The 64,670-nt window shown below is 42.9% G+C and overlaps 1 protein-coding gene across 1 annotated transcript; it reads right to left on the bottom strand.

Annotated features, from left to right (window-relative positions):
• Window positions 1-6,899: 6,899 nt before the first annotated feature.
• On the bottom strand, window positions 6,900-33,296 carry KIAA1211L (KIAA1211-like ortholog). Its single transcript, XM_010023136.1, has 10 exons — window positions 33,230-33,296; window positions 32,117-32,279; window positions 29,058-29,193; window positions 28,533-28,697; window positions 27,830-27,898; window positions 24,465-24,695; window positions 19,599-21,204; window positions 9,727-9,926; window positions 7,864-7,999; window positions 6,900-7,045 (listed from the first exon to the last, which is right to left on the bottom strand). The coding sequence occupies exons 1-10, from the start codon at window positions 33,294-33,296 to the stop codon at window positions 6,900-6,902; spliced, it is 2,919 nt and encodes a 972-aa protein (XP_010021438.1).
• Between the last annotated feature and the right edge of the window lie 31,374 nt (window positions 33,297-64,670).

Below are 64,670 nucleotides of genomic sequence, written 5' to 3'. Positions count from 1 at the left end.
CCTTGCTGAGTAGGGAAGGTTGCCTTCATTACCTCTAGCTCCAACTCCTTTTCTTTGCATTGCTTTTCTTCCTTCTGAGATTGCAACACCAAATTACTGTGCTGTCCAAAAGCAGGTTCAGCACATCTGTTCCATGGTGTGCACACACTCATGTGCCTGTTGCACCCCTGTTAGTAAATGTGAATTTCTGCTCACCTTGTCCTGCTATGCCAACTTTATGCTCATACCTGATGACATGTGGTCTAGCATGATGCCTGCCAATAAAACCTGCATGATACCTGCCAGTCTGGGGTTCGTGTGGCATCATGTGGTGTACAGCTTGCAGAGTGCTGGCTGGGCCATGCCTTGGTTGTTCCTTGGGTTTCCCTGTGGGTCTTGTGAGTGCTGGAGCTGGATTTATTGTGCCATTGAACCACCACACAGTCATGGGGTGTGAAAGAGCATACAGACAAGCTCTGCAATGCCACAAGGCCAAGGATGGGGAGTGATTTGTGCCATGGCTCCTCCTTGGAAGTCTTTTTTTTTTGTGTGTGGTTCAAAATAAAGGCATGAACCAAAAAAAAGGCTTCATTACGCAAAAAGCAATCCCTTTGGCATACTTGAGGTCAGTGCTGCAGGAGGAGGCAAAGAAGTTGAAAGAAGTCAGCCCTTGTTTAAAGGAGTGGCTAGATGGGAAGACGATGTCTGTTTTGCCTGGACAAGCTCAGGGCCTTATTCTTCCCTTGTCTGCAGGCAGCCTGCCCATCAAAATTATCCCCAGTGCTGAGTGCAGAGAGGACAAGCCAACAGCTTATTAAGAAGTCTCTGTTGTTTCTGCTGAGAAAGGTGGCTTTTATTTTCCTGAAGGGTTATTAACTGAATTCTCCTGTTGTCATAGCTCTGGGTGTTTTCCTCTGCTCTTTCCAGACAGTTCTCCTCGGTTCTTCAGTGCAGGCAATGGTTTGAAGGTGTTTACTCAGTCTTGTTAAATTCTGGGCAGGAGGAATAAAAGTAACATGGGAATAGGATTTCTTTGGGAGACACAATCACCAGAGCATGATTCTGGGACAAACCTGACTCTGCAGTTCAGTGACTTACAGTTTCCGATATGGTGCTGAAACCTTTACAACACCTAGGGTCCCCAACATAAGAAGAACATGGACCTGTTCGAGTGAGTCCAGAGGAGGGCCACAAGGATTATCAGGGGCTGGAGCACCTCTCCTAAGAAGACAGGCTGAGAGAGTTGGGGTTGATCAGCCTAGAGAAAATAAGAGAAGGCTCCACAGAAGCCTTTAAGCAGCCTTCAAGGGACTTTTTACAAGGGCATGTAGTGACAGGACAAGGGGGAATGGCTTTAAACTGACAGAGGGGAGATTTAGATTAAGTATAAGGAAAAAATTCTTTACTGTGAGGCACTGGCACAGGTTGCCCAGAGAAGCTGTGGCTGGCCCATCCCTGGCAGTGTTCCAGGCCCCATACCTGGCAGTGTTCAAGTCCAGGTTGGATGGGGCTTGGATCAACCTGGTCTAGGGGAAGGTGTCCCTGCCCATGGCAGGAGTTTGGAACTAGATGGTCTTTAAGGTCTCTTCCAACCCAAACCATTCTATGATTCTATGAAAAAATGGGGACTATATGCTACAGTGAGTGAAAATACCACTGTACCTAGCTCAGCATCCTTGAATAGGCTTCAGTGGAATTAAGAAACTGCAACATATGCCATCATATGCAAATAAGTAAATAAACAAAGCAAAAATAAATAAACAATGAAAGTACTCAATGTGAAGGTATGTGAGATGGAAGGAAGGAAAATTGTCCTCCATCACTTTGCTTCAGTAATATCTTACAGACTCTTAGCTGCATTCTTAACTGTACTTAAGAGCACAATTTGGGATCCCAAACAGGGAGATAGTTCAACATCTCCTCAATGACCTCCATTTAAGCTGCCTTAGGTGAGCTAGAGAGGTTTTCTTCTGGGAATACAGCCAGTGTACACAGAGAATTAGAATCTGCCGCAAAGGTGCTCCAAGATACTGCAAAGGAAGAAAATCTGAATGGACTATGAATAAGTTTCCCATCAGTCTCCAGCTTCAAAGTGTAACATGACACAGAGAATTATCTGGGACTAGTAATCCATAAAAATCTTCACATGGTATTTATTTTGTGCAGTCAGACTATAAAAGATCCCATGCTATAAAAACTCATTGGTTCCTATCACTTTTAGAGCATCTTAGTGAACACTAGGAGGATGTGAGAACTGCGCCCACGTGGAACTGAAATGCCTTCTCCTATCCTTAATCCCATGCAGCTACTGTGTGCTGGATCACATAGGGTTACATTTCCCCCTGGGCTTTTATGAGACGTGCAGCACTGCCCAGTGTTCACAAATGCCTTTTTCTTTTTTGAAATCTATAACAGTATGAAAGTTATCTCCTAACCACAAACACAAAATCCTGTAATTAAACCTTTGTTACGCACAGCAGAGTGCTCATCATGTATACAAAGCAAACATTTTGGCAAGTTTATTATGCTCCTTGAGACTAAGAGGGAATTAATGGCATTGCAAAATTACAGCAAGCTGCTTGCTATGCTGCTGCTGCTGCTGGGTATTTTCACTGGCAAAGGGATTTTATATTCCACTTCATCTTGCGAAAAAGTGCAACAGATATAGTAAATGTTTTTACTGTCAAAGGCAACACAGTGCAAAACACCGTGACAAAGTAAAGGCCAAAGGCGTATTTTGGCTTTAAGAATTTATTGCACTTCACTGTACTTTAAAAATCATTTAATTGTAATTTTTTACTTAAAATTCTTAAATATTAGGAGGTAGCTAATGAGGATAATCTGACTAGTAAACTGCATCAGACATCAGATGTTAAGGTTTTGCACTGAAAGACACCTGATACATGATTTTGTTTGCATTGTGCACGGTCCTTCACGACTGGGAGGGACAACTGCTTGCAGACCATCACCTTCCTCACTGAACAGAAAGCCAAAGATGCCTCATGCAGCACTTCTGGGAGAGGAAACGTCTATTTTTCAAGTCCATTTTGTTGTTGTTCTTTGACTGCAATTCAAACTATGTTAGTTTATGTGCATGAGTCACGAACAAAGGGTGATTTTTACATTTTATTTCCTTGATAGATGTTATACTCCAACAATATATATTGCAGCTGCCTGAGCAAAATGGATCAGCCTGAGTCAGTCATCCTGCTTCTCAGCTGGAAAAGTACAATGACGTCCTTAAGCAAGCTGAACAGATCTGAAAGGCTTTTCTGGTGGTATCAAGTGTGAAACCTAAATCACTGTTCACACAGAGAAGAAAAATATGTTTGTATTTGCATCTTTCCATTGCCACAAGTGGGCCATTTGACCAAAGAAGAACACACGGGCTATAAAACTACTTCCTGCCTACCTGTTGACAAGACAGATATAGCAAGACCTACTTGCATGACCCTTTGATTTAGAATGAATAGATCCAGGTACGGAACAATGCCATGAGAAAATAAAATTCCCCCTAGCCATCAGATCAGACATCCAGGTACCCAAGTCCCTTCCCTTGCACAAAAGCCAGGTCCATCAGCAGTAGTAGGAGAATATGAAGAAGTCCATCAGTCACACTGCCTCCCAAAGCCTTTTTGCTTTCTCCCAAGCCAAGGCCCCAGCTTTTGTGTCGAGCAGCACTTGGATTTTGTCTTCCACTGATTTGTCTAGATGTTCTTTGAAGTCAACTAAACCTTTGGTGACTACAGCCTCCTCCAATCAGCAATCAGCTCCAGTGTACTTACGCATTGTGTAAAAACAAGCTCATCATGCTACTGCTTCTCTCAAGCATATTTTGAAATTAACTTACATTCCTCCATAATTATGGCAGATCCTGACTTTCCTTCATGCAGGCCTGAGCAGCCTGCAGGGCTGCAGTCCCGTTCCCTTGGAGGTGAATGTTGCTCATGGGCCCGTAGGGAACCACAAAGCTTGCTGTCACCACTCATAGCAGTCATTTGCACCTACTAAAAACTGAAAGTGAGTTGAATCAGCAGAAACCCCAAGGCAGCAATATCTGGACCACATCATCAATGGCAAAACACAGGCTGATGTCCACGCCACACTACCTGCCTCAGCATTCTCCCAAATTCAGATCTCAAATGCCACATTAGGAGTATGGCTGTGCTCCATGGAGAGCTCGTTACCCCCTCACCTCCTTTCCTTGACACATCTGCAACAGGGAGGGACATGGGGCTTCTTCTCCTTGAGATTGTGCAGGTCTTGCTACAATACCTCCACCTTTCATCTCTGTTATTCCTGAGCATGTATCTATGAAAACAGAAGATAGTCCAAGAGATTTGTACTCTTCCCCGAACAGCTGCACAGGTCATGCTCTAGGAATTCAGTCAGGTTTCAACACAAGTTTAATCCTTTTAAACAGGGAAAAAATGGTAAGGAGACAGACCGTACCTTTAACTACATGTCCTGAAAACACTATGCTCTTTGCATAGAGTGGTGATAGGTACAGAATACAAATTTGGTCTTTTTTTTTTAATACATTTATATATATATCTATTATAGAACCACAGAATCATAGAATGGTTTGGGTTGGAACAGACCTTCAATATGATCTAGTTCCAACCCCCTGACATGGGCAGGGACACCTTCCACTAGACCAGGTTGCTCAATGTCCCGTCCAACCTGGCCTTGAACACTGCCAGGGATGGGGCAGCCACAGCTTCTCTGGGCAACCCTCACCAACCTCATAATGAAGAACTTCTTCCTTATATCTAATTAAATCTACCCTCTACCTGCTTTCAGCTATTACAGTCCTTTAATACAGAAAGTGCCTTTTTTTTCCCCTCCAAGATTGCTACAAAAGCTAATAGCATAACTTAAAATTACACTTTATGCTAATTAGTTACTTATTACAGAAAAGGTGTTTTGGAGAGAAAGTTAAACTGTTTTTCATTGCATCTAAAAAATGTACCTATTTCTACTGTAGGTCCTAGAGTATGACTTGAATACCAACAAAAAAATCACAAAAGGACGGTGCCTGCTGGCTCGTGGGGAGCCACGTGAAAGTTGTTTGCACAACCAACCTTCAGACAATTGAGCCTAAGGTTGCCTGTCCTGTAACTAAGTTCCTATTTCTGTTGTGGAAGTGTTTAGTGGACAGCTCTCTTGCCACTTCTCATTTCAGCAGGTTTGCCCACACTGCCTTCTGTGACCTGCATAAAGGAGGAAACCCTGGGAGAGCCGGCAGAAAATCCTTGGTGTTGGGACCACTGACAGTTGCTGGAGTGGGTCAGTGCAGGCTGATTTCAGTAGTGCTGCAGGCTGGCTGGCTTTAGCAAAAGGCTTTGACAAATATAAAACTTAGTTTTCTTTCTTGTGTTTTCAGTGAGGAAAGACACCCTGTCTGAAAATGGTTGTATCTTGGATATTTACCTGTTCCAGTGTCCTGTATCTTTATTCATTATAAAATGCAATTGTTGGAGGGAGCTCAGGTTTTCCTCCCCACTTCCTTAGAGCAGACAAAACTTCGAAACTGCAAATGCAGGTGTTAGGAAATCCCAGGTATCCTAAAGTCTCCCTACATTTATGTAAAAAGACTGTTAATGCACCAAGAAAAACAAAATCATTTACATAAACACAAATAAACCCGGGCAGAGCAGTGCTCAAGCAGTAACTCACACATACATACAGAGAGGCAAATGCTTGCAAAGAGGGGAATGCTTAGCAGTGGGCATTTCACTCCCAGGAGATTCCCTAATGGGCTTTGTTGTTTGCTTCTTTAATTCACAGGAAGGTCTTAAAATATATTCAGAGTGATTTCGGTCAATCAGCAGCAATGATTTCTCGTGTCAATCTTGTTAAACAGGTGAAGGTGAAGAGCCTGGGAGACTTCATGAGCAAGAGTCCCAGACCGGTGGGACTCAGGCTGACGAACATGAGAATTTCATATAAAGGTAGTCAAGCACAGAGATACATTCCTGGTTTTTAATGAGAATAATTAAGATTCTGAAGGGGGTGATACGTGAAGCCGACGCTGCAATGATGTTCACAGCATTTCAGTTTGGACTCTAGCCCAAGGCTTTTGAGTTCGTATTTTTAAACTAAACTCATACTGTCCATTGCTACTAATACTGTCCTCCTAACTGAGCGTGATGATTCCACACAGAGGAAAGCCAGCTGGAACCAGATAAATTCAGGTAGGAAGGCAACTGTGAATGCCTTGATTAGCGTCCAACCACAGATCGGTTTCCTTATTGCTTGCCTGCTTGCAAATGTTGTGCAACCAAGGCTGCTGACAGAAGGAGCTGAGGAATTTTTATTCATGGTCATGCATAAATGTGCGTATTTGTGCTTCATGAAATGTAACCTAAGCCCAGAAACAGGACCACTTGGCTCAGCTAGGCAAACATGCTGCTCAAGCAACACATTTGAATGGAGTACTCACTAGCAGCTATTCATGAACACCTCCATGTGCCAAAGAGAAAGTGCGTCAGGCAAGTCCAGTGAAACACATCAACAGAATCAGGATGTTAGTGCACACTTTATAAATGTAAACAGAGAAAATCACAACAAATAGAAGTTTCCAACAACAGAAATTCAGAGAAGGTTAGTAAAGATCCTGGTTTGCTGCAAACACCACTAACAGCAGAAAATGCAGGAAATACGTAAGGCAAAAGTTTTATTTTCCAAGGTGTAAGTATGTCCTTAGCATAATTTAAGTAATCCATTGCCATTGCAATCCTGATTGCTACAAAGTTGAAGGTAAACTCTTTGACTGCACCTATTGCACACTTTCTCCACAGCTGTACAATAAAACCCTTCTCATGTACCAAAAGACTCTCCACTGTGATTAGCTGGTCTGTAGAAGTTCAGTTAAGTAGTTGACTTAATTCTGAGAGATGATACTTGCTTCCATCATTCTACTTTATAATCTGTGGCATGTCACTCCAAGCTTGTGATTTCTTTTTGGCCAGTTCCATCCACGATGGCTGATCTGGAGCAGCATTACTGGCCTTCTTCAAGGGGCTTATTTCCTCTTTATCCACCAGTGCTGGTGATGGAGCTACTGTGAATAAAACACACGGACATTTGATGTTCACTTGCTGTGCAGCTGCGCGCACTACCTCTTTAATGGAAAACTTCCCATGCCTCATTCTACAGTAGAAAATCTTTACATTTCACATGGAAGCTGCTTCTGCAGTATGTTATTGAGGAAAGAACCATTCTATCCTCCAAAAAAAAAAAAGGACAATGTTTTTCTCATCACTAGGATCTTTTGATCCCTAAATTTACCAAAACCAAAATGATGACACAGATTCCTTGCTGTGCCCTGTGTGTTAACACCCAGGCCAAAAAAGAAGAGTCTTTTCATTAGCAAGGGCATTCATTTACAGATTCCTCCTTTACCCACCCCCCAACTCACAGGAATTTTATTACCTTCAAAACTTCTGCCCTTCTTTCAAATGTCAATTTACCAAAGAGATTCAAAGTTACAGTGGGAGGACTGATGGGCAGGCAGTTTGTGATCACATCCTTCCAGCTTGCTGAGGAAGCCACATCAAAATTGAATGCTAATTTTGCATGCATTTTACTTTTACACTGGGCTAGTGCATTTGAGACCCCATCCAGTGAAACGGCCTCGTGCTCTCAAGTCACATTGATTTCAACACGAGTTCTGACTACTCTGTAATCAAAGTGGTCAAAAGAGTACACCACCAAATAAAACCCCAGATGTTGAGTCCTGGAAACAGTCTTTCCTTGCTGATGTGGGGCTGGGGAAGAGATGAGAATTTAGCTCCTATTCCTTTTCCAGCCACACTCAAGGAGGATTTCTTCTGACAAGGTTGTGAGATAACAGCCTACATTTTAAGAATCGTTTCCTACCAGTGACATAATGTGACAGTGAACTGGTTCTCAGCAGGGGCTCTTTCACTTCAGACTTTGTCTCTTTCTTCTGTTCTTCAGAAGTGGTTTTAGGTGCCACGTGTGAAGGTTTGGTCCATTGCTGCTTCCCTGACCCCTAAGCACAGAGAGGGATAAAATCCAAGGAATGCAGAGAGAATAAGACCAGTTTGGAAGAACACAAGGAAAGGGAGCAAATGTAGTGCCTGTCACAATCCAAAGACCACACATGCTCTTCACACATTGGTCCCAGTCCTTGCACTTGAGCTGATACCTGCTCAGAAACTGAAGTGGTTTCAGCTTAGTGTCCATGATACTATGCTTTACAATTAAAACTATCCCTCTGTATCTCTTATTCATACTGGTATCTATGAGTAGGTTATTAGAGTCCTTCAATGCAACACGTATTCCAAGCCCTTTTCACACCTCTACTAGCATATACAGGATTTGGAAACAGCCTTGTTCTCTCATGTTTCCCTCCCACTTCCTGAATTTTGTGGGTTAGGGCACTGTATTTTTGGACGCTTGACGCTAATCGGATTTTCCATAAAAAAGGAATCAAACACATCCTCCCATGGATTTCCTTGCCAGTATCAAAAACTACCCTGAAGTGATAGTGCCTGGTGCAATGTGGGAGAAGGATAAAGTGGGAACAGTACAGTAGCACCAAGCCTCACATGCTGCAGCCAGAAGCATCTTCAGGAAGTTTCTCTGTTAGCTGATACAGGGAAATAAAATGCATGCCATGAATTTAAGAGAACATTGCCAGCTCAAATCTGGAGTTTCCTATTCTGACATAGAAACTGTATTTTGGGATCATTTATACCCTTGGTGTTTTAAGTGCTATGACAATTTTGAGCATTATTGCAGTTCATAATAGACATTTTGTTAGGTATTACTCCTTGTTAATCTAACCACTGCTATTTTTCATCATCTAGAGATCTTCCCTTATTCCAGGATACAAAATACCTATCCGGGTTTCTAACAGTACCATCTAAAGCAAAGAAGTGGGCCATTTGCACTGGGAATGCTGTACTGGTATGGGACACTCACACTCCTGCATCAGTGTGGGGTTCTTCCCGTGCAGGAGGCGATGCAGGCAGCACTCGCATGCTGCTGAGCTATCCCAGCACCAGGGAAGCCTTATTAGTGTTCAGGATTAATGCCAAGTGCTTCTGCTGGCACAGCTTTGTCATGTGGGAAGATCACTTGCTATGGGTATCACCCTCTTTTGCATGGGATCTTTTAAGAGGCAGTGTCAGCCTGTAATCCATGGCACCACGTGAGCGTCTGAGTTACCCATATACAGAGAACCAGAATTTATATCTTGGCACTGTGTGCAAGTGCAAAAGTTATTTTTATCCTGTTTCACTTCTCGAGGCTCTAAAAATTGTTACCTAGGAGCTTCTGGGACTGAGCTGTTCATTCAGCGTTAAATCAGTCAGGAGGTATAGGAGGTTCAATGAAATGCTGTGCTTAGAAGGAGAGTTAAAGACAGCATATTCTTTGCACTGAGAGAGATCTGAGACTGCACAATTTAGCACCTCACTGTGGGTATTTTAGCATGCAATACACGCTTTAGATCTGTAAGTATGTATTAGGCACCCAAGAAATTTTACACACCTCGCTTAGTTCCAGGATTTCTTGGAAATATAAAATTACATATCTGAATGACCAGAGAACTCTGAATCTGTAACACATTTCTGAGGGCAGTGTCTTTGTTACTCATGATTATACTCATCAAGTATCTGTAATCACTACAGCATGACTGCTAATCTATCACTAGATGCAAAGAACACTACAGGGAGGTGATATAAAAGCACCACGAATTTGTACTGTAAGTACCTCTGTTCGTTCCTTCTCTTTATTCTCTTTCTCTGTATCCGACTTCATATCCAGAGCCACTGTTTTTTCTCTGTCGGGTTCCTGCTCCTGCTGCATGCCCCTTTGCTTTTGCCTTGCTATGGAAATCCAGGCTGGCTCTGTGGGAGTGTTGGGATCTCTTCCAGAGTCTCCAGCAGCCACAGGGGAAGGCACGTTTCTCTCTGTTGACAGATCATTTATGTACATGGTTATATGAAAGAAGTTGTAATTAGCTCGCACTTGCTCAATATGCTGGCTGGTCCCAGGACGTGTGACCAGCCTGGGTAAGTAAGAATTCTGTTTAGTTTGGTCTTCAGAGAGCAATCTGCCTGTGCTCACTATTTTAAGTTACTGTTTTACTGGTGAAAACTGCTTTGCATCTTTGCTTGACTGGAGTCGCAGTGTCACTGCCCTCATCTGAGGGAGATGCAGAAACACGAATCAAGCTTCACTAATGTACCCATTTTTCAAGGTCTCCCCTTCTGCTCCCTCCTCCCATCTGCTTCGTGATCTCTTAGAGACAAGCAGCAGCTGATTCAAAGCTGGACAGAGTTGAACCACAGTGTTGCAAAGGCAACCCCGTCCCCACTGCAGCTGCCCTCAGCTCCTGCTCTCCCCATGCCCACGCAGCAGCAGCTGATGCCTTGGTCTGGTTCCTGCCTTCCTCCCACCCCTCTAGGAGCAGCTTCCCTCACACAGCCCCTTGGTGCCTGCAGGTGCTGGGGGTGACTGAGCACAAGCCTGTGGTGTCTGATCACACACAAATACTGCTAAAACTGTAGGGTTAATTCATGGTCTTTTGACATGAGGTTTACTTTGACTTGTCCCTGCTGATGCTGCCCATGCTTTCCACTGGAGCCAGTCACTTCCATTGTGCTCTACGAGAAATCAGATTTCAGTGAGATGAGTTAAAAAAAACAATTCCTAGAGTAAAGGGTCAAAAGTGCTACCCTGCTGTCCTCACAACTGCTATTCAGGCAAAAGCAGTATCCAGAGCTATGGAGAAATGAAATACCCTCTATTCAAACATTCTGTGAAGGGAAAGCCTGTCTATATCCTGAATAGATATGGATTAAGAGAAGAGCATCAGCTGCTCTGTTGGCTCCATCTCCCAGGTTCTCCACTTCTTCATTGGCTCGCACTGCACACAAAATTCAGTTTTGCAACCACTGTGGAGCCTCTGTGTGATTTAAAAGAGGAACAACAGTACTAACACCCTTAGAGCCATGTTACAGCCATAAGGAAAGATGATTTAACCATTCCCAGACATTTCTGCCAACTAATGTACCCAGAAATCTACAGAAGGCTATTTCAGAGCCAGAAGTTAAGCTTCCCAACCTCAAATCACACACTGACCTACCCCTAGGAAATGTCTGTTACCTGGTCAGCACCCTGTTCAGGGACCCAGGAGGAGGCAGACACAGCCAGGAAGCATCGCTGCCCCAGTCTCGTGGGGCTCAGCTGCAGGTGTAGAGCTGGGCCACCCAGCCACAGCACCCTGTGGAGCTGCCAGGAGCACTACAGTCTAGTTTAGAGGAACATGGCCCTGTTGCAGAAAGCAGGCAAATGTCTCTGAAGGCACATTTGAGAAGCCTCATGAAGGCATGGGAGATGAAAGGGATGATGCTCTCCCAAGAGCTGGAGTCTGCAAACTCAGGCACATTATGAAATCCCACAAATCTTCTTTGCTCAGGGACTTTCTCAAGTCAGTGCTGTACCTCACCAGAGACAGACTAGTTATTTGAGCAAGAAAACACTGTAAAGCCTATGTCAACTAAAAAACATAAAAAGAGAAAACACACAGTTTGCTTTAAAGCCAAAGCAAGATGTTTTGCCAGCTGATGCCTGCACTTCCCTTCTGATTCACCTAGTGATCTCACAGGGAAACCTCTGGAAGAAAAAAGCCAGAAAGTCCAGCTGTGCAAACGCAGCACAAAGGAGGGCCCTTGAACACTGAAGGAGCTTACCTCCCTCTTGAACAGCAAGTTACTCCAATTCTCAGCATCCCACCTATGCCCTACCCTTGCATGACAACAGCTGTTCCTCCCATAACCTTCTACCCTTCTCTTCACTGGCTCCCACCACTTCATTTTTGTCTTGTTTTACAGGATGATAAGAGAATACGGCTGTGAGGGATCTCAAGACGTCATATAGTCTAACCTTCAGCTGCGGGGTAAGATCAGTTGCATAATCTGTTTCCTGACTAATATGTATCTAACCTGTTCTTAAAACCCTCATAAGATGGTACAGATCTCAGAGTCTCTCTAGACAACCTATCCTATGGCTTGGCTCTTCTTGTTCTATTCAATTTTTTTCCCTATTGGTTAAGTTAAATCTTCCTTGCTCTAATTTAAATCCTTAACTTCTTCTCCTATACGCTGTGCACATCAGCAGATTACTCATAGCCTCCTTGCAGCAGCCTTTTATGCATTTGAAGACTTACACCATGTTTTCCCTATTATTTTTTTTTAAAGTTTTCTGATTAATCATATTCTCTGGATCACTCTTACTTTTGTCCAAGCTCTTGACCAAACTATATTGGTTGGAACTTACATCTGTGTTATCTTGTAGGCGCTTAGAAATAGCTCAAATATTCCTTTCAGTATTTTCTATTAACTTAAGTAGTCTGTAACGGCTCTTCTCCCTCTCTCTCCCCTCCATCTCACCTCCCTTTTCAAGATGTGCCACCTTCTGAAGTGCCCCTCATCTTCCACGGTTCACCAAGATAACCACTAGCAGTCACTCAAGGACTGCTAGCCCGACTTCTTTGAGTATCTGAGGACAAACTTCATTAGGATCTTCATAAGTAAACCCACACAGCTGAATTGATGTGATGTGTATTAATACATCTGCCATCCCATTCCCTCCTTTGCTTGTAGGCCATATCCTTGAACCCATCTGCACCCATCTACACCATTTTAGGTTGTGAGCAATTTGGGCAGGACCTATTAGTGCATTGCGCAGTAAAACCAGGTACCTCACTGACTACATAGAGTAGCTTTTCACTTTGGTTACCTTCTATTCAAATTAGTGAACTCATTTCCCTAGCATCCTTTAATGAATAATCATTCCACAGTTATACTCAGTATTTTGAAGATCTTTCCCGACTGAAGCCTGTCTGGCTGGACTCATCCTGTAGTTCCATCCCATCAAACATACCCCTTCCCCACCACATACAAGGCTCTTCTCAGCCCAGAGAAGACTTGGCTTCTTCTCTGACTATACAGCTACAGACACACATCACCCCATGCATCCTTTTCCACCACCTTTTTACGTTCCTTCATTGTCTGTAATATCTTGGTGCTCAAAAACACTGATGTCTTTACCCTGAAGGCCCTTTTCAACCCACCCACCAGCTTTCCAGTGATACTGGGAACCTTGGCTTCTGCCTTGATGCTGCTAGTGATGTACAGTCTCTCTGATTCAAAACCACCCTTTGTGCTTTGTCCCATTTTCCCTGTCACACCATAGGAGCTTTCTGTAAACACCAGTTGAACTGCACATTGCTCCTCCTCTGCTCCCACCAATCAATACCAACAAAATGACTGCTGTGCCCAGGCTCTATTTACTGCACTGTGTGTAATGGTCTTATAGCTACCTGCACTCCTGTTTCTCTGTCATCATCATGGATTTAGGATTCATCTTTCTGTTATTTCAATGTGCCTTGCCTAGCACAACAGAGTTCCCAGTCCCACAGTGATGTGTCTGGAGGCTGCTATTATAACTATGTCTTTAAAAAGGCAGAGACTCTAAGGAAGGCATCAAGCACTTTTGCTCTTCAGACAATTCTCCCTGCTGAGACACCAGACATTCTAGTTATGCCAATTAGAAGGCAGCCAAATTAAAGCCAAGTATCATCCCGTAAGAGATGCTATCAGAATGCCCCAGTGATAGGAGGGAACACAACCTCTTTATCATCATCTCAAAGATTTTAGATGTATCTGTACAGGCCTGACTTACGACAGCAGAGTAGGGTCACCGATAGCGGACCAAGAGCTGATCTGCTTCTGGGAGGGGCTTCCTTGTTTCTTTAAACAATTTTGTTCTGCCCTTTGCTGCAGAAAGTCAGACAAGGGAGAGGAAATGCCTTCTCTTCAGGAAAAAAACCCATCAGATGCAACCTGTGTGGGATTTACTACCTCATCTGTCAGCCAGAATCACTGTAAGGGGTGGAAGAGGCATATTCACTATTTATTATCCTTCTTATTGCCCAGAGGTCCTTTACCTCCTCCCACCTCCAGCTAGAGGAGGTTTCTTGGCAGTACACTTGCACTGTTGTACCAGCCAGAAGGATGAAGGGTGGTGAACTAATCCAGGAGACAGTATGGTGAAGTCAGTCTGCAGTTTAAGGTGATCCAAGACTGTTCTATGAAGCTCTGGGTACCCTGGGAGACACCGAGAGGCTAGAAGCTTTCTCAGGAAGCGACTGCTCTCAAAAGAAGTGCTGCTTGCACATCTTCCTCAGTTCAGCAACCGCCTGATCACCTTGGATGAGCCCTCCCTGTCTTACCTCATCTGGTCATGAGGTAGTCTGTGCGCTTTTATGATTCACCACGTGGCGAAGCGCAGAGTTTAAGGAACCAGGTAGCCAGAGTGGAACCAAAAGCACTCAAAAGCACAATCTAATTCCTGCTTCTGCCGCATGCCATGTGCGCAGCAGCTAGCACAACAGTTCCCAGTTGGTAAATGTGAGTTTTAGGGAGACAACCTAGTATGAAATGCAAGCAGTGGCATCTTCCATCGGAAGCTGTGCGAGTTCGACAGGCCACAGGTGCCACAAATGCCTCCTCCAGTGAAGCAGGGCTGAGCCTCTTCCTTCCGCCTGACACTTGGGAGGTTTTTCTGAGTAAAACTGAAATCTAAATCATATTCTTCAGTTCTTATTACAACATCTTATTTTAAACAATATGCTATTCAACTTGTTATTTAATAACTTCATAAGCTAATAAAGGACACTGCTGGCAGCAGTTTGTCTCTTGTTCACCCACAGTTTTAACCTCGTGATTGCATCTGTCCCCAGTTTCCCTGAAGCTGGCTTGGCCTCAGGCTTTCTGAAAGACAAGCAAGCCTCTTCTTCCCCTCAGGATAAGCCACCAACAATGGTGATAACAGGTCAGAACTTGTCAAGACACTCTGTGCATAATGTCACCATGTATTAAAACTAGCATTTAATGTAGGCTGCCAAGGTGGTCTTGTGCCACTTGAAACCACATTCAGAGGCTGCAGAAGCCCTCCCTTCACATCTTTCCCACAGCCGCCAAACACACATGGATGGTCGCAAGACCAGCCACTCTGTCTGCTTTCTTCAGCACCTCCTCAGCCTCCAGACTGACCACCAAGGAAAAGCCCCGAAGCCAAGTGAGCCATAGCCACATCCTCAATTCCCTCCCACAGATCAGAATCACCCGAGCTCTTCTCCACTGACAGTGGCAGGGCTGGTTGCCTCATGGTCCCTAAGGGGGGAATTCTCCTTCTGCAGCCCCATTTAATTCAGGTACCTGTTTCCTCCAGTATCTTATTAAAACAGCTATTTTATTTTTTTTTCTTTCTCAGACTAAAGTAAAGATCTTATAGATTAAATTTATGCCTAAATATTATGGAAATGAGTGTGTACACTTCTTATTGCTAGTTGGATATTATCCTTTAATATGTGTCAGTTTGGCTGTGCAAAGAATAGGATGAAGATAAAAATGAATCTTTATGTACAAAAGGAGATCTATGATTGACTTGTTACTGTGCATTGGTTTATACACACACACTGAAAGAGAAATAAAAGAGAAATACACACCTACTTCTGTCTATTGACAGACAGATATACTCAGTGTATTTGAGTGCATCTGGGTGTGTGTGTGCTGCTTATATGGATAACCACAGCAAAGACATATTTAAACATTGCCCTGGCATTTAGAGATCGATTTTTGGTTTGGATTTTTTTTAGAGATGGCCTCAGATATTGTACATGTATTCTTTAAATCTACAAGCTTTTGTGTGCCCATGATATAGCAGAGGCTTTTTGTAACATTTAAATCTCATGCCTGCAAACGAACATCTTATGCCTGCAAGGAGTGCGAAGAGTGGTTCCTCTTGCCATACATCTGTGCAGGTAAAAGGTCAGAGACAGAACATCAGATCTTATTGCAAGTCGAACCTCTAACAGCAAGCAAAGCTAACTTGTGGATTCCCTGTGTATTTTAAAAGCAAACATACTCAGAACTAATCCAAACAACTCTACACCAGGAGATAACAACCCTTGTATACAACAGTGTCATTGGTTTGTGACACTGCTCAAGCATGCATATTTAATTCCACACTGTTGTATCTTCACTCATTTATAAAGCCCCAGTTATTTTAAGAAAAGCTTTACAAATGCGTATGGCATGTAGTATATCCTGGCCTACATATTTCCCTGTGTTTATTAAAGCACTACAAGCATTGGTGTCAGCGTACACACCCAATTCCTTAATTTCAGACAAAGCTATTCTAAAAGATTTGACATTTCTTTCTTCTCTAAGATGATCTGTGAGGTATTTGACTTTTGGTTGGATCTATACCACTGCTGTCAGGAGAGTCTTTTCTACACAAGAAACTGCTATGTTAGCATCAAAGTCTATTTCACTGCTGGAAAACAGCCATATTGCAAAACAGCCTGACACAACTGAAAAAGCAACTTCTGCTGGAAAAAGACAGCTTTCTTTTCAGCTGTAGCCAGGACAGCATTAAAGCAATGTCTTTTTAATGTAGAGAGAAACATTTTTCTTGTCATTTCAGAGCCAGACGATACACACCAATTTCATTCGCTTTATGTTCACTGTCCCTCCCCAAGCTCCTTTCCCCTGTTCGAGTACATCTCCCTGCTACAGCTCCTCAGTCGCTGATTTTTATACATCCTAAGATGCACATTCACACAGGTACTGCTTATGGTTTTACTCCTGCAATAACCTATTAGTATGTGTTAATTGCTTCTGCCCTTTAGAGGATTTATAGCGAAGTGTATCAACCCCAAACAACACAGCTTAACCTTTTAATTCTTGCAAAGACTTGTGCCTTTAGCTGCAGGAACGTAAAAATTACTCCTCCTGGGGTGACTAATTTCACACAGCCATTAAGGAGCCACCCTGCAGCCTGACAGAGGCCAAGCAATCCCCTGCTAGTTCCCTGGAAAGCTTTGAAGAGCAGGAGTGCTACTTGCACCCAGGGTGTGAAGCCAGCATCCCACCAGCCCTCCCATTGCCTTTGGTACCAGGAGTGTTGAAAAGCTAAAAATTGAACTGAATGAACCAAATTGCTCCTGCTGACTCCACAACACAGCAAACTGACTTTCTTGAGATGAATCTACACGAGAAGGGAACTGCACCCCCTTACATCACCATTTCACAGCTTGTCTTTCTGTTCAGTGCAGGGATTTCCTATCACAGTGGGAGGAAACTTCCTGACAGCACAAAGTGACTCTTGATGGTGACCACAGCTTTTTGAAAGGGCTGGTGAACTCAAGGACTAGGAGGGGGCTGGGTGCCAACATTAAGAGTGGTTGGATGGAAAAAAGAAAGACAAGGGTGTCCCAGCAGATCAGGAGGCCAGAGACGGCTGGTAACCCATGTGATCCATGAAGGGCTCTTCTAATTGTGCTTGTCAGGTTTCTCCTGCTTGTTGCAAAGACACACTCCCAGCTCGCTGGGCTGAGGCAACACGTCAGAGAGACACATCAAAAAGGCTCAGCAAAGACCTTGCTTGTAACAGCCTTCCAGTACCTAAAAGCAGCCTACAAGAAATCTGGAGAGGGACTTTTTCCAAGGACATGGGGGAATGGCTTTAACCTGACAGAGGATAGAAGGAAGAAGTTCTTCACTGTGAGGGTGGTGAGGCACTGGAACAGTTTCCTTCCTGAGTCCTGGCATGCCAACCTATTAGAACCCACTACCAAGTGACTCAAAGCTGGAAAACTGTAGCAGCTTTGCTTAAGGTGATTGAGTAAGAGTAGTGGGGCAGCAGATGAGGAAGAAGACTAGTTACCATCACAGACCAATCTGAACCACCGTGTTAAACAACTCCAGGCCACACAGATTTGGTGTAATACTGTCAGGTGGAGAGGAACATGTCCAAAATGTCTCCTCAACCTGCAGCCCCAGGTGTGTGCAACCCAGCCAGGAGGACCAGAGCATGGCTCTCACCCGCAGACCCTATTTTACACAGGACAGTCCTGAGCCTGGGAGCAAGAGTCTCCTTCAGCCCAAGTCTGAGGAGCCAGAGGAGAAGCCTGGAGAAGAAACATGCTTCCCAGATCTATTTCTGACCCTTCTCCATCCTCCAGCTCTGCCTCCCACCCTGCTGCTGCTGCAGGCACCCTGGCACTCAGCAATAGGGATGTGGAGAAAGGCTGCATGCAGAAGCCTGATACTCCCACCGCTTTCCTCTATCCTCTGTCAGACCAAACCTACCATGCCAGGTCTCCACTACAAATAATCAACCACTCCTTGGGGCAGGGCAGAGGAGAAGATGCCTTTAAAGGGTGTGCTGGGATTATATGAAGGGAGAGCACCTTGCTCACGGGGTGCAGGGAGGCTCTGGATTGATGCCATTGGAGCCTCATCTGGCTGCAGAGGCCAGGAGCTCATGAATCCCCTCCTTTATAGATGCTGGGACAGCAGGAAGCTGTAAATGTGGCCAGAACCCTGCAAATACATCTGAGGTGTTGCAGCAGATAACAAGTGGAATCAGCTGTCACGCAGAGCATCAGCAGGTTTCCTCTGGGGCCAGGAACAGGTTTTTGTCACCCTACAGGACAAGTGCCATGAGGTCTTCTGGTTTGGTGTTTCCCCATGCCAAAGCTCAGACTAACCCAACCAGAGAAAAGCAACCAGAGGCAGGAGAGAGCTCTGCAACAGCACAAAGAAACCTTTTCATGTGCTTGGCCAGCATCTGCTCCTCACATTCTTAACATGAAACCCGTGACCAGACGGAGTCAGGGCAGGGAAGAAGTTTCTCCCACATATCAGAAGACCTAAAGGCTCTTTTTCCCCCTCTTGGCTGTTCTCTGAAGCAAAGAGCAGTGCCAGAAGTGCTTGAGCATGCCTCACCTAGCTTGTTTGCTGTCATTGCTAAGACCTCAGACAGTGGTGCCACTTCCAGTCTTTTCTGTTCTTTGCCTGTAGCCCATAATATATTAGTCTCCAGAGGGCTGATTATATTTTTTAACTCTAACCCAATTATATAATACAGACAACAGGGCGAAATTTAACAACCTGCAGTAGACACAATCTTGCAGTCTCCCCTGGCTTTAAACTCCAGGAAGCTGCAGGGTAGTTAATTTTTGTTTTTAAACAAGGAATGAGTAATGATAAAGATGGACAAATGAAAAAGCAAAGCTCACAGGAGACAATAAATAAATGGCGAGTTGAGCATGCCAGGCAGCTAGTGGTACTTCTGCCTCAATGCTACAGTGAAAAACAAGGTCTAGAGGTCTGAGTCACTTGTCCCACGCAGGGCACTGCACTCAATACGTGCTCCTGGCTTTTGAATTGCCATACAGCAGCTCTAAATGGGATGCTTAGTGTCTTGGTAATTCTGTTCTACAATACTTGCTAATGCACTTTATTTGTTGAGTGTCACTTAAAACATCCTTTAAACGATGCCCTGAGATGCAAAAATCACAGGCAAAAATATCTTATTCTTCCCTGCTGCGCTTCTGATAATCTTTTCAGCAAGAGAGAATCAGGGAGCAACATCACTGAAGGCAGAGCCATCAGCCCATGCTCACCAGTGTTGTGACTGATACAACACGGCTGCCTCATGCTCTCTCACAGGTAAGATCATTCCTTTTGAGTGAAGGTAACTTTATAAAGTAACAGGAGTCTTACCAAGCACTTTACAAGGATTTGACTTTTTCTCCAAGTCTCTATTTTCATTTCTGGATTCAGGAGAGTGAATAGCTTTGTCCTGCTTCTCCTTGTTTGCAGTAGTATTTGGAACGTTTACGTTTTGCAAGGCTGGCTTCTTAGGCAACGGAGGTTTATTACTAAGCTGTTCAGAGGACTTTGCTTTGGGTTTGATCTTTTCATTTAAAGAATCGCCAATATTTGTATCAGCTGTTTTGCTGATCTGTGCCTTGTCACCTTTTAGAAAGGAAGTCAATCCCTCATTTTCTAAATTAAACTCTGCACTGTGTCTTTTAATCTCCTTTGATTCTGGTGACGAGTTGTCTCTAAATTTCAAGGACAGGGATGTGCATCTAAGTTTCACTTGAAAAGGATTTTTATCTTCAGAGCTTGGCTGATTCTGAGATACTGCCGTTGAATCGCTTGGCACCGGCACCGTATCGACAGCTGAAGAAATGCAGCCAGCCAAGATTTCTGTAGGTTGGACTGAGTTCTCAGAGTCAGACTCTGGCAGCAAAGGCTGCTTTTTGTTGCTTCTTTTTTCACCCTCCAGATCTGATCCCTTCTGCAAATCTTCATTCTTCCTCTCATTTCTTGAGACCTTCACTTTGGACAGAAAGAATCCACTATTTAATGGGCTTTCCAACTCTGATCTTTCTGGGAAGTGCAGGCTTCTGGTCCTTGGTCTCTCCCGTGCAGAGGAAACAGAAAACTTTCTCAAGGCATTGAGTTCATTGGCTGCTTTTTCAGCTTTCTTGCCCAAAAGTTCCTCCTTGTGGACCAGCGACTGACTGTTTTCCCTACCAGAAGCAACTACCTCTTGTGCAGTCTTTGTTTTCTCTAGAGAGCAGGAAGCAGATGATCCCATCCATGTTGAGGAAGCAGGATGTGAAACATGGAATGAGTCTGTGGGCTGGAAAGAACCTGTGGAAAACTGCTTGCTAGACTCTGACAATAGAGTAACCTCTTTCTTTGCCTCTTTATTACAGGGCATTTCCTCAGCTACCTGACCATCCTTCTGTGTATATTCTTCTGACCCTTCCAAGCAAACAATACTATTCTTACTGATTGAAACATCTTCTTCAGATGGTATTTTATTCACTGAAAACACAGTAGGAAGCTCCTTATTTTCTTGATTTAAAATATTGATTGACAGATCGTTCACATCCCCAGATAACAAAACCAGTGTTTCTGAGGAACCTTCTTGCTTTTGTACATCTCTGCCTGGACTGGAGTAGGAAGAAGTTGCAGAGTCTTTGCATTCTAACAGCAGTGAAGACTCAGACTTCACACACGTTGTTTCCAGTGTTGGTTGGCAGCCCTCCGGTTTATTCTCTGGTAGCAGGGCTTCCTGTACAACAGTAGACCCAGAAGCAGGCTGAGTCATCACTGGTCTCAAAGCAGGGGGAAGGTCCTCAGGCATTCTGGGCTTTGGCCAGGAAGCCACATCCTGCGCTGCAGCTGTGCCACATAGTAGTTCATGATTGCTTGGTTTGAATACAGCATCTGACAAGTCTGTCTGTTCATCATCCTCTTCTTCTTCTTCTGGGGTACAGCTCAAATCAGTCAAAGATTCAGACTGGGTCCTCTGCAAGAAAAAAGATCCAGAAAACTCCATCAATATTTACAGATGCACTTTTTTCTTATTCATCATTACATTTATAACAGAGATCTTAGAGAGGAAGGCAATACTTGCCTTCAATAGTAACTTGCTGTTTTCTTAATCTACATATACTGGATGCTTTTTTATCTACGCAGATCCTGGAATAACGTATTTAAGCAATATAAAAGCAATGAGTGACATTTCCTTCTGCACAGCTAGTGCTTTCATGCCTTTGTAGATGGAAAGTTCATCAAAACAATGGCCATTGGACTGTCCTTGGCACTTGATTCCCCGGAGCATACTGGCTATGTTGTGTTGCTCTTAGGCAAAAAGCAGCACTTGAAAGAAAAAAATCTGTCCCTTTGTATTTTGCTACTCCATACTAACGTTAAAAATAAAACAACCCATTCTTCCTAAATATGACTCTGAAGAGGGAAGGGTACATGGAAGGAAGAGCAAAAGCCTAACAAGTCCATCCGGTTATGACACTCTATGCCAGCTGAGCATCTACCCCCATATGGCAGTGTTCTGTCTAATCCCACTGCCAAACAGCCTTCTCTCCTTTGTGTAAAAGTCTTTCTTTCCTTCAAGAGTTAGACTATTTGTTGAAAGTTTGTAAATGCATATGTAGTTATCTGGGAGGTCTTGTAATTAAACTTCCGGTAAGGACTGGCTAAATATAGAGGATTATTTGAAAGCACGTTATGAAGCTGCTGAATATGCCTGTATTTGCTGACTGATTCACTGTAGTTTGTTGGGTAAATAGATATTTTGGATACAGGCCCTAATTCCAAGAACACAAAACTTACACTCTAAAGATACTTCTAGGGTTCTTCCAACTTATTGTTTTGCAAGTGCAATTGCAAAGACAGAGTTATAAGCTGTGAACAGCCAAGCTGTGAACATCCACGCTGTCCAACGTGGCACTGTGTAAGAAACCCTCTCCCAGTTCAAAACGGGCAATCTGTGCAGCACAGAGCAGAACCCCTCAGAGACACTAGCTCAGACCTCACAAGTACAGCCATGTCAACACACTTGTCTCCTTACACCAGGCAGAGCACTGTGCTGACAGAGCTGTCACATTTCCGGTTCAATAGCTGGCTCATGAATGTCTGCGTATTTACACTGTGTGACGCAGATTTAGCCTATTATTTCACTTTTGTTATAAATACCTTCCTTAAGCCTATTTCATATTCTAACTGCTGGTCCTAACATTATTCATTTATTAAAACAGGAGCAAAGCCATTTACGTTGGTCAGAAGATGACTGAGAAAGTTGAGTTGTATTTTCTCTCCTGTAAAGTGAGAATCTACCTCTGTGGTAAACATTAACACAATGTCTTTAGGCCTGCTATTGCTTCCCAACTGGCTAACATACTCTCTGTCATGGGAGGGAGTTCAGAATTCATGATTGTCCTTCATCTAATTTTTCACTACATCCGAGACCAAAATGAACACAACCTCCGTATCTCTATAAGATAGAATTTTTTTCACTTCAGATGAAATTTCTCATAATGACTCCATTCTGTAGCTATAGCTTGGCTTTTCTCTACATTTGCCTTTACCCAAAGAATAGAATTATGAAAATAATTGAATTTATGTTCAAATCTGTATACACAGAACCACAGAATGGTTTGGGTTGGAAGGGACCTTAAAGACCATTTGGTTCCAACCCCCTGCCATGGGCAGGGACACCTTCCACTAGACCAGGTTGCTCCAAGCCCCGTCCAACCTGGCCTTGGACACTGCCAGGGATGGGGCAGCCACAGCTCCTCTGGGCAACCTGTGTCAGGGCCCCACCACCACCCCCACAGTAAGGAATTTCTTCCTAATGTCTAATCCAAATCTCCCCTCTGTCAGTTTAAAGCCATTCCCCCTTGTCCTGTCACTACACGCCCTTGTAAAAAGTCCCTCTACAGCTTTCTTTTTGGCCCCTTTAGGTATTGGAAGGCTGCTAGAAGGTTTCTCAGGTGCCTGCTCTTCTCCAGGCTGAACAAGCCCAACTATCTCAGCCTGGAGAGGTGCTCCAGCCCTCTGATTATCAACAGGAACATAAAAGCAGAGCAACATAAAAGCAAACAGTTAGCCAGAAGCAAAGGTGCACAGGCAGAGTTGGACAGAAAATATTAAACCAAGTATTATCAAAAGATGTAAGCACTCTCCATGGAAAACCAGGAGAGCTCAGTCATCTGGCAGCTTATAAGCACGCTGGACAAATCAACTGTACAATGTTACAGTGGAAGAGGATGTTTGATCCATGAGTTATTGCTTTACGCGGTTCTCTAAACAACTGCCCTCATCATTGTGTTGCTCACTGTGGTGCTCTGCTGAGCCTAAAGATCACTCACAGATTTTAGAAAATACAGCATATCAGACAAGTAATATTTAGAGACAGAGAGAATATTCCTGGTGATGACCAAGAGAATTTAATGGATTATTTAAAACACTGAAAGAAACCATTTTCAATAAAGTGCAAATACTGTAGCAACAGCTGCAAACTTTAGTTCTAAAAAGAGAAGAGAAAGAAGAAAAATAAGCTATGCCTTCATAAGATATGACAAAGAATCAGACGGATGGTGTCTTAAAAGGATGGCTTAAAAACCAGTGTTTTTTTAATAGTATATACCTCTTTTTTTTTTTTTTTTTGTTTCTGTGGAAACTTACTTTAAGTCTCTGTAGTGCACATAAAGGGTTTACAAGCTCTGGGGCAGTGAGAGGTCTGAATTCAGAACAGTCCTAATGTACAGAATTTGGCTCCAATTAATAGCTCACAACTTACTCTTTCTGTACTTTTTGCAAATATAAGCCCCATGGTATTTGGGAAGTTCAAACAAGTCCTCATGAATAGTCTCTCAAAGACTCATGATTTTACAGGATCTTTCAAACGAGGAGAAGAATTCAAGTTGAATCTAACAGTTTCCAGAAAAAATGTTTAAGTAAGAAATGAAGCAGTCAGCCCCAACTCCTGCATCACAAACAAGATACTGAACTGTGCTGCACAGTAAATTTAAGAATAAATTCTTACATAAACTGCTTCATTAAGAGTTAACAACTAAACTCGTGATATTCAATCTGCCTAGTGTCTACTGCAGATACATAGCCTCACCGAGTAACAGCTATTAAAACCCAGTGAAGTATCCATGCTGCTATCTGACTTTCCTTCTCATATCTGAGTCTGAAATACAAAGTCCAGTAAGAACTTCCTGGTTCTGTGTCAGAGGTGATACTGTTTATTTTCACAAGTACCTGAGAAAATCTTCTCATTTTACTGGATCTCTGGTTCCGGGGTTTTACTAAGAGCTTGTGTTTAGCAGCAGAATTATCCAAGCAAGAGGAAAGCTCAGGTGGAGTGTCAAAATTGGCTGTAGGTGAGGTGGTACTGTCAGATATCCGGGCAGCTCCAGTTTTGGCACTTCCATGCCTAGGGAACAGCTGAGCATCTGTAGAGTGAGATCTAGAAGAAGGACTCAATGTAACCTGAAAAAAAAATATAATCCCCAAACAGAGAATCAAACAAAGAAACAAAGGCATGAAAATTAAAAATCTACAAATAAGTAGCCATGTTTACAGACATTTTAAGGTTGCCTCTTTTTGATACCTCTTTAAAACACATCGCATTTCCTAATGTTGCATGTGGAGTACCAGTGTCAGCAATTCTGCATTTTTAGCTGCTTGAATATCGTGGTATACTGTCTGGTGGGAAGGACCAAGTAATACTTAACTAGAAGATAAAAGGCATACAAATACATGGCCAGCATATTTTAGAAGACAGATTTATGAAGAGTGGTCAGTTACATAACCTAAAGGGCCAGTTTCCTTTCTGGGTCTGTCCTTCAGCATCTGTGTCTAGGCTTCTACCCACACTTACGCTGGGCTGGAGCATCTCTAGCTTCCTATATGTCATCAGCTCCCTTCCAACTCTACCACACCCTCCTAAAGACAAAAGAATCAAACATCAGTGGCATTGACACTTAAGTCAGCTTGTGTTTTTTCCTCATGCATTTATATCTGCAAAATAACTAGGGAGTTTACCTGAAATGTAACATTTCATTTGTAGACTATCCTGGGGAATGAAATCATGGACAATTCCTACTAGAGGCCAATAATCCATCCAGAAATAACTCATGAATGCCGCAAGGGATGCAGTACTTTCAACAAGCTGGAATCCAGCTTGTCTGTGTGCTTCACCAAAAGCTACCATAGTCCTAGGGCTGATGCAAAAATGAGACTGAAAAATTTATGAAAAATGACTCTAAAAAGCGTTCTTCCCCTTTCTCAGATTAATTTTCTGTGAATAGGCAAAATGATATTTCCAAACTGTCTGTCATGGCAGTAACATGACCTCTGACAACTCGTGACTGCACTCCCTGTAGGCTTGAAATTTTGGTTCATTTCATCAGAGGAGTTTTCCTCCTTTGTCATGCTTTCTTCTGCAGGCTTTCTCCTTCTTTCTCCTTTCTCTGGAAGTGGTATTTTACTGAAGCGGTTGGATGGGAGAAGGGGAGAAAAGGATAGTGTTCGTTTTATTTGGAGAGGAAAAAACATCAGTGTTTTCTGCAAGGAGAATTCTGCATTATGCACTGCAGCCAAAAGATACTGTGGCGTGTAGTGTGGGCCTGTTACAGCTTCCTCAATGGCCAGGGGAAAACTCCCATTGATTTTAGCAGAGGTTGGATCCACAGCTTCTGATCATGCTTCCTATTCATGAAAAAAAAAGGCAGCTCAGCCATGCTGAATAATGGATGCTCTCATTAATTTTCACTCTACACTATCTGCAGTCTAGTACTCAAACATGACTAATGTACAACAAACGATACGTGGCTGCATTATACATTAGTACCTAACAGTGAATACATTGACATTTCAGCTCCATGATAAAGATGCAGAACATGTTCTCTTTCAAGGCACGTCACTATTTGCCTGCCTTTCTTCTGGCTTCTGCTTTTCCTCGAGAACTTCGCGTGTCTTCTCATTGGCAGTGTTCAGTGTTGGCCATTACACTGGAAAATCAAGATTCTGGTTTGTTACTTAAATTTCAGCAGCCTGAGTGAATGCCAGCTCTGAGCTGGCTGCAGAAGTTGCCTGTCCCATGAAGCTTGCCTCTGGCAAAGCTTGCTGGAGGAGGGGACAGCTGCCAGACTCCTTTCTCCAAATCTCATGTTCACATGGCTCCGTTGTCCTTCTGCTGGTAATGCTGGGTGGCACAAGGTGGGGATCGATGAGGGAGCCCCATCCCCAAAGCCTGGTGAGACAGTCACGATCCCTTTCTCCCTTCTTCCATCCAGGAAAGCTTCCAAAACACAGCAAGGTGTCACTGCTGCCCAAAACCTCAGGGCTGCATTGTGCAAAACTCCTCAGCCCTGCAATCTGTTCTCCGCTGACTCTCTCCAAAATGCCAGGTAGTAGGCCCTGTGTGGTTTGGGAGAAAAGCCTTCAGATGGGGCTACTTTCAGTCTGCGCTTTGAAACTGGACTGGGATGAAGAGAGCTCTGAGCTAGCTAGATGATGGGCCATGTGGAAAAAGCTGAGCAACCACACAGTCACCACCTCATCTCAGGAGTCAGCAAGTGAGTCAGAGAGTGATGTTAATGAACAACAGGGAGACATAAACCCTCCTTTCGCAAACACGCATCTGGACTGGATGAATTTACAAAGAGCCTACACCAGTTTTCAAGAAATACCTTCTTCATGTGTTCTGTTGTTTTTCTTTAAAAATATTAAGATTTCACTGCATATAAGCAGGTTTTCAAACAGCTTCATGTGGAATCTAACAACTATAGCCAGAAATCTTTGCTGAGCCCTGCTGCAGCTGGCCTTGAAATACATTTTGCATAATTACCAGGGAATAGTCAGCTTAGGACTAGCTTCTCTATTTCCTTTCTGCAATTCCCCTCCACCCCTCCTCCTATTTCTAGAAAACGCTTTTTCCTTTACCTCCCGTGTTGTTTCCACCATGACTCCAGCTGCTGACAACTAAAAGGGGCTCTTCAGAGCCTTTCAAAACCTCCCTTTAATCAGCCAGAACGCTGGCTGCTGATTGAAGAAAGCCATCTATTTGCCTGTACTCAATTCCTGAAAACCACTTCAGCAAAATTCACAGCCAGAATCCAACTAAATAGACTCCTAAGCAGCAACGCCAGCCACTATCACCAGTGTGAGGTAAGCTTGTGCTTAAAGCAAGGGTCTGGGCAGATCTAAGAGGATCACAGACCCTCAACAAGCTTCCTCCCTTATCCTATGCATGCAACCCAAGCAACCTTTACTTCAACTTCCCATCTTTACAAAAAAGGGATACTGTTTCAGTGTCTAAAATCTGGTTGATTGTGCTTGGAGATTAAATCATGTCTGCAAAGTTTGCTAAAGGATATAAGGTCTTAATTCTTATCAATGGGAGATTACCTGGCGTCAGAATTATGTTGATAAATAATCATAACTTTTATGTTAGACGGACAGGCATTAAAAAAGCACAGCAAACAGAAAGGTATGCAATTACATACACACAAGGGGTTTTTTTGCAGCAGACAGGCAACACAATAATATTTGTCTTTACATTTCTTTACAAAACTACTATGCAAAATTGCTTGGCCCTTAATACATTTGGCAGAAGTTACCTGTTCTTCTTCTTCACTGCCTGTTCCAGCTAAACTCAAAGAGCTAAGGTGCTTGTGAAAGTCAGAGAACTGTGGGATGGAATGAGGAAGAGATTCAGTAAAAGATGACAAACAAGATGGATATACTCACAGAAACCATCTACACAAAGTGCACACAGATACTGACTATGTAAGTTGTTTTTCTCTATAGTCTTAAGGATTAGCAAGGACACTGCAAACATAAAGTGTAAGACATGCAGATAAAGAATGAAATAATGTATAACAAAACTATTATTTAAAAAGAAAAATCAGTTTCAAATTCTTTGTTCCTTTTTCCAAAGACAGCCTAGGAAAAAACATTAAAGAAGAGAGCTCTCTTATCAGCACATTCAAGGGGGAATATAGATTTTTCAGCCTTTTTTCATGCCTGGCAGCTCTCTGTAGTCCCTAAAAAAAAAACCCACCATGCCCATGCACTACACGAACACATCCTCTCCTTCCTAGTTCTGCATTTTTCTGGCATGATATTTATATTTTAACAGGAACAGAGATTCAAAGTAGCTGTTTACACAGAGAGATAGCATTTTCCCATTTTGAGAAAGGTATTCCTGAATTGTTCAGAGATAGTGATGTATATAGCAAAACAAATAATTTGTTCTGCCTTCTGCACATAGGTAAGACAAGTCATTAAACACTGATTTTTGTCAACACTGGAACTACTCACTCTTGTTCTAATGCCTGAATTTAGGTTTTCATGGAGCAAAGACATTTCTGGAGGGCTTCTGGGTAATCCATCATCTTCAGAACTGGTGCCAGCATCCTCTGTTCGCTTGGCATGAAGCCCGAATGGAGGTGGAGGTCCCAATTTCATGGTAGGCTGGAGTTTCAGCTTCAGCATGGCATAAAATACATCAGCATGTGATAGTGATGGAGGTTTCCCCAGTACATTTTTTAGCTCAGGTCAATGAGTTACCTTTATTTCAACTTTTCAATTGAATGATCCAGAGCATAGGACATCTCACTTTAGATGTTCTCTTAGGAACCCAAACAACCTGTCCAGTTTTTAACTACCATTTAAGTAGTACAAAGGTATGATACTGCTGTCTGATTAACAAATGCGACATTTAATGTAAACTGCAGACAGTAATTACTTACTAATCAAATGTTGAACCACAAATATCCCCAAAAATCAAGCCTGGAAAGGCAATTCCACCTCTTGAATTTGAAAAAATTATGTTGTGTACATTACCTGTAAAGCTCTAATCCGATCAGAAATGTTTTCTTGAGAGAACACTCTTACTGGCCTTGCAGGCTCTTGCCCAGTCTCAGGGATGAAAATGCTATCGTGTGACAAAGCTCTGCTTCCCATAATGCCTTTATGTGTCCTAGAATAATACAAGAAGCCAGTGAAAACATACAGACTTTTTTGCCAGTCCTCTTACTCTTAACTGAGGTGGTCTGTTGAACACGGAGTGGGAGATAGGTGTGCAGAGCACACCTCACACAGGAGTTTCCTGGCTCCTTCGTGAATACAATACAGTCATTCACGTTAATCTAGGTAACACACACCATTAAAAGCCAAACACAAATTTGCAAATGCTGTTATCTGACACGTTAACAAACTGAATCAAGATTAAAGACAGTTTAACCCCAGCAATTGAGCTATATCTTATGGAAAAGCCACTACCCCTTGGCTGAAAGCCAGCAGCTGGGTTTGTGACAGGCAAGTCTAGGAAAATGAAGGGAGTTTACATAAATGAGCCTGTACCTGGGATGAACTAACTTCTTGCTAATGTAAGAACGTGTCTTGCAAATGACAGACCATTACCATAGGAAGAGTAAGTACCTTTTACTATTTAAGTGTGGTACAGCATTTAATGTATCTCTGCCACACAGGTCATTAACAAAAATATTTCATGCGATATAGTTCTCATGTAGAATCATTTGCATAAATCCTTACTAGATGCTTACAAGGTCTGTGCTCTATATCAAGATCCCTGGGATTCTTTGTTATGAACCTGGGGACACATTTTCTTATGGTCAGTTTTTACGGGCTACTGAGAAGAAGCAGGAGATGCTTTGTGGGTGACTTCTCTCATCTTCCATTTTCTGCTTTTAAGGCACGTGGCATGTAACCTCTTTTGCAAATGTTACACGTGGGACATGAACACCTTGTTTCCTTATGGGAATGGTACAGGAGACCCTATAAGGACAGACAGCTTGCTCATAGGAGGTCTCTTTTTCCTCAACTTTTTCCTCAGCTTAGCTCATAGCCCAACTGAGCAGGGATCAGCAATGCATGCATGTAACATTTATTCTAGGACTCCTTATCTTTTAATTTTTTAAAATAAGGCAGCTATGAAATGGCACAACAGAGTCTAGAATACATTTGTTTGGGTTCATGTAATTATCAAGGTAATTGAGCAGCATTCTAGAGGGGAAAAAAAAGAAAAGGAAAAAAAGAGAACTGTGTATTTTTGAATCTTAGATACTGTCATAGGGACATTCAGGAACATAAACAAACATGGCAGAAAGGAACATTTTCCTTGTAATGGCTGCTATAAATATGTTTGATAAAACAATAGCAGGAAAAAGTTGATCTTTGCTGCAGAAGGACGGAAAGCCTGCTGCTCCTGCTTAATGCATTAGAGACATTAGAAGAACAATTTATCTAAATGAAAATGGGATCTCTGCAATGCATGCAAGGTCAGACAAAGCCATAGCAATCTGCAAAGTAAGTGCCAGTCAGGGCTGCGATGGCTGCTCAACACACTGACATCTTTCAAAAGCTGCAAGGGCAGCCAGATCAGCAGTGCTGCTGCATGTGGACATTCATCCCAGCGTGCTACCTTTGCTTTCTCTTTCTAGCAGACGCATACCTCCTGGATGCGTAGTGGAGGTACCCTAGATGTCTCCTCAGATTATGAGTGCTTGAATTAACTTTCCTTCCTTTCAAGGAATTTCCTGGTCTTTGTCTAAACAAATATTAAGAAACAATAATGTAATGACCCTGCAACTGAAGGCACAGGAACATGGCCAAGCTAGCCAAAAATCGTACCCACTTGAACATGACCTTGTTGAGCTGCGCATGAGGAAGAGAAAATCTGACCATCCATGTCTTAAAAATGTGTGGTCGAACTACAGCGCTATTGCCCCCCGTTAGACGTGGGGCTGACAGCCTGGAACTCCTGGGGCTTCAAGCTGGACTAATATTACTGTTGCCAACGGTACAAAAGACACACAAAATAAGTATTTAATCATTTCTGTTGGTTGTTTGGCGCTGCCTGGTGGCCGCCTTGTATAATGTCGTTTCAAATGGCCAGAATGGTTTGCCCTTCCCGTCCCTGGGCACGGCATCTCTCCCTTGAGGACCCAGAGGGCTTATTCTGAGATGCACAACATCCGCCGAAGCAACGACTTGATTTTTAGGCAACCAAGGGGCTCTTCAGTTCATCTCCCCATCACGGAACACATCTGAACTTTAGATCGGGTTTCTCACGGTTACCTTTCAGTAGTTGATAGCGTTTTTGGCAATGCCTGACCAAAGACAGGATTTTCAGAGGCAGACAGATACACAGGCTGGGGTTCATCTGGTCTAACTTCAGACATTAAACCACAGGCATCTGCATCAGAGCTGGTCAGCCCTGGCTCCCATTTACATTCAGTGGGGAGAAACAGGCACTTCCAGAGCCCAGTTCATCTGAACAATTTCAGACATCTACACAAGAGTGACGCAAGCTTTCTTAGTAATGTTGACTTCTCTCTGCTGATTATAAAAGGCAGCTGATGACTAACTCAGATGCAGAAATTTGTCCTTTGGTCAGATGAATCCCATGTATATAGAGGAAATAAAGGCTTCACAGCCTCTGGATCCTGCTGATTTCAGTTGCAATCATCCTCTTATTCCTTCCTTGCTTTTAAAACCTGGCATAAATGGTTAGGCATCTAAATTTCTTTAACAAGCCTTAGGAGTTACATCTTAGGGGCATATGACAATCTTAGTAAGATAAAAGCTGAGTACCTAATTCTTTTTTGAAGATGGGAATTACATTATTTTGAAATCATAACCCAAGGCTTATTTATGATTAAGTTAAAGCTTTTTTTTAGTTACTTCTTGCTGCACCCCATACAATTCCCTTGTGATTTGTCTTGCATCAGCCTTTTTAATATGTACTTTCCTGAAAAAGGCAACTGTTTGGGAATGCAGCATTATGAAAAAAAAAGGAGGAGACGATTCTAGGGTGTCTTTAATCTACCAACATTGTAGCAGTTCTGTATTTGTTTACCAGCCAGAGTCCAAAGACTTACTCAAGTTCATCTTCAGAATCATAATTAACGTGCATGTTATGAGAGGCTGCGACATCACTTGTTGACTGGAACAGCTTCAGAGTGCTGCTCCCAGAAGATGACTCTTTCCTTTTCTTCTTACCAAAAAACTTTTTGAAAGACTTGAACTTTGATTTCTTCTTTCCTAGGTGAAGAAACATAAAGAAGATGCAGCCAGCAGCATGTTTCTGAACAACAATAATTCTTTTATCATTTCTGCATAAGTGGGTCTTTTTCCTGGAAAACACAATGCAGTCCACTCTTTCATTAATGTGTTTCAAGACTACATTGATAGCATGAAATTACTGTTATCTCAGAGAATGGACTGAAATGTTTATGACACACAAGAAATAACCTATGGTACAGAATCTTTGCTAATAGAGTTTCTACTTGCCTCTTGAAATAATTAGACTGTGAAGAAAAACTCTGGATTAACAGCCTAGGATACAGAGAAGAAATTACAACTTGGAAACCCGCTGCCTTTGTTCAGCAAGCTAAACAGTGATGATGAGGACAGTCTTAGCAAAACCAATTTAAATGTAGAAAAGGCTTACATGGGTGGAATATGCAGTGTAGGGAGGCTTTTAAAATGTCAGTTTTATAATACATCCCAGAATATTTTGAATGCTAATTACAAGACTCAATGGATCACAAAGTATTAAACTAGAAATCAAGCAATAATCTTGAAAAGCAATGCTAGTCTGCTCAGTGAAGAAAGACTTGAATTAGGATCAGTTGCAAGCTCTGTGAAGGAAACTACTTAAAATGGAATTAGTCTTTTGCACGAGACATCCCAACAACTTGTGCCTGCCCTATCTAAATTGGCATGACAGAACTGTGAGGCATTGCTGTCAGCATTTCACTTACTGTTGGATTTTGTTGGGTAAAAAAGTTAACTTGGTCACAAGATCTACAAAAATCTTACTGCAAGCCTCTGAAAATGTCAGAAATATAACAGTTCTTGGAGAGAAAGGGAGAATGCATTCTCGAAACAAACAGATTCACTTCTATGATAGAGCTAAGGCATCAAAGCTGAAGAACTTTTCAACAAAACTCACAGCAGTTCTCATTCACTGGGGAAGGGAGCAGCTATACCTGAATTGTCCTCTCCATCTCCTTCAGTCTCTCGCATCTTAGGGTCCATTATCCTTGGGGAACTCATGTGGCAGTCACTAAAGGAGGTAGAAAAAGCATCAGTCATCAACAAAGTAGCAGTACTTCACTACATAGGTGTACACATACAGACAGGCAAGTTACTAAAATATAAAAGACTCTGTATGCTTTTATATGTAAATACAACATATGTCTAAATACATGTCTACATATTATATCTGCAAGTTGTGGCTGCCCCATCCCTGGCAGTGTTAAAGGCCAGGTTGGATGGGACTTGAAGCAACTTGATCTACTGGAAGGTGTCCCTGTCCATGGCTGGGGGACTGGAACTAGATGGTCTTTTAGGTCCCTTCCAACCCAAACCATTCCTTCATTCTATGAAAAATATACATAAAAATCTAAAAATATCCCATAGGATGAAGCTTATTAGGCTAAAGTATAATAAATTGCATAGAATATTTCTACTTTCATAAGACAATAGCATGTTAAGATCCAATTAATTAGCCTCTCCTGCCAGAAAATTGAGTTTGTTGAGATTCTCAAATGCTTCGAAAAGCATGCATCAGAGGAGGTGGGCTTCTTTGACTCTCCCTCTCTGCACCTATTCAGGGCCTCAGACAAAATGTCATTGTGCTTATTACAGGTTTTGGGTAACTGGAAGTTCAAGGCCAGGTTGGATGAGGCTTTGAGCAATCTGGTCTAGTGGGAGGTGTCCCTGCCTGTCCCTGCAGGGAGGCTGGAACTAGATGATCTTCAAGGTCCCTTCCAACCCAAACCATTCTATGATACTATGATGAACATGTACAAGTAGCATTAGTAAAGAACCATACATATTTTCCCTTTATTTATATCTAAATTTGATATTCTGTATTCTACAGAATAGTTTTTCTTATTTTTTAAGCAATTTGCAAAAATTTTTATTCCTTTGTTCATATAGACAACAGAAAAATACAAGTAAAAATAAAACAATTTATTTTCTTCTCTCTTTGTTGCTTTTTGGAAGCACAATACCACTTCGCTTATTAAGGTTCCTAAAATAAAAAAACATTTCCAAAACGGTACAAGTCCCAAGCCTAAACACAGAATATCTGTAATTTCGAATGTATTCCCAGAGCAGCAGTCTGTTTGTGCTCCCTTGTCTTCATCTGGAGAGCCATCATTTCACAGTAAAGGCAAAATAAAGTCATGGATGTCCTTGACTGGATGGTGACTTAAATGCTGCAGGATAACTCTTCGGGCTGTAATAGTGACAGATGCTCCCACCACACATGGGTGGGAGGGTGAATACACTGTCGCTATTTTGATCCCCTGAAGTACCAGCAGACTTAAGTAACAAGGCTTGTACATTCAAAGAGTTAGCAAAATGGAAATGAAACATTTATTACTCAAGTCTAAAATGTGACGCGTTGCCTGAACCATCAGCAAGTGCTTGAGCCTGGCTGTGATGAACAAATGTATGACAACAAAGGCACCTCAGCTCCCCCCTAGCTGGTCCCACACACTGGGTGTAATACACCCCCTACCACCACGCGTCCGGAAACCGGGTCAGATTTAAACACAAACACGAGGGTGAGCAACGTCTGGTCAAGGGCATCTGCCTGACGTAGGGACAATTCATAAGAACTTCCCTAGAAAACAACAGATGTGGATGATACATATATTAGTAAAAATGCCTGCTGGGAGGTGACAGACAAATTTGTATTGCGCGCCTTGGCCTACCTAGCTGATTAGTAAACAGGCTCAGGGTGCCTCAGATTTACTCTGTCATGTTGCAATAGCAATGGCAGGAGTGCAAATCAACACCTGGAAATCCTCAGCTGTTACATGCATGCCAGAGGTAGGATCCTACAGTCTCTATACAAATGATGGATGCCATAACTCAGGTCCCCAGCTGTGGCCCACTGACACCGTTCCGTTGCATCCAGCTGCACTCAGGCGCATAGCAAATACACCTGGGGATAAATGCCCACATAATGGGACATGTTGGTTTCAAACATGAAGCTAAATATAAACGCTTTCCCTCAGGCAAAATTCAAGCACATAATATATTTCTGACACACCAGAAATGTGGTGTTCTCCCATCCCAAAACTTAGCAGCCAATTTTCTAGAGAATAAAAACCATTTTAATTAAAGTTAGCTCCACCATAATCTAAGAGAAGATTTGTGTGACTGATTTGTGACATATGAGGTCACAAAGAGTGGTTCCACTGTGTGTGCCAAACATTTAGGGACAGTAATACATGACCAGGGGTGCAGCATACATCTCCTTGCTTAGGGGAAACGGGATGCTGAATCCCAATGAGCTTTCTCCTTGCCAACTGTGCATCTTGAAGCAAGGCCCTCGCTCCCCTTCTGACCTCATGCAGCCATTCTTCAGGCCTGCCATGTTTTTGCTGTTTTACAAGGAAATTTTATGAATTTAGGTGTCTTCCCAAAAAGTGCCCAGGCCCTGGGGAAGGCAGCTCAGCTCCACTGTGCTTTTGGGGATGGCGCTTGCAAAGGTGCAGCACAGGGCGAAGGGCTAGAGCGCTGGCTTGTGAGAAGGAGAGAGGTCCTTGGCCAGTGTTGTGTGATTTGGTCTGCTACTTACATACAACTTGTTTAGCACAACTTGTGTAGCATTAGTAGCTAAATTTGCTGAAGCCTTAGGCCGCAAGCTGTGAACTTTCATCTAGGCACACTGTACTTTTACCTAGTCAAGAAAAAGAAGGCCCCACAGCCAGTTCAAGCCAGAAGATAAGGAAGCTACGTTAATTAACAGAAGCTGCAACCTTAGGAGAAAAGAAATGGCCCACCTAGATATAGTGAAAGAACCCAACAAAGAATGGGAAGACCCCAGACCCTAATATTACTATTGGTCTGAACTGTTGCATGAGGAGTGGGGATTCTCCTTGCCAACTGTGCATCTTGAAGCAAGGCCCTCGCTCCCCTTCTGACCTCATGCAGCCATTCTTCAGGCCTGCCATGTTTTTGCTGTTTTACAAGGAAATTTTATGAATTTAGGTGTCTTCCCAAAAAGTGCCCAGGCCCTGGGGAAGGCAGCTCAGCTCCACTGTGCTTTTGGGGATGGCGCTTGCAAAGGTGCAGCACAGGGCGAAGGGCTAGAGCGCTGGCTTGTGAGAAGGAGAGAGGTCCTTGGCCAGTGTTGTGTGATTTGGTCTGCTACTTACATACAACTTGTTTAGCACAACTTGTGTAGCATTAGTAGCTAAATTTGCTGAAGCCTTAGGCCGCAAGCTGTGAACTTTCATCTAGGCACACTGTACTTTTACCTAGTCAAGAAAAAGAAGGCCCCACAGCCAGTTCAAGCCAGAAGATAAGGAAGCTACGTTAATTAACAGAAGCTGCAACCTTAGGAGAAAAGAAATGGCCCACCTAGATATAGTGAAAGAACCCAACAAAGAATGGGAAGACCCCAGACCCTAATATTACTATTGGTCTGAACTGTTGCATGAGGAGTGGGGAATTTAGATTGTAAAGGTATAATTTCCCAGGGATTTCTCTGTTTCTCTTCAGAGGCACCCAGCTCAAACTGCAGCACTAGTAATAAGAAGTACTTGCATAGAGGAATCTCTCATTCATCTTATCAATCATTCAGCACAAATCTATAGTCAAAGCCTGTTATGGTGGCTGGCATGCGTAACTTCTTTAACACCAAGTCTCACCACCACTGCTAGAGCTGTCCTTGGACGGCTCCCCAGTGTTGCCTGTGGGAAGAGCTGGCTGCTTCACTGTGGGTAGCCTGCTGAAGAGATCCAGGAGGTGAGCGGGAAGGAAGGTTATTCAGGTAAGATGAATTTGGAGAGAGGCGGAAAGTGACCTGAGGTGCAGGTAAGAGGTACGCAGGGTGGAAGAAAACCAGGTGCAGGTACCAGAGGCCTCTGTCTCCTGTGCAGACGCCCAGAGACTCTGATGTCCCCCGCAGGGCCATGGTTATTTTAAATCACAACAAATAAACCCTAGAAGTTTGTGTCAGATTGCTTCTGCAGTGGGGCAACTGTAAGGCTTTTATAAAAACTGCACCTAACTCTGTGTGCAGTTACGAGGACTGAGGAACTGTGTGGACCTTTCCCTGCGCAGAGCTTGTGAATGGACATAGCTCAGGGGTTCAGATCAAAGGCCAGGTTCCAGCCCAAGCCCAGGGTTTGATGTGGCTCTGCCAGGCCCACGCTGGCTGACGCACAGGATGAGGCAGCAGCGGCAGTCTTTGCCACAATCGCGGTGTTGTGCAAACACGCGCCGTGACGAGGTCCACGAGGCGCCAGCACCAAGGGTGCGGGAGGAGTTTTATGGCTGCTATCACCAAGGGGAGATTAGTTTGCGCCAGGGGATGAATGGGCACCCACTTCCTTACCCTGAGGACAGCGGGAGGGGGTCAGCAGGTGGCAGAAGGGACTGGAAGGAGTTGTGAAACTGGTCAGGTTTTCAGGAAGATGTGTGAAAGACAACAGATTAGTTTTTAGCAAACCTTGATTTTAAGCAAATACTGAAGCTGAGACTTAGCCACTTGCTTGAGTGTTTTGCCAAGTGACAGCTTCCACTGGAGCAATATCCCATCACAGCTCCAGGAGATACTGGCCCCCACTTATCCCTCTGCACTGCCAGAGATCCCTCTGCACTACTCTGCAAGCACAGCACTGCCCAGCTGAGCATCTCACCAAACCTAGCTGTACACAATCACATTTACTGCTACCTTAAAATTTCGTGTGGCATTTTTACTGACATGGGGGAAAGTTATTTTTCCTTTTAAATGCTTCCTTTGCTGAACACTATTAGAGAAAGATTGGATTTCACCTGCTCACCACCCACCCTACTTTGTTTCCCAAATATGTAAACTCAGACAACTGTTCTATCTATAGCTCCCCTTTTTTCACTCCGTATGACCTATTTTAACAATATATTTAGGCAGGTTTATCAATCTTTCAAGCTTTTTCCTTAGCGTTTGTAACAAACCATCCAGTATTAATACATTCATCATTGGAAAGACTTGATTAAAACATGGTATTTAAGAGGAGAAACAAAAAAACCCACAGAGGCCAAAGTTTAGCCCTGGTGTGACTGTAACTGTCACTTCCCTGACGCAAACAGAGAATTGATTGTTTGCTGTGGAGCTAAATTTTCTCTTCCTCAAAGCTTTGCTTACAATCTATGATGGCCTGAAAGTTCAATAAAATGCTGGCAAAATCCAGCAGCTTTGAATCAGCACCCACCAACATGGGTGCTATTCTTGTCCACTTGTGCTTGATCCGGAGGCTTGGGTGTGGAACATGGTTGTTGAACTTCCTCATTTCCAGTTCCCAAGGGTTTACTGAAGTCCATCACTAAGTTAAATCATCCTATGACCTGAAGGCTCAGCAGGATTCACAACCAAGTGGAGCACCCTGCGTCACCTCTCCCCTGTTAGCAAGGGCAGGATTTATCACACCACTAGCACTTGTACTCTTTTCCTCTTTTTATCCTTTGTATTTTATGTGCGGTTCATTTCACAGCAGACTACTAGAGATACCTGGTTTATCAATTTATTACGAGATTTCAAAAGCCAAAAATGCCAGATGATAAATTGCTAAATATTACCCAAGTTTATAACAGTATTTTTTCTATATCGGACTTTTCCCAGCAGAGACTTTTTCCACTTTCTTTCTTCCTTTCCATGCCCTTTTGAGATGAGCTAAGATACAAGAAATACTGTTGAGACTATATCAGTGCAGAGAATAGAGGGAGAATACGGCAACACGACGGGGTTTTATTCCCCTTTCTATTCCTCCAAAATGTCAGTACATTCAAAAGTGTGTATCCGAAAAACCACAGCTGAACTGAACGACAGCGATTTACACCCTTTATTCCTGTGTTGTGTAAGAACACTCTATTTCTAGTAGACAAATTATGACTCACGTGTTGGAATGGAAGGAAGGGCAGATGAGGAGTTGTGCTCCTCAGGGGTTGGTGTTGAGACCAGCACTGTTTAACATTTTTGTTGGCGACATGCACCAGGGGCAAAGACTAAGGCAAACTTTTCCTCATCCATCCCTCCTCTGAAGGCTCGGACCTGAAGTGAAGGCACCACCCACAGGCCATGCAGTCCTTTCATCTGTCCCATGGACGGCAGAAAAGGGACAGCTCAAAGTTTCCAGAGGGAGCAAGCCCAGGGTCCCTGCTGCGATCCCCTGCTGGCAGCAGGCACACCAGCAGCACTTGCACACCTCAGGAGATGCCCCAGCTCTCCATAAGGTGCATTAGTGAGAGCACCACCCAGACACAGCCCCAGAACACCACGCCTTGGCACAGTACAGGGCCAAAAGCGTGTCGTGATCGCCTGCCTCCCAAGCAAAGGTTTATCCCTGCAACTAAGGGAGACCGTGTGCTGCAGACATTGCATAACAGGGTGTGGTAGAAGGAAGTGCATGAGAGCAGGGTAAGGAGCTTGTGATGGGGAGGTACTTGCACAGCACAAGAAGCCCTGCTGTTCAACACGTCTCTGCTCTGACCTTCTCCTGCTAACAGAGATCCCAACATCAACCCCTGCTTTAAGCTCTCAAACACTTTGAATGCTCCCAAGTGGTAACACGTGAGCCTAGCCAAAACCAGATCTCTCACAACATGCCCAATTATAAAATCCTTTCCAGAAGTCATCTATCATCTTGAGCTTATGTTACTACGACAAACCTCTCCTCTCTCCCCGCCCGCCTCTTCTGCAACAGGAGGTCTATGAAGCATAGTGAAGTGCTCCCCATGAGCTGGAACTACACATATGAGCCCAGGTATTTAGGAGTGTCCACATGAGTGAGATGCAGGTCTCTGGGAATCCAATTAGTTTGTATGAACACATCCAAAAAGCTCACATAAAAGGTCAGGAGAATTTGATAACAACTGCAACACTGTTTTCAAAGCCACACATCTTCCTGCTCCAGACCTCTCTTTATGTCAAAGGAGTACAGATTTCACTTTGTATTTGGTCTCCGACTTTTAAATTAAATGAACAAAGTGCACACATACATACACACAACCATCCTAGGAGCTTTATCTGGAGTCCCAGCACTGTGACTGAATTGCCACCCTGCCTTTCTATCAGTTCAGCACCTATACAGGTTCTGTACATATTCTAGATGCATCCCCATCCTTTTTGAATTATTAAGAACATTTTATGCAGAGAAGACATTTTCTGAGAAAACTGCACTGTTTTCCTCTACCAAATCCATATAAAATATGAACGACAGACTTCATGCCAAACCAAGAAGGAAAACACAGTCAGTTTTTGTATACAACTTTGCTTTTTGTTTTCAAAGTTGGGCAAACAATAATTTCTTTCCATTTTCAATTGCTTTGAATCAGTACAAAAAAGTATTATTTTGCAAAGCCTTCATGTGTTCTCTGCTTGTTTTAATAATTTAGTGCGGATGCTGTTAGCACCTACTTGTTTACACTGACTGATATCCACAGGGACATCATCTTCAAAATGTGGTATTTTAACAAATGGTTTGCTGTCTAAAACATGACAGTTCAATATCCATCTTCATCAGTCTCACACTGAACTTGGCATAGGTTCTTTCTGCACTGTTCTTCCCCATCTTTTCTTATCTGCATTACTGGTTAGTAAAAGGGTTTCTTCCCTTCCTTGTGACTGACATTTTTCTCCAGCTACCACAACCCTCGTAGCATGCTCTCATGCTATCAGAAAATCTGTATATTGTGCAGCCACAATAGTGTGTGAAAGCCTGTGTGCCACTCCTCATGCTTAGAGCAAAGCTGGCTGCAAGCAGCTTTGCTACCACCACTCCCTCCTGGCTAGCATCCAGGTGAGAGCATGCAGCCTGAAGACAAAGTCAGTGCCCTCCCCTTTAAAACTCTGCATTTTAGGGATCCTCCCATCCTCTTCCCAGTCGCTGTCAAAATGAACAGAGCTAGCTGTGAGTGATTTGCCCTTTCTCTCAGAAATTACTAAAAAAAGTTAGTTCCATCAATACATAATCTCTTCCAGCACTGCCAACATCACTGGAGGTGGAGGAATAGCAAGCTGTGGCACACGGACCAACTACATGTAACTACTGACATGCTACGATCTCTTTGCACCAGCCCTTCCTTTGCAATACTCACATTTATCACTCAAATCCCCTGTTGCATACTGTGTAAACATAAGGTGGTGCCCAATGTCCCTGTGATCACTGACAGAAGAGACATCAAGGGATGTCAAGTAATAAAATACCTGCTAAAAGTATAGGTATAGGAGGTAAGATACAGCTCCCTGAATGGACTCCCCTTCTGAACCTTTGTGCAAACAGCGTGAGAACTGCTATGACCAGCATGTTGGACTTCACAGGTGACGACAGGAAAAGCACAAGAGGCAACAGGTGGATCTTTCCAAGCCCTTCAACGGGTTTTCTGGGTGTTTGGTTGTTTTCACTTGCTTCTTTCACTGCTATTGGGCAGTGTGTGTTTTCATTTGCCTAACCAGCCCAAACTCCCTTCTGGTGAATCTGTCCCTGTTACCCCACTGGCTGGGCAGATCCTTGTGTTGGATCCTCACCAGCCCTTCTGCTGTGCCCCTGCCAACAGCATATTCCTTTCTCTATTACAAGCATAATGCATATCCAAGGAATGGAGGTGGGGGGGAACCCCTACTCTCTCTTTTTCCCAAGAATTGAGTGACCTTCCTTCCCCCAGCATTCCTGAGAGAGGCGAGAAACACTCCATAAAAAAACTTTCCTCCCAAGCAGCTTTTGAAGGGTGAGCTTTTTGGTTTTGTTTTTAAAAAAGCACATTGCAAGAGAAGACACAAACCTAAGAGCTCAGAAGGCACCACTGGGATTGCCTAGTCTGATGTCCAGGATAGTGCAGGGAATAGGCTGTTCCCCAGAAGGGTGAAGGGAACTCTGCTTCCCTGATAGAGCTCAGTAACCTGAGGGTATACACCTTGTCAAAAGTCATGAGAAGAGCTTTATCTTGCATGATTTCTTTAAACAGGAAGAAAAAACAAAACAATAACAACAAATCAAACCGAACAACCATATAAAAGAATTAAAGGGGAGGAAGGGGTAGCTGCATTAGCAAAAGAATAAAGCAAACTCATGTGAAATGTCTTATACCTATGGAGTAACCCTTTCCTTCATGCTTTCAGTTCCCTAATTTATTTTTTTTTTATTTAATAGAGGAGCCAGGAGATCTATTCTATCAACACAAAAAGCATTATTATTAAAAGACCTGTTAGAGTAATAAAGCCACATTGACTCTCTTTTTTCTTTCTCAGCATGCAGGGATAATAAAGGCAGAACTGTTTTACACAAAGACACAAGACCTCCCTCAGCCAGCACCCTACCAGCTATCCTCTGCTATATTTAGGAGCACAAGCAGCTTGACATACTACCTGAGTTTTAGGCTTCCATTAGCCATCTTTACTAATAGAAGCACAATCTGTACTTTTAAATAATACTGAGTGTTCACATAGAGTACTTTGGCTAATAATGTTCTGCAGAAGTTCATCTTTTCTCTTCAACAGCAGGCTAACGTCACTCAGAGTCAAGGGTCAGTGAAGTATTAAAAATTGACTGCCTCTCCTTGAAAAGCAATAGAAAAGAAAGTAAAATGTCTTGCCTTAGTTAGAACAAAATTACATTTGATTTTACATGTCGCAATTGCAATTATCCTTGAATTCAGCACTGGGAACATTCCTGAAGCTATTTCACAGAAATAATTATACCAGGTCTTTTGGTATTCAGAATGAGTAGAAATATCAATGTTATTGTAAGGTCTCAGTGCCTTTAAATTCAATGAACTGTAAGAGGGCTTTCATTGATCCTTCCTTGCTTTTTGGAACCATGAATACAATAACTTGTCTATATAACTATGTACACACACACACACACTCATTCACTTTGTGGCAAAGAAAGAATAAGACTCACTGGGACTACAGCAAGCCCTGAAGAACAGTGCACTTACACCTGCTGCCCTCTCAATTAGCCTATTGTAAGCATATTCTTGTACAGCACAGAGGTTAATGGGGGTTTAAGATGCAGAAAGTGTTTAGTACTACCCAGAATAAGATCCGTATTCAGCTTTATCTGCTTTATCTTTTTCTAAAGAAAACTCGGTGGACCAAGTTAACCAGACAATGAAGGCAATTGCTAACATCAGTGCTGATTTTGGCCCAATTTTCATCCTGTCTGAGCCCATCTATATTGCATGGAGTATTTATTCTCAGGTCCATAATGTGCTGTGTAGTTAACAGTGTCATTTCAAGAGTTTTGTGAAGTTTCTTTAAAAGTTAATGACCAATGTTTTTAAACGTCAGGTTCATCCGAACACAGTATATAGCTATATCCCAGGCCTACTTCCAAATATTTTGCCTTTAGTATGATGAAAAATACAATCTGCTTTGGCCAAACACAAGTTAATGAGGAAAGTGCATGAAACAGACTAGGCTGGGCTTTACCCGGTTCCTTGGGAATTCCTGTGCTGGAAGGATGAAATAATCATTGGTATCATCTACGAATCACATGCAGAATAGTTTTAATACTGGATATTTACAGTAGAGAAAAAAGAAGAGTAGGGAATGCAAAGAGAATGAATTAAATATCCTAAGAGAAGCCTGAGCCCTTCCAGGCAGAGATACACCAGCCTACCAGCTGAGACTAGCCAGAACATAAGCAGCTTGATTTCTAGGAGCTGCTCATGAAAGGTGCCATGAGGGGCCCTCAGTCCTCAGTGTTCCCTCAGCTTTGCCTCATTTCAGCCCACATTGATCTGCTGACCCGGCTGCAGCCATGCGCTAACCTGGAGTCACCTCGGATGCAGGGATAACAAGAAGCCATGTCTTCAGTTCAAGGACCAGTTCACCCTCCTGGGTCATCCTACCATGAAGGAGCAGCGAGGATGGAGTGAGATCCAACTAGAGCCATAGGAAGGCAGTGGAGGTGGTCAGGAAGGGGAGCATCTTCCCCTGCATTCCTTTTGCAGGGCTCTGACTGCAGACTCAGAGGCCAGTTTCCTCCCCAACATCCACACGGACTGATCAAGAGGTACAGCCACTGTCAGTGCAATCTCAATCCTCTGAAATTTCCCCAGGCACCAGCGCTCACATATTTCAGCAATAACCGCTACCTTGTAAACACATTCCACATTCCTGTTGCGTTAAACCCCAGAGGCCAAATGCAAAGCTCAAGGGCCTCTTGTCTGACTGTTGTATGAGGCTCCCTCTGAAGGGGTACATGTGGCAGGCTTTTAATTGGAAAGGACCTTGTTTAACCTCTTTTGACCCTTCCTGATTTAGTCCCTCTTGGCTTTCAATGGATAATCATTTTCAGGAGCCCGGATGGAAGGCAGGTGAGCCATGGGCTCTTTCCTATTTCCTCCACTCAGATCACTTGCAGAAGAACAGCACAAGATTTGTAATGCAAGGTCACAGCAATACATGACTACCGCAGGGGTTTCGGGGGGGGGGGAGTCCAGTTAAGTTGGACAGTTGTCCTAACCCAAATAATTTCTTACATGAACAGGCTCGAAGGTTGCTTTCTGACCATGCCACAACAAACATTATTGCTGACTCCTTTCATCTTTGCTCAGACCCTTCCTCCACAGTCTGCAATAAAAACACCATCAGGATTTCACAAACCTGAGAGCCCTAATTTTTTGTCATTTACTCCCTCATGACATGCACTTGCAAACTTTTCACTCTTACTATCCATGCAGGACATATTTTGTGTTTGAAAGAGAGAAGGTATTTTCCTGTAGCTCTTCCCTCCCCATATACTTGCTGGTCTGTGCTCCAAACCACACTCCGTGCTCCAAAACAAGCATGTGATCAAATGGAAAGAACTGCCACTTGTTCAGATTCTCGTTTCCCCCTTTGCTCCTTCCCTGCAGCAATAACCTCAGTGAAAACAACCTCTGGCTAGCCACGCTGCACATTTCACCTCCAGCTGGCACTTCAGATTTGCAGACCTTTAGATGTCAATACCTTGAATGCTGCTTAATAGGTTTTACTGCTGCCTTGTCCGAAGTCCAGAGCCAAGTCTCTAGTGTGCCCTACACCACCTGCACAAGCCCTCTCATTCACTTGGACTGGAAAGTAGAAAGCATTTGCACATGCCAGTCTGCCCAGGACAAGTACAGTGAGCATGTGTGCTCATATATTTGGAAGATTATATGCAAAAACGTCACATACGGAACAGAATGAGGAGACGGGACTGGAGAAAATACAAGAAAGGACAGCACTGAAGAGCGCAAACCTTCCCTGACAGTGTTTATTGTAGTAAGGGACGTAGTCACTGAGAGGGCTACTGCTCCTTACCTACCCAGAGCAGCAGAACACGCTACCAGTCACAGTGTCATACCGACTGTGCATCTAGCCCTGGCAGCACTTTCAACTTCGAGCAGTGCAATGGGACAGATGATAAACATCGCTATACATTGCTGCTACTCCTTAGGTTTAATTTCCTAAGGAAATTTACCCTATCCTCCTCTGACCTGAGGAGCACTTTCCTTGTGAAACACCTCACTGTTTTAACATGCCTTTGGCAGAAAGCTCTCACATGCACAGTTATCCATGGCTACATCTCCCTCTAGGCAATGGAGAAAAGAAGACACTTCAGACAATAACAGGTCTAAACCACCTTATTCTGAGGAGACACCTCTCTGTGGAGGATAGATGGAAGCCAGGGTTACCTAGCAGCTCAAGCCTAGGTGTTCTGCATTCCCATCCCCACCATCCTACCCCCCATGCCAAGTAATCCCCACAGGCTACATAGAAACCTGAAATTCATGTTTAAAAGAGGCAGAAAGGAAAAGACCCATTTGGACTCTTATCCCATTTGTCCCCAGGCTCCCTTCCCTGAATATACCATGAATGTTTTACTTCAATACTCAAAAGCCTGATGAGATGCAGGTTATTAATTTATGACTATGACAAGATTATTATGGTTAAGTTAACATGTGCAGGCACTTAACTAGCTACTGTTGGGAAATATTTGTCATTAATTCAAAAATTTCCTGCCTGCAATTTGACAGATACAGCGCAAGTGAGCTGCAGAAATCCAGCATGACATAAAGAGCTCTCATCTGCCATCACCCTTACACGTGACTCTACAATACTTGAGCTCTGCCTGCTTTGAAGAAGCACAACAAAATGTACTGCAGCATTCATAAATTAAACGGCATTGGAATTCAGATGCTAGAGAAATATAACTATGCTCTTCCAGGCGTAGGAAGAGGAGCAGAGAGGCACTCAACCTCCCCATGGGGAGCAAAAGGGACACCACTGGGAGAGAGGGTGGCAGCATAGCATTTCTAATCAAAGCTCAGAATGCAAAGCTGTGTGAGCAAAAGCTCCTTGTGGGAGCTTTCCTCCCACCTCCTGTGGTTCTGCCATGATCCCAACAGAGTCAGGTGACGCAGAGTAAAACCACTGAAGTGGTTTCACTCAGGAGCAACCTGTCTTTCAGGCACAGCACGGACCTTCAGGGCCATCTTGCCACCCATAGATGAGGGGACTCCCTGCCTCGAACTGCTGTGCTTTGCTCACTTTCCCAGGGAGGTAGATTTAGATTAGATATTAGGAAGAAAACTCTTTACAATGAGGACGGCGAGACGCTGGCACAGGCTGCCCAGAGAAGCTGTGGCTGCCCCATCCCTGGCAGTGTTCAAGGCCAGGTTGGACACAGGGGCTTGGAGCAACCTGCTCTAGGGGAAGGTGTCCCGGTCCATGGGCTTGGAACTAGATGAGCTTTAAGGTCCGTTCCAACCCAAACCATTCTATGATTCTATGAGGCAGGGGACAAATCTGTGTGTACAGAGTTAGCTATAACAACAAATCAAAACTCTTGTCTAAAATAACCATGGTACCTTTGAAGGGTCCCAGCATTTTTGGTTTTTTCTGATCCCTTGGGCAGGTCCAACATCAGTGATGAATCATTTTTCCCACAAAGGCTCTTTAGCTGTCTTTTTGCAAGACCTATCACTATCAGATGCCTTCTGCCTATCAGCCCCTTCCCAAAGGCTCCATGCATTGCTTTGACTTTTTCAGTTCTCTACATAAAGTGTCCCAAGGAATGGCACGTTTTGGTACACTTCAATGTTTGCACTTCACACGGGTGTGTCAGGATAAAACTTGGGGACATATTACCAGAGGGGAGTACAAACACTCCATATAATCCTTTCACAGGTTGACTAAAGTCTTATTTTGAAAACTATTCCATTTTCCCCATCGCTTTGACTGAAATGCTGTTCCAGAATTTTGTTAACTCTGATGGTTAGAAATTCCCAGTCAAAATGAGCAATCTATACCTCTTTTTGTGCCGATGCAATACTTTCCTTGAAGCGGCATTTCTCTCCTGACACAGGTATTAAGAGAAGATGGCTGTCTCCCCTTTCAGCCTTTATCTGCAAAGCCAAACATGGCACCTTAATTTCCTCCCAGAGGTAAGCTCTCCATTCTCCTGGCCATCTTACCCTTCTCTGCCTCCATCATTCTCTGAGCTCACCTCTTCTGGCAGCCAGATGTCCAGAACCGGACACTGGATCCCAGGAAGCCTCTACAGCTAGATGACATAAAGGTCACTCTTAGATTTAAGCTCTCCAGCTCCTACTTAGACTTGTACAGGTTGGCAAACAGGTAGAGTGGAAAGCATTCACCTTCCACCTCTAACCCACTCTCTACTCCAAGGACATGTTCAAGTCATTTACCATCAAGAAAATCTGGGTATCCAGACACCCAGATCACTGATGCTGGCTGCCAGTATCAGACTACAGGACCCATTCCAGCTTCTTTTCAAACCCCAAAGTGCCAGCGTATGCTCCCTTGGCTGGACTTGCAAGGGCCCAGACATCTGTGTATGTACAGAGCGTCTCTGGTGTAGGTGTAATGGGAAAATATTTTGCCTTTTACATGCAGTTGGCAAATGCACTAGCTCAAGCTTGAGGAAAATCTGACCCTCTTTGCTTAGGGGCCTCCTTCCTTTTCACATTTTTTTTTCCAGACTTTTAAAAATATTTGTGAGTCATGGAAAATGGCAGAGAATTAGATGTCTAGCAGAGCTCCCAGCGCTGGCAGAAGAGCACTAGTAAGAGGATACTATAAGGCTTTGTGAACAGAGGAAAGATCGGTAAAATCAGGGAGTGCTGGACAACTTAATCTGTCAGGTCCCACCCCATCATCTGAGGATGCTGCTTTACAAGAAAAGCTAGATCAAAGTGACTAAAGAGCTTTCTGCTGTTAACTGTCTCCTCAAAGTTGTTGACCTTGAGACCAGAACAATTAAATGAAATGTGAAGCACCTCCTCAAACAGATCTGTCTCCTTCTCTGCCCTGCATCACCTAAACACACAGTAGTGTGAAGTTACACACTTGGGAGAGCCTTTTGTAATAAAGAACATCCTGAACTGCACAACAATCCTGCTGTGGTATAGATTTTTTCTCTCTTCTGAAGTGGACACATACCCTGCGGGTCCTAGCAATCGATGTTTGAGCTCTCCCACATGTATGACAGACAAAAAAAAGCTTGGGATACCAAATTGCACATGCACACTTTGAAAAGCAGCCACTGTATCAGGTATGCAATATGAGACTCTGGGAACTGTTTTTCTGAATACTAAGTGTGGAAAATATCAATTGAAACTGCACTTACTCAGTCCCTCTGAAGAAATCAGCTCCTGAATGCCTTTGAGTCAGCACTCAAATTTAACAGCTTCGTATTAGAGATAATTAAAATATATGGCTTAAAAATAATCTGGTCTTTTATGTCCCTATTCAGAATCTACCACTACAGCCTCCTGTGCAAAAACCCCATGAACCTGTCCTAGAGATGTGCAGCCAGATCTTTGGCTGATGTCACTTGGCAGGCCCCTACTGAAGTTAATTGGAGCTGTACCAAATCTTATCACTGAAGAGCTGGAACATACTGTTTATAAACTTCTGAAAAATGCAAGTTAAATAGCTTATATTCAGCTGGATACAATCCATGGGATCGATCCACATGTTTTTCAAAATATGAAAATTGTATTTACTGTGAGGAGTGGTCCTTCAGAAAACTATCATGCCAGCCCTGTACCAGCACTAGATATGGATGTACTCCAAGTTAATTCCCACCATTTCTGCTATCCATGAGTAGAGAAGGCTACAGCAGAAAGACGACAATTTTATTTTTCCTAAATTATTTTCTAGAATAGCACATTGTTTTAATTTTAAATTTGTCAAAGGGTTTCTACTTGTAATTTATCAAAGGAAAACAAAAAGCAGTAAGAAATCCCACTGTGTTACCAACCAGAGGCAATGATTGACTGTCTCTGCAAACAATACACAATTAGAGGGACTTGCTGCTTTCTATTTTGTAAACGTGCTACGAGGAGCCAGTTGCAGTGAGCCTGGCAACCGATAACTCTTCATCACTTAAGGATTTCTCATTAGCCAATCCTACAATAAATTAACTAGAGAAGTTCAGAGGTTGTTTTCAACACTTTATAAACAGACACCACAAGGAATCAGGGAAGACAGTTCATTTCTACTTAACTTTTTTACTTACCATCCAATGAAACTTTAATAAGTACTAAGGCAGGTCAATACTCCCACAACTGAATGTTGTGCATCTGTATAACCAAGAAACACATTACACCTGTAGGAAAACAACCTTTAAAGCACTCAGACAGAAACTTTCTTCAGCTGCTTACCTGTGTACGCTCCTGTTTGCCAGATTCAACATAACACAAAAGGCTACTGGTATTTCAAAAGGGATCTGTCACCTCTCCAGACATTTAAGCTGTAGCACAAACAGCACAGGCACTTTCAAGTTTGCACAGAGGACTCGGAAAGTTTTGATTCAGTTCGACGTGGATAGTGCGCCCTACGCCCCATCAGCCACGCTCTGCCTTCCTGAAGAGTGAGATACTAGCACTGCCCCGATCCCTTCACCAAGTGATCCCTGTATCTAATGCCCGGGAGGACTCAGTCAGAGGAGAAAGCACCAATATCCCCCAGTTGCTAGGAAACAAGCACGGAGATCCTGACCTGAATTCTTAGCGGAGGCTGATGTTGCTCAGGAAGCGTAAGCTGGGTCCTTCCTGGAAAGCCAGAGGCTTGCTGAAAAGTTACTCCTGGCTTTGTGAAGGCCGCTGCATAGCACCACCCAGGGTAAAGGGACAGCCGCTGAGCTATTTTTATGACAAAAAGGAACCTGTGGTGAAAACAGGAAATGCTCGTGCAAAAACAGAGGGCAAATTTTCTATTCTTTGTGCCAATTAACCTTAAAAGGAGAACTTTGTATCTCAAATTTGGTCATTTGATAAAGTGGGAGAAACCACCCACCGTGTGCACAGCCTGAACATTAACAAATGCAATAATAGAACATTAAACATATGAAAACCAAGACATTAAGGTTATCCCAGACATGTATGCTACGAAGCATAATTCAAAGCCAAACTCATGACACAGAAAACTGAAAAGAAACAAATCAGGAAAGTTAATGATGACACCACAACTCTGTATTTTCTGACCTTTTAAATATTTTAAGCTGCTGCCGTGCCACTGTATTAATTACTCTATTTAGCTTGCAACTTCCTCAGCCTGCATTTGCTAAAAGATGAAAAGTAAAAGCTGAACCAGACCTGAAGAGCTATAGCGCCTCTGGGTCCTCTAGATGGGGTATACTTGGCCCTAGTTATCCTATACAGTGGAAGGAAATAATGACTTTTCAAATGCAGCATAATGTAAATGTCTCACACAGACATGACTATCTGAGAAAAATGCCTGTTTGCTTTCTACTGACTCCAAGGTACATCCATCTTCTTAGCAAAACCAGTAAGAAAGCAATGCTGTGCACACCATGCATGGCATGGCTCCTGCAGGCTGGAGGGGCCAGTGAGGCACGGAGGGACCAAGGGTGTTGGTGCAGAAGCAAGTTCTGTCATTCCATCAAGATGCTTCCCTATCACATATGTGCACGTCCTCACGTGTGAGCAGCTCCCTCCCTACCTGGGTGGATGCTGCCAGACCCAGACAGGAATACCTGTGAGGACCTGCAGCCCAGCCAAAGGCTCCAACATCATCTTCAAAGGGCACACTCTGCATAGATTTGCAGCAGGTATACCTACCGCCCCAGCCACCACATGGGCAAAAGTGCTTTTAAAGAGGGGTCTTGGGCACAGGAGCCCTGGCCTGTCATGTCTAGAGAAGTCCAGCAATGATCTTAAAAGGGAATTCTTCCACAGTTTATGATAGCCTTTTATCTGTTAAAAACAAAGCAACATTTTAATGGAAGGGAAATGCACACAAGTCTCTGCAGAAATGCCAGACCATTTCAGCTGTGCAATGGTACACATAATGCTCACTCCTAATGTGTGTAGTGTACCCCCAAAAAGGCATTCCTTTCGTGCAGTGGCCCAATACAGCTGTGTTCAACACAGCCTCAGGGTCAGGCAACAGTCTCTTAGCTAGGCTTGAAATCTCCCCCTCTCTCATAAGCGTCTGTATTTACCCAGGGGATCAGCCTACCCCTGCAGCAATTGTAACTGTCCAAAAGCAGATGAATATTATGGTGCTTCAGGTGCCTTTCTGAACAAGAGCCAAGGCCTGTCATGTTGATAGGAAAATCATAGCTCTTTTGCTCATTTCCTTTCTCTCATCTTTTTGCGGAAATAGGAAGAGCTCAGAATTAAGTTCAATCCCAAAAGCACTTAAATTTACACACAAAATAGTTATGGATGTCATGACCCACAGAGCAGCAAAGCTAAACTAATCCAGGTTTTAAAGAGAGTCATAATAAGAAAATCTTTATAGATAACCAAGCGTCATCTGGAGGAAACAAGCTGAAAATTTAAGATGTTAAATCACCTGCTGCTAAATACAAGCTGATCAGTTAGATGACCAGAATAACATGTGCAAGTCAGAAACCATAGCCCTGTGCAGTGCAGCTGTATTTTAAGTAGTGCAAGTATTCTGAAACAATTTTCTTTATGAAGGACCACCTTAAAAATACTATCATCAGAAGGCAAAATCATGCAGAGAACCTACTCACAGAAATATCTGTACTTTAGACAGTGTCAGATTCATTTTTTTTACTATAGATTCTCCTTTTGCAAACTAAGTGGAGTCACTTCAGTGCACTTTTTTCCTAAAAACTCTTCCAAATGGCCTTGATGTTCAACAAGCTGACATTAAATTGTCTAAACTAATTGTCCCCTTTCAGGAACAAGAGTTTCATATGTGAAAAGGGAGGAGACAGATGAGAAAAAAATTTCTGGATTTTTCTGTATACAAACTGAAGGGTTGTATACACAGACAAGGACTGTCATGGGGGTAGAAAGCCATGAGAGATAGCAGGTGAAGACAACAGTGCTTTGGGTAGGTGCCAGAATCCAGTGGTCTTCTGGCCACAGACAAGCAAACAGATCAGTTAGCGACTTGTTAGTGACACTCATGGCAAAGCTACCAATTATTGTACGGCCATTCATTTATTTAGGTGTTTTCAAACATAACCTAAATGCCATCAGCACTCACTGGCAGTTTCAGACTTTTTCTGTGCAGAAAAGGGGGTGTGAATGGTACATGGAGCAGAGTGGTAACAGGCAATAGAACAGTGAGAATGGCAAAAAAAGTGCAGTTCTATATAAAAGCTAGAAAAAAAAACGTAGACGGAAACAATGCTGCCGGAAACGCTGACTCAAGGGAGAGCCCAAACTGCGCACCTTTATCCCCTCTTAACATTTCCTCTAGTCATGTCTTGAACAATAAGAATGGGTGAATGGCAAAATGGATCTGGGTGGGGTACAGAAAAGCCATTCCATCGTGTCAAAAATAACCCATCACATCTTCCTATTATCTAAACTGGCATAACTCCACCAGCTTCATTTTATGCCAGCTTAAGATCTGGCCGAATGCACTAAGAGGACTAAGACGAAGGTGGCAGTTCCTCTTACATGCTTCACTTTGCCTGCAGGCAGGTTTCAGCAAGTCATGTGTCTATTCCAAGGGAAGATACTTAATGAAGGATTTAATCTTCCTGATGAATACAGAAAGATGCTAAAGTACCAAACTTGTCAAACACACCTTGCAACAAAATATATTGTTAAAAATTTGCTTTACTCAGCTATGCATTTGTAAAACACAGTTCAAAATTGGACACAAAGTCAAATATTGCTGTCCAAATCTCCCTACCAAGGTATAATTTTACAGTAACTGAGATACTACGTAATCCAGTCACATCTCCACACACATCAGTAACACAGTACTGAGAAGTCTCCTGGTTGTTCAGATGCAGAAGGAGCTACGTGAAACTCTGATTCACACTGATGAATTGTAACCAAGCAACACTGCCAGCATCCCTTCAGCCCATTGTTCATCTGAGCTGGGGAGAATAGCAGCAGAACAGCACTGAAAACCTGCCAAACTCCGACTTCCCCAATTAAAGGATACCATCTCTCTAACACCAGATATAGCAAAATTTTTAAGCAAAATGTAACAGAAATAAACTGTTACTTCCCTCTCCGTAAAAAGATAGTGACACACCTAAAGGCGGCAAATTAATTCCTGTGTGTCCATGCCTCTCTTGTAAATAGTCTTTACAAAAGAAATAGTTCAAATTTACTTTAGACAAAAAGTGCAGGGCAATGAATTATTCATCTGAGCAGAGGGACAGAAATACTGCCTTTTTGTTAAGCTGGCTATTGGATGCTGAGGGAAACTAAAGAAAACTTTCTCAGCTACAATAACTAACCACTAACAACACAGATGAGATGGAAAGGAAGTAGATACTTGAAAAATTCATCCAGTAAGAGCTGGAAACCACTCTGCATGTAAGTGACTGCAACTGAGAGTTAACATACAAATACAGCTACTCCAACATCATTGACAAGAACCTTTCTATCAACAGAGACACTAAAAAATGACCTTACAATACCGAATTTTTTGCTTTTATGGCAGTTAAGTCTGAGTGGTGGGATTATTTGTTCTGTTTCATGTCACGGACCTGGACATCAGGACCAAAATTCATTGTAAAATGATCCACCATTGCTCTTAATGGGAATAAGAAGATGATGGATTCTGTCAACAAAACTGCTCATTACTAGAGATCCTGAATTCTCAAGATGTGCCACAGTCCCCCCATTTTATCAGGGGTAAAAAAAAAGTCCATCTATGAGTTAAGAATAAGATATAGAATTGACTTGTTCTCATAATGTAAAAGGCTAGTAGCTGTGTGCATTTCTCAGAGTACAAAAAAACCAAAGCACTGACCTGTAAAATAGAAATAGTAATAACATCTGCTAGACTTCTGGGCTCTGAAATCACATTCCCTGAGAGCAAGTTTCCAAGAGAAAGGCTGGGCACTTATGTAAGATACCACTTCCCTTTTCAAGGAATTACGCTTCTCTTTTGAAACTCTGCTTAAAAGCCTGAGTGCAAAACCACATACATCTCTCTTTGGGAGCAAAAGTAAAAGGGTGAAGCAACAAACTGCCATGGCATTGGCAAAAAAGAAATTTATCAGTGCCTTTCAGCATTTGGGATATATTAGATCACTTTCTTTGCTTACTCCCCGTTCTTCCTTTTCTACAAGCCAAATTCCTAGATGTAGTCTTCTCATAGAATCATAGCATGGTTTGAGTTAAGAAGGGACCTTAAAGATCATCTAATTCCAAACTGCCATGGGCTGGGACATTATTTCTCAATCCCATCATGGGGAGCCACGCAGTCCTATATTCACTATTCTATGTGGAGTATCACCAGGATCTCACACAGGCAGAAATGGTGCTGCTGCTTCGTCTCTCTCTGCTTGGCAGTTTAAGGTCTTTCTTGTAAGTTCTCAGCGCTGCCAAAGGTTTTGATACTTCACAGGACTTCTTACAGGGTCAAAGTCAGCTCCGCATGGCATGAGTTCCCACCAGCTTCCTCTCAGTTGTGAACAGATATTTGAAGCAGAACTTGGTCTCATCTTCTTCCTTCCCCTCATATGTCTGCCAGATGGCTTTATTTAATGTCTATTCCCTAGACTGGCTCTTAGATTTATTTTTTTCCTCTACATTTGCCATCTGCTGGTCCAAACAGCTAAATGATACACTCACTTTTCAATCTCATGGCATTGATTCATTCTTGCTGTCAACTTGGCATCCAAAATAGTATGACAGGCAGACTGGCAGGTCTGGGTAAGACCTTGCTCCACTAACAGGAATTTTCTCCTTGTGTCTTTGAGAGCCATTACCACAGAAACAAAGCTGCAAGAGGCAACAAAGCACAAAGCCAGAACGAAAGATGAGTACTGAGAGGAACTGAACCATGTTGTCTCAACAATGGAAAGTGGCCTGTGTGGCTGCTATTGCCTGGAAGCTGGATTTGTAGCCCCAGCAGCTGGAGTTGTGTGGCCTTGTACAAAGAGACAACATCATGTCATGCAGCAGCTAACGACAGAGGATTGCATGTGAACTTCCAAAAGAAACAAATGCTGTTTGGAAAAAAACTTGACTTAGAGCCTCCAAATTGTTTTCCAAAGCCTTGCTCTTTCCAGTGACAATGTACGGGGGCTCTTGTGAAATAACTGATGTGAATATGGATAGCATGCCTGTGCCCTGCAGGGTACCCAGCCTGAGCAGCACCCCAAAGAAGAGGGAAAGGCAAGGACAGGGGCCTGCAAAACTGCAACAGCAGCTGGCTGGGAAGGGTGTGGGGAACAGGAGAGAGGCAGGAGGAAGGGAAGGTGCCGAGAAGTCTTGCTATGACACCATCTAAATGCCTAACAGCAAGGTTGCCTGAATGCACGTGTTTTACTCATCTTGTTACTTTAAACTCAGAGTTTCTTTAGAGATGGTTCCGTCTCTTGAGTGTTTGCACAGTTCCAAGCACAATAGCTCCTTGTGCTGGCCTGGCTGAGTCCTCTGAATGCCACAAGAATACAGTTAAATAATAAGAGTAATAAAAAGCTTAGTGCTATTCATACTCAAGAAGATCTTGCATGGCTCCGGATGAATTATAGCCACAGCAACACTATTAACAAACACATTTTCTAGTCCTCTCATTATTATTGTTGCTCTCTCTTAAAGGTATATAAAAGAAAAAAAAAACCACATTCCTTTCATGAAAAAATATTCATTTCATTTCAAATCTGAATGCCATTAAAGAGCAACAGTCTATCCAAATAGTCCAAGTGAACAAAAGCTTGAGAACTCCTAGTTCAATGCTTCTCTGTATGCTAAAACTTGCATATACACTTGCCTTTTTCTGTTTCTCCTGTGGTTTTGGTGGCTCAGCTGACATCTGAACAGCCTGCCTGCTCTCAGGTTTGCATCTCATGGTGATGTAAGTGGGAACAGTGTGAGGTCTGCAGTGTCTAGATCTCTTAATGTTCAGAATAATGCTGACGCTACAGTGCTGGTCCTAGATTTCCAGAGCTTCTAACCTCAGTTATGAAACCAATAAACGTATCCCAGCTGCTCAATGTCCTTGGTCTCAGCAGCTCTGATTCCCTAATTACCTAGTGAGTGTCAAATCAAGCGCAATTAGACTCGAATGCAACTGAAGAACAAGCTGTATAAATTCTTTTGCAATGCAAATTCCTTCAGTACTGAGTTGTACGGCACTGACCCGCCTGCTCCAGGTCCTCGTGCCATCTGACACTTCACACACCACCCAGCCTTCAAGGGAGTGGTGCTGAGAAACAGATTTCTTGAAATTCCCAAGCTGCTTTATGTCCTTCATGTTAGTGGTTCACAATCAGATTTCTGGTTGTCACCACCATGAATGGAAGGATGATTAAAATTCAGTGACAAGTTATGAAATGCTACATCTGCTTGAGAAGGTAGAACAACCAGCCAAAAATAATGCATCACGGAAATGTGTAGAACGGCACTAGATCAAGCCAGAGCCAGCAAAAGCCAGGTCTGTATTTGAAAGCTGCACTGGTACAGATGTTAGTAGGAGTACTGAATAAAGGACAGGAAGACTGTACCACCAGACTGCATGTCCATGGCAACCAAGAGAGGATCTCTTGGGGAAATGAGTGGTGAGATGGGGAATAAAAGAGCTTTAGTCTTTTCCCCTTTGTGTTAGGGCTAAATAGCTTTCATGTTACACAGTGAGATTATTTAGGTTTGAGCCGTGTTTGCTCCCAGATAACAAAAGCAATAAGGAAAAAGGACAGTATGGCATCTTCCGTCCTCAGAGGGCTTATCTAGCTTCTGCTGTGGCCCATGTCTCTGCATGCTCACAGCTATTATTCCACCTAAGCAGCACCTGACAGAAACACACTCAGTCATATTACGAACAACCCATTATAATATACACAATGCAGTATAGTACCCACAACATACACTGGAGGCATGCAAGCCCAAGAAAGACACAATGGCCTGCTATGCAGCTATCAGTATACAGCATTTAGGTACAAATCAGGATCATTTAGGTTGGAAAAGATCTTGAAGATCATGAAGCCCAACCATTAGCCTAGCAGTGCAAAGTACCAGTAAAGCTCATTTCTCTTTGTGTATACGAGTATATTCTGAGTACATTTATGGTGATTCCATTGCATCTGCCCTAGGCAAGGTTTAACAATATTTACTCTTACTACTTGTAAAAGTTCAGTTACTGTTGAAGAACAACATGCACAGAAAGAATTAGCAATTGCATGAACAATGAAATGATTGGGAACTCCATACAATGCACAGTGATACCAGTCTCCCCCTACATGTGCCTACTCTTATGATTCAAAGGGCAACCCCTTGAGCTCCTGCTCCTCTGTGCACCCCAAAGAACCCTTGCGAAACCACCATCTCTCTCCATTTCCCTCCAGTTCTCACTGGGGTGGCTTACACTGCACTCAGCTCATGTGGACTCGCTGCTGGGTACCTGCATGCTCAGGTGCCAGGCAGGAAGTCAAACAGAACAAAAGAAAGAGGCACCATCTACTTTGTTGCTGTATGTAACCTCTGAAGTAGCAGGATGGAAAATTATTACAGTTACTTTTAATAATCTCCTTTTCTTATTCTTCCCTGCCACAAATTTCACTCTATTCTATTTGCGAGTCTGACAGTGCTCTGCATGTGGTCCATTTCTCTGGCTCGTTCCTGGTGCAGGTTCTCCCTGGGCTTCACTACAGGCATGAAACAGTGACATAAAAAAGAGAAGGGGAGAGAAAGAAAACCGAGGCAATAGAGCCTTAACATACTTAAAAAGCCATCTGAACATCCAAACAGGAACAGAAACACTCCCTCTTTTTAAATATCTTTTGTTTCCATTCTATACTATCTACATAGTATTTCTCATAATAAGTTTGTTCTCAAATAAGTTGGGCATGGTACCAAATATTGTATGATTTCATAATCATACAGCAGAGCTAATTGCTTGCCTAATCTGGAACAGATTCTTAAATTCTACAGTGCCTTTAAGAAAATGGGGCTTAAGTACCTTTTATTTCTCTAATGACATATAAGCCCAGGAAAAAGCAATTTTCTCTCTATTTCAGTTGGTTTTGAAAGTCTTGGAATTGACAGTTGTATGTAAACAACTTATACCTTCCCTTTTACAGCCACCTGGAATCAGCATTGATTTATGCAGCACACAATGTCTTTATATCTTGATTAACTTCCCTTCAGGCTTTCACTGTAAGCCAGTGATATTAGAGATGAGATAACAGGGATACTTGCACTAATTTCCTTCATTATATTCAGTTGCTCACAACTTTGGCAGGTGGTATAACTTTTTAGTGTCCTTTCTGTGTGGAGGCAGTAGGATGAATAGCTTGTGATGGTGCAATTTAAGTCCATCCCACATGCAAGAGAAAGGTTACAGCTCCACAATGAACCTTGGTTCTGACACACTCAAGTTTGTGCTTTGACTTGGCAAGAGTAAATAACGCTCTTTTCAAGCAGTCTGCACAAAGTTGTTGGTGCGTTCTGGTTTAATACACAGCACGATACCAGACATTACACATCCAACATAATTGGTTTCTGAAGGGGTTTCCCCCTGGTATTTGACAATCTGCTGTTCCCAAGCAAAGCGACTGAGAGTTTAAGAAGAAACGGCAGTAAGACTCATTGAAGTTTGAAGTTCATTTTGATTAAGAACCTTTTCATGTAAGCAGACCACTTGCATGTTCTTATCACAGTAGCTCTCTCAGCTACACCAGACAATGGCTTTTACTTCCTTACCCTAACCTATTAACATGGATATTGTCTCCAGATCACGCTGTACAGACCTGTTGTGGAAGATAATATTTTAATGACATGACAGCAGACTCTTGGGCCAAGCTAATCCGAGCTCTTAGCTTTAGTCCAAGTCTGATAGCAAAGTACATGGAGTTAGGATGACACTGAGTGCTGCTGTGAATTCCAGCCTAATTCCATCCTGAAGAGGAGTGGAAAAAATAAAACAGTGTGATCACTTACAAGTATGATGAAAACTGTATCTTGGTCAGTTTACTTTGCCTTATGCTTCAGAAATAGAAGCTATTACAATAACAACTAGTCGGATAAGAAATGCTAATAGGAAATGAGGCTTGACAATGCGGAGATGCAGCTGACAAAATTCAGTGCTGTGGGAGTAGACGTGGTTGGAAAACCAATGAAATACTTTTCAGCAGAATTTGCAAGTTTGTTTTGTGGAGATGAAGTTAGGAAGCCCCTGCTGAAGGCTCCCACCGCCATCACCCACAGATGCAAAGTCCCCATGAGCCCAAGAGGAAGATTCAGAGCAAGATGGACATATTTGCACACATGGCCCTCTGTTATAGCCCAAATTACTGTTGTGATTGAGCTACAGCTTGTGACTTTCATTTGGAATAAGACCACAAAGCTGCCAAGATGGTTATTAAACCAGATATCTGAACAAACATGAATAAAAATTACAGAATTAGACTTGAAGGTTACAGTCTAATTGCCAGTAAACCCATTTACTTCTTTTGCTTTGACTAAGAAATTTGCTACATCGGGGTCACTGCAAGTGTTGCAGAGAAAATTTCTGTCAAGTTCCAAGATAGCTGACCAAAAATCTTTTGTGTACGCATGACAAACAATTTGCAGTGCTCTCTGCTCACAGAATCATCTGCATCAGACTCACAGGACCACCTTTTACTAAAAAATCCTCTCACCATGAGACAGGTTGTGGAAACCATCTCTTTAGAGCAGACAGTATTTCCTTAAAGCACTCCACTAGAGTCCAAATATAAACCTTTGTGCTAACATTGCTGAGTTACACAAGAGATGGTAACCAGATGAAAGAGCATAATCTTGTCAAAACAGCAAGTCAGCTACCATTATCTTTCTGTATTCTGCAGACTCACCGCAAATGTTAGAAAGGAGCCAGACCATTTACTTGGTTCAAGTATCATCTCTAAAATGCACCAATCTCCAGTCCCAAGAAAACTTCGAGTGTTGCCTGTTCAAGGGTTGAAGCTCACTTGAGGATCCTGCAATATCAGATACGCGGTATTAAATTATTACACATCTATGATTTCAACTTGCTTCTAGGAAAGAAATATCTCTCTTTTTCGCCTATCATCTTCCAATGTTACCTTTCAAGCTAAAAGCCAACAGAAAAATTAATGACCCAAGTTATTGTTGTGACTGAGTTAAGCATTACCGAAGCAATGGCTGTAACTCAGACCAAGTGTTAAAATGCAACAGAGCTTCTTTATTCAAGAAGATAATGAGAGCAACAGAACCATCATCTATAGATGCATGGCAAGTTGAAGGAAATGACTGACATTGTGGGCCAAAGGAGATGCCCCTTAAGATTGCTGTCACAAATGCAGATATTTGTACGGCAGAGATGGAAAAGAAAGAAAGAAAAGGAGAGACTCTGCAGGAAAAGCAATACAGGAAAGGCAGCACAAAGTCTGTAAGAGAGTGAGAAGAGTTGTTGGGAAAACTTCCTTGAAAATGCAGAGCACCACCTCACTGGTGGCAGAATGTGGCAGGGAGTGATTCTCAGAGAAGACTCCCTCCCCCTAATTGCATTCTACTTCATCCATGGAATCAAGGTTTGGATTGGGTTTTTTTAATTATCAGGCCTGGATCTGACTTCATCACCAGAAGACAATTAGTTATTAAAAATGGCCTGGTTTTAACCTAAGTTTTGACAGCCCAAACTCAAGTGAATCCAGGGTCACAACCCCGATTCTGACCTTGCAGCACCTCCTTACTCTGCTTTGCCCAAGTACAGTTTTACTCATACGCGCTACTCTGTGTTCTCAGATGCCTGCATGAAAGCAGAAGCAGAAGCAGCAGCAGCAGCAGCAGGTCCACTTTAAGGTGATTGTTTGTTGATTTCGTTCACAGCTGTGGCAAGAATTAATAACAGAAAACCTGTCAAAAAAAGCTAGTGAGCCTGTCCTACACCCATGAGGCCACAGACACAATGACAGCTATGCACCACTCCAACCAGCAAGTCCCAACAATTGCAGGAGCTATGCTAAAAGGCCCCCTTCTCCTGTGCTGAATCCCATCAATCTTTCACAAGAGCAAGTAATGCTCTTCACTGTATTCTGCAGCCCAGCCTACCAGACACATCACCTTCACAACAACACAGCACCCAACATGGCCCTCCTTAAGACATATGCACAGGGGAGGCAGGTACCTGTGAAATTCTGTCCAGCAGATAAAAGAGTGCATTTCCTGAAGTCCTTTAGGCTTCTCAGCTGACTGCAATATGTGCCACGGTTTCTCAAAACAAATCAGTTGTTTCAGAGAAACATGGAACTTATGAGGAGAATGTGTCCATTCACAATATATGCTCCTCTACAAATATGTAACACAGATTGGAACTGACAATTAAGATAACCCACACCCTATATAAGCCTCACAAAAATTGCCTACTTATTCACTTTTCCAGCTTGGCAAACTAAGCTTTCATACTCAGTGTCAAGCTAAAACATTTGTTAAAATAATTCTTGGCTTCCTTCCACTCCAAACAAATTCATCAGGCAGATATTTCAACTCATTTTTGACTCGAGCAAGCAGAAGTAGGGAGGTACAAAGGTAGAGGTATACTTTCAGATTTCATACCTTCATTAGCTAGAATTCGGTATTTTTTTTTTTGCACACCTTTTTCTTCCACATAAGGATAGTGGAAGATTTTGGCTATTTTTGAGGTCACTGTCTCCAATTAAGAGTAAAGCATGAGCTTTAAACAAATCAGACAACCGTGGAACAATTTTAATCCCTGAATGAACAAATCCCTTGGGGGACCTGGCTGCAGAGAAATCAATGGGCAATTCTATTAAGCCTTAACAGCAAGAAAGGCACAATCTGGCTTCTACAATGAACCTCAAAGCCACAAATCCTGTCATAAGAATTTGTCAGATTCATGTGATCAGTCATCAGTGTAGAGAGCCCAATTATACCCAAAATGTCTTCTGCTTACAGCAGCTGTTGGAACAGCATTGTGCTGATCATCTTTGGGTTAGGGCCTATGATATTACAGGGAAAAATAAGACAGTAATAAGCATTAACAGGGTGAATACACATTTCTTACAGTGAACTGCTAACCTTATCAGCACCCTGCTGCCCACTGACCTTACTTCTAGCTCGGAAGTGTTCAGAGAAGTGTCAGCTGTGACTGTGAGAAGCTCAGCATTTGTTCCCACAGCCTTTCACAGCAACACATAAGTGACCTCTCCTGCCCTACAGAAGTGCTCTAACTGTGGGATCAAACACAAATCATTCATACCGTGCTGCAAAAATACACACAGGCTGGCACAGAACTATGCTTTAAAAAAGATCATCGAAACAGAAGAGCCAATTTCCCCTCCCCCTCAATATAACTAACACTTGCCTACTGACATCTCTCAGGGTAAGGATAAAATCACTGTGCTTGGCATGGTTGATACAGCCTGGCCTACATCTAGGAGCCTCCACAGTAAGCCTCAGGCTGCATCTGTTCTTGTAAATCAAATGCTCGCAGGCCTGTTCTATAGCACTGGAGCCAATGCCTTGAAACCAGACTGTTCAGCTCTCATGATTCTTGAGAGAGGATGACTACACTCACAGTGCTTGCTGAAAACCATCATCAGCCTATCTAACGAGGACCACGTCCAGGGCTGTTGTAAAAATGTGAAGGAATAGGTGATCAGTCACAGCCTGACTAAAGAACATTCCCTGAGCTACTACCCAAAGCCATGATACAGACATGGCACAGCCAGTTCTCAGTACTCACTCTAAGCATCCATTCTTTAGATACATAGTTCTAGAGAGTCATGTTTTCAGAACCACTAAATGCTTAAAAGTTAGAAATGAGAGCCGTCACCTCTTGCAATGAATAAGAATCATTAGCTGATAAGATGTGCAGTGGGGTTTTCAGGTTAGGTGCTTCAATCCTATGGCAGTTGACTGGAGTAAGATCCCTGAAGATGTTAAGAGCCTCTGAGTCAAGAGAGATGCCTCTGTTATCCCTTGTCACCCAAGTACAATGTCTCTTTCTCATTTTGCTGGCTTATGAAAGAAAGAAATACAGAAGTAATACTACAAGCAAATGTTTTTCTTCTTTCTAAATAAAAGATATCACCTGCAATTTCAGCTTTGAGATCTTGTTGCAAGTCTATCTCTTAGCAAATAAATGGAAGTCCTGTGGAAACTGCCAAGGTAAATTTCAACAATGCCTGGTAGTGTGAGACAAAAGACAGGCAGAAATAGGTAAGTAGTTTAATTCACACTGGTTTGGCATTCTGTCAAGGGGGTTTTGCAGAAGTAATTCAGAAAGGGAACCTGAAGTGATTAGAAAGAACAAATAATTTTCACAGTGACATTACTTTTTTCCCCAGCATCCTTTCACTGTTGCATGTTATCCAGAACTCTGTAATCTGCATGATTAATTTTAAACAGTTACCAACTCACTTAAAAAAAACCTGAACTAGTGAAGAATCACAGCACTCTACATCAGTCAGTTCAGCAGCGATCAGTTAAGCTGACTTTAGAGTTTGCAGCATACTTTCTTTCACCTTTTGTCTCACAGAAATGTGAAAAAGAGGTAGGCTATAAGATTCAAAGAAATCATACATATTATCTACCACAGCTCCTATTATTTTGAATCAAATAACTTCTGAGGTAAGTATATATTCAAAGGGAATGTTCTAGAGCAGTAAACTGGAAAACATCTCCTTATAAAGCAGGCTGAGGAACAAGAAACTCACAGACCAGATACAGTCTATGGCTTTGTTTTGATAATTTGGGGCTGATTCCCAGGGTATCAATTTAGACGAGCAAGAAAGTCAATCTGTGCCCTGCCAAATGGGTCTGACAGTTCTCCCTGGCTGTGGAAAAGAAAATACTCATTTCTGCTGGGCAATTCGCCCACTAGGAGAAAGTAATAGTACACACTGACACAAGATAATACGCCACATTAACTGTTCTCATAAACATTAATTGTAAGTAGGAGGGACAGAATTAATAAATGTTATCCTCCTTATTGTAACAAGGGCCATCTTTTTTCAAAATTAACTGGGATGTATTCATGTCTGGAAGCCAAATTTA

This window comes from Nestor notabilis, unplaced genomic scaffold (genome assembly GCF_000696875.1).
Source record: "Nestor notabilis isolate BGI_N333 unplaced genomic scaffold, ASM69687v1 scaffold7651, whole genome shotgun sequence".
In the NCBI taxonomy this organism is placed as follows: Eukaryota; Metazoa; Chordata; class Aves; order Psittaciformes; family Psittacidae; genus Nestor; species Nestor notabilis.
Note: the sequence above shows the minus strand (reverse complement) of the source record. Positions and strands in the feature narration are given on the sequence as shown.

Excerpts from the sequence above, each read along its gene's own strand:
- KIAA1211L (XM_010023136.1), bottom strand. The coding sequence starts at position 33,296 with ATGAGTTCCCCAAGGATAATGGACCCTAAGATGCGAGAGACTGAAGGA. Across the intron at positions 32,280-33,229 it reads AGATGGAGAGGACAATTCAG|GAAAGAAGAAATCAAAGTTC; the intron begins GTATAGCTGCTC and ends TTCTTCACCTAG. Across the intron at positions 8,000-9,726 it reads AAGAGAAGGAACGAACAGAG|GGGTCAGGGAAGCAGCAATG; the intron begins GTACTTACAGTA and ends CTCTGTGCTTAG.